This window comes from Nicotiana tomentosiformis, chromosome 1 (assembly GCF_000390325.3).
Source record: "Nicotiana tomentosiformis chromosome 1, ASM39032v3, whole genome shotgun sequence".
Taxonomy (NCBI): Eukaryota; Viridiplantae; Streptophyta; class Magnoliopsida; order Solanales; family Solanaceae; genus Nicotiana; species Nicotiana tomentosiformis.
Genome location: NC_090812.1, coordinates 30748686 through 30818136, shown reverse-complemented (window position 1 = coordinate 30818136; position 69451 = coordinate 30748686). Strand labels below are relative to the sequence as shown.

The window sequence follows — 69451 nt, the reverse complement described above, 5'->3', positions numbered from 1 at the left end:
AGCTGTAAACACTCAAGAGGCCTGCCAACTCCGCTCTTGCCTCAAATTCCTCGTCCCTTTCTCTCCGAGTTCTCAGGCTCCAAATAGACGCTCGTTGAGTTCTAAGTTGAGTAATCGAAGGAGTGTAAGCGAAGAGAATGAGCTTATTTGGTGGCCGCCGGCGCCGGTGATGGAGCTGGCTCGCCTCGCCGTTGACTCTGGCGGTGATCCTAGTTCTATTCATTGGACGCTTGATCCAACGGTCATCCCTGTGAGTTCTTCATGTCTCTCCAGTCTCCATGTTGACAATCTGTTATGTAATGGATTTAACTTATCTACATTAGCAGTTTAATCAATCATTATTTACGTTATGGTTGTATCTTAGCTAGTTACCACGTGTTAGTCGGTGTTACTTACCATACTTTTCTGACTAACTAAGCATGCTTACAGCTCACTATAGAGAGTTACCTGTAATTAGATTCGAAGTACCGAATTTGGTAAATTTGTTTACAGTCAGGATGCTATATAATTTCTTTTCTAGGTCTTTGAAATAATTGGGCATTTGTTATTCGTTTTCTCGCAAAGGGAAAAAGCCAATTATATCAGCTATTTTTATACAGTGCATGATATTGTTCCTCTTTATGGAGATTTCCTTAGTGCAACGGATAAAGCTCAAAATAAGATGCAAATAACTGGAAGTGAGAATGTTCAGAAAACCTGATTCGGGTAAAACAATGGATAACTGCAAAAATTCAAAAGTAGATGTAGGGATGGCAATGGGCGGAAGGGCACAGCATGGGAAGACTATGGGTTTCTTAAATATTAGCAGGGCTGGGCAGAGCGGGTAAGGAACTAGAGTCTAACAAATTTGGGAAATGGGAATTGATTTGATTACAGAAAGAGTGCAAGGAGTTTATGACTTTCTTCAAGGTGGCAAAAGTAGAGGTATGTGGGGACCCTGTTATTAGAGTCGATCACCATTCACTTATTAATATAGCTGGAATTGTAATTTGTGCACTCTTTGTACAGTATTATTAAAATGCAATAGTCAAAGCCTATAACTTTTGTTAGGAACAAAGGTCAGAGGGGAAAAGAGAGACACTATTTGCTTGTGACAATCTAAAAGCTTTTAAAATAGCCCATACTGATAGGAGTTACAAATAACTGAAAAGTGCAAATCTTCAGAACCTGATTTGGAGGAAAAGCTTTTAAGGTTGTTGCATTATTTGCCTCAGGCAACACTGTTCTGTTAGCACTAACTCAATTTTAATACCGATCATACTTAAGCAAACAATTGCAAAACAAATCCTTACTTAAAAAAAGAAACTGATAGTTCTAACTTTTATCTTCTTTTGTCATGAAAGCTTAGGCTTGTATCAGTAGAGTTTGTAAACCATAAACATACATTTTTGGGCTTTTGTTATGCCTCATGCAATTTCTTGACAATTAGAGTTGGCCACCATTCACATATTAGTATATAGCTGGAATTGTAATTGGTGCACTCTTTGTACAATATTATTAAATGCAGTACCCAAAATATGTTACCCTAACTTGTGCTATGAACGAATTTCAGAGGCAAATACAGAGACAAATTCAGCTCGTGATGTCAATCTAAAAATTTTAATATATCCCGTACTAATATGGTCTCTATAGCAATGTATAAAAGTGCACTCCTCCCTTTCATTTGTCTTAGTCTGCTATTTTGACAGTAAGTGCATTCCTATTTGATGTGCAGGTTCCAGACATTGAAGGATCAAAGGAAGACCGATGTGAACTTACTAGAACTCCTTATGGGAGAGTTTTCATTAATGAGGTCAGCATTAAAAACTTCTAGATCCTCTTGAAATGAGGATTTCTTGGTTTTTGTTTGATGTTGAATTTAATTGTTGTTTTGTAGGAGATAAATTCATACCTTGAGTTTTTGTTTGAAATGATTGTTGCTCGGGGACCCAGTGTAGGGCTAAATACATCATTGTCGCGATTTGACTTCTTTCATGGTCATGTCTTTCTTGCCAGAGAGTCTGGAAGGCTTGGGATTTTGTAAGTTGACATGAACCCTTACTGTCACATGCACACCATGAGACAAATGATGCTTCTGTTGCTTGAGTGTTCCACAAAAGGCGGACCTAAGTACTCTTCAATTGTAAACGGCCTAGCAGATAAAAATTGTTTTGCACTTAATTGATTAGCTAATCGGATATATGGAAGGATGTTCTTTCTTTTAAATATTTCTTTTTCTTCTTCAGCTGGTAATAATGAAGTGAACTGGGATTAGAGAAAACTGGAGAAGATACCCATTAACCTATTGAAGAATATGATGGATGCTCGTCTAACTTGATTCGTGATTGCATCTCTATAGCCCGAAGCCCTGAACTCTTCAATCAATCCATCTAATAAGCAGCAGGGAGATAATGAACATCATATTTAGTAGAATTCAAATCTAGCTGCTAAAAGCAAGATAAAAAAGGCAATATGATCGAGTATCTGTGGTTGTTGCGTCATATTGTAAATTCAACCACAATTGTTGTTTTTTCTTGAATATATTTAACTTGTGTTACTTGCAATATGATTCTAAGGAGAAAAGGCATGTCACATCTGATTCAACTTGAAATGACTACCTGTTCAAGACTTGAAACTGTATTATACTGCTTTTGCTATGGCCTATAGTTCGAATGTAGATCTTCCATGTCATTTGATTTGACTTGCATGCTTGACATAAAACATCATTTGTAACATATTAATTATCCTTTCCAGTTGTAGGAATGAGTAAATGCAGTTCTAGGTAAGGCTATCATCTAGCCATTGTGTTTTTCAGTAAGCTAATAGTTTAATAAGATGGATAAAATTCTTTATTAAAGTGAAGTCTGTTAATCAGTATCCTTGAGAGAGTATGTGGCACTATATTAAATGGATTTCTTCTTTGTTTAACTTAAGTATGTTATGCAGTTGATCCTTTCTCAAAAAAAGTATGTTATGCAGTTGATCTTCGTTTGCATACTTTCAAAGGAAATGGAGCTTTTGCTGCTCTCTGTAATCTCTGATGTCCACGAAGGACTAAGTGATGAATGAGGGGTTTCTTGGTTTATGATTTGGGTTGCTTTATGGGGTTTGCTGTTGTGGTAGCAATATGAGTGCACTGATATTCTACCAGGAGAAGTGCGCTAGGTTTTAGACAAAGGGAAAAGAGCCATGAGTGGTATTCATTCATGCATCATTATAACTTCTACTTAATTGAGAACCAAATTGTAAGATGGGAATCTGTTAGGCTTTTAGTTGTAAAAGTAGAATTTTCAATTCATTCTCCAGATTGCTTTAGGAGTTGGACTAAGTAATTTAGGGGATTGAGGGGCTTCGCTTATTTTTAGCAGCTTCTCTAATTTTGTCTCTATGGAGAACCTTCATACACTAGACTATATCATTAATGAGTAATTTTTGATGATTTACACTGCAAAAGAATGTGCTTATATAGTTATCAGTAAGTTAATTGCTCTTCTCCGTTTTCGAGGAAACCTATTTGGCATAAGGGAAGGAGAAAGTATTTGAATCCTTGAACCTAAGAGTATCTATCGATTCTCTATGTTTAATTAAATATGACATGGGGAACCTTTGTTTGTTAGCTTAGTAAGGAGTAAGAGAATCTAAATTCCTCCGAAACACAAAATCAGTGGAAATGTTTTAATACGTACTCATTTTAATTCTAACCGTCGTCCAACCACTCATACCCATGGACTCAGTTGTTCTTTTTGCTTCTGTGTTTTGTTGACTGGAATTTCTTGAATGCTGCTTTTTCCATACGAACTAGGTTTTTTTTCTTTTTTATTTGTTTCTATTTCTGGTTTCTTTTCTTGTGTGTGTGAGATGCTCATGATGTTCACACTGCAAAAATTTTCCAGGTTCCATGCTAAGGAGTATCCAGCATATGATAAGGAAATCTTCCCTTACAACATGGGCTACTGCCAAATAGGTTAGTCTGCATCTTTGACCACTTCCTCAGAGATCAACTGAATGTTCTGAATTGAATTTTCTCTCACTCTTAAATATCAGAGGTACAAGAGAGATAGTACAATAGCCATTTTCTCTACTATGTGCAGTTTTTGATCCATCATTGTTTCTAACCCTCCGAAGTTTTTGCGTAATGAGATTTTCAAAAAGACAACAATGATGTTCTTTATTCTCATTCTATTTAGGTTTTTATTGTTCGCAGGATCTAATGTCTCTTATGATGATTCGATGAATTTGCGGAACATATTATGGTTAGCTCCATTAGCTAGCAACTCTACAAAAGAATGGTTAGCACCAGGTATGTTTCTTTGATGGCCTAAATGATAAAATAATTGAGTGTTTTCCTACTCCATCCCCTGAAAAGAGAGAAAGCAGAAGTCCTCAGATTACTCGTCTAGTGGAAAGTTCCCCACTGGTGTGTAGTGTACTTTCACGTCTTTTGATTTGACTTTCTCTCTAAATAAAAACAAAATGATCAGATCTATTAGGATAATAATTAACATCCTGATGATCTGCAAAGAGTGATTATCAATGAGACTTAATTGGAAAGAGAAAGGAAACAGTTTTCTCTCACAGTGTGTAAATGGAAGGAATTAGCCGCATAAAATCCACATATCTGAAATCCAAATGTTATTTTCCCCAAGGGAAAATTTAGATTGAAATAGCAGTGTTGTAGAACATGATTTATTTATATGATTGATTTTTTCCAAAAAAGAACAGTTTTCTCTTACAGATAACAAAGGTTACAAGTTTCCTGCGACTTCTGATGGTTAAACCATGTTGACAGGAGTCCTAGTTGTCTTAGATGCACATCCAACTGGAGTCATATACAGGGACCTCATACCTGAGTACGTACACATTGCGAGGACCCTCTATGAAGGTTCGAATTTTATTTATCCCCGAATCAAAAATTCTATTAACCTCGTCATGAAAATTTTGGCAACAATAATACAATCTTTTGCCATCCACAGATGATTTTGGGCAAGTTGCCTTTGATGTTAACTACCTAAACGTTGGAGGTAAAACACCCAAATACCAAATTTTCATTTGCTGACCTCTTCTGAAGGTTCAGGTGTCACAGCTTTCAGTGTTACGAAGTGAGATCCATATTATTTATAGGTATTGCTTATCAATGTCATCTTATAGAATTTCCCTGCCTCAGTCGAAATGCATTTCTGAAATGTTTACTATTTATGCAGCATTACTATCAATATTTGATTCTAGCGCATTCAAGTGGAGGGTTGCTTGGAAAAGGATTGTGTCGGACGAAGATTTTACTGTTGGAACTGAAAGTCTTGAGTCATTTAGCTTGTGATTGACCACTGTTTATGGCAGATTATCCTTTCTTGATTACTGTCAAAGCTTGGACAACGAAACGATGATTGAATAAACTAGAAAACGTCATCCTTCTAAAGGGCTTACACTTTACGTTGTCTCTTAGAAGTATTTTTTTTCTTGGCTATTGTGAACTGATTTTATGCCTGTGGTTGTAACTTGTAAAGCCTTAGTTGTAGTGTTCCATTATTAGGCTTCAGATTTGTCTGTAGGTTGTGGTGGAAGTCCCATTTATTTATTTTTCTGTTTAACATCTGTTCTAGAAATCGCAAGTCTTGAAGCCGAAAACATTTTTCTTGAGGAAAAAAGAAAAAACAATCCTGTAGGTATCTCCCGTCTAGAAATAGCCAATAGGCATCTCCCCTCTGATATACAAAACCAAAACCTATCTATTTTTTTTTCTTACAAGTTGTATCGTAGAGGCGATATAGCTGATTGAATATGATGCATGTGTTTTATAAGCGCTCATGGCTTTCCTTGACTTCGTTGTAATTCTTTTTACAAGACTAGAATTTGTTGCATGGATAAGATGAGAATTGGGAGGGATACTGGCATGGAAGAAAAGCAGTTGGACAAAAATAATAAGAAAAATAACATAGAGAAATCAAGAAGAAAAGATGTACTTTATTCTGCTTAAAGAAAGATTTTCTTCAATTTCTAAGCAAGATCGTTAAGCCTAAACCCTTCGATAATAACTAATATTCCTCTGTCTCGAATTACCAATCGTGTTTCTCTTTTATACGCCCCTTAAGAGAATATTAATTAAAAGGGGTATTAGATTATTTTACCCTTATTTATATCTTAAGATACAGTCTCTTTATTAAATATTTCTTCTATTTATATATGTGTTATTTCTATTTTCAAAAATAACAAGGGTAAAATAGAAAAAAATATAATTAAGAGTCCGTTTGGATGGGTTGTTATAAGTGACTTTTAAGCCAAAAGCCATAAGTTAGGAATTCTAACTTTTGACTTATTTTTGTCATTTTAGCTTAAAAGCAAGTGTTTAAAAATATTTTTTTACTTTATCCAAACACTATAAAATGGCATAAAAGCTATTTTGGCTTAAAAGTACTTAATATAAGCCAATTCAAATAGGCTTTATTTTGTCTTAAACTTCTAAAATGATAAATAATTTGAGATAATTATTTTTAAAAATCACAATAGATAATTTGAGGCGGAGGGAGCAGCAGTATAATGTTAACAAAGAAAATAATAAATAGAACTTCCCTAATACGTAAGAATTTTAGGCGTAGAATAAAAACGGCTGGCGCTCTCGACAAGTCAAGCCCTGTCGAGCTAGAAGGTATCTGCCACGTAGACTTTATGGACCCACAAAAGATATTTAAGGAACTCCTAATAATATGAGTATCTGTTTGGGCAAGATGTGCGCACTACCCACCCTGCGCATCTTAAGGTAAAAGAAAAACAAACCTGCTAGTCGAAACCCTCTCTTTTCGATCAGGCTACTCTCACGCTCCTCTACTCCCTCTGCATAAAGCTTGGATCAACCCACCCAAAATACTCATATAATAACACATACATATATACATATAATAATAAGAGGTGAATATTGAAAATGGTATCAGGGAGGTGGATTGAAACAGGAGCGGATCTGTGGAAAGATAGGGCACAGTCCCTGCAGCTTCGTCTAAGAGACCGCCTTAGGGTCGCCGTCGATCATCACCGTCGCCGTCCTTTGATCTCTGACGGCTACTTCTCATCTACCGTCGAACGATGGGTCCAGCGCTTTAGCGATTTCCGTAGAGATGCTCTCCCTTCTTCTTCCACTTTCTATCGTAAAACAGGTCAGTTCAATATTATACGAATTTGTAAAACGTAATGTGACACAACCGCATCTAATTTGATCCATCTTCCTGTTCGTTCAGTTATGCTACGTGGAAAATCTATATGCCGATTATTCATATCTAGGATTTGCAAAATAGTTCGACTAAATATAAAAGGACTTTGACAATGTTTTTAGTTTTACAATTGAAAAATTACGGAATGTGACTGAACTTCAACTGTATAAAACCTGTTAAAGCAATAAATTATGCTTTACGTAACCAATGCCATCAATTAACATTTAATGAGCTCATGGTATTTGCTAGGAGAAATTGGGAAAATCTACTAAGCTAAATAGCAGCTACCTTAGCTGCTTTCTGCCCTTATACTTCCAATCTGAGAGCTAGAGTTTACCTCCTTGACACAGCAAACAGGTTTCTTCATATGTTAAAAGAAGTGATTTGAAAGTTAATTATCTCGACTGAAATTAGTTGCTAGAATTACTCCTGGTACCAATATTTATCTACCTTTGATGAATTTTGGGCATTTTATCCAACTTTTTTGGGATTCTTTTGATATGTTAAACCTTGCCTTTCAATTTTAACATCAATGTCCTTCATGAGTTGGAAGGTTCTTTCCACTAAACTATCCCTCACTTGTATTTGCTACCCTATGGGGATTCGAGCTCACGCAGTAGTTATAATTCTGAATCACTATGACTGCAGTTAGCAAGGATATTGATCCAGAAGCAGATTCAGTTCTGACTCGCATGCTTCAAGCTGTGGCTGTACCTGTGCTTGGAAATGTTTGTCATGTGTTTATGCATGGTCTCAATCGTGTTCAGGTAAGCTAAAGCTTTAGTGAGTTACTATTTCAGCTGTTGCCTAATTGGGAGAAATAACTCGATGACTTTTGCAGATATACGGTGCAGAAAAATTACATCAGGTGCTGGTCAACCGAGCGGAGAATAAACCTCTTATTACAGTAAGTGATGTTCCTGAGACCTGAGTTACTTCTAGTTCCTTGCTTTAAGCCTCGCACCCCTTGGTTATGCCTTTTGATATATTACTGTTTAAATGAACTCAGGTGAGCAATCATGTTGCTGCTATGGATGACCCACTGGTTATTGCTGCATTGCTTCCCCCCAGTGTTATGTTGGATGCACAAAATTTGAGATGGACGCTTTGTGCAACTGATCGGTGTTTCCGTAATCCAGCAACGTCTGCCTTCTTCAAACATGTCAAAGTTCTTCCAGTTTCCCGTGGTGACGGTATATATCAGAAGGTATTTTCTTTGCTGAAATGCAGTTGAGTTTAAGTTGATCTAATATTCTAATTGTTTATACATCAGTATATATTTCTCGCTTCTCCAGTCTGAGACGTTTTCTTGGAAATGGTAAAAGAGACTGTGGAGGTTACAACTAGGGGTGGCAAACGGGCGGGTTGGATCAGATATGGACGGGTCAAGCGGGTATTGCAAAAACGGACAAATTATCCGACCCGACCCATATTTAATACGGATAAAAAACGGGTTAATCCATATTATCCATGGCTTCTTGAATATGATCACTTTTGGAAAAATTTTTAGTCTCCTAAACTTGAGGAATCCCCAACTTGAGGTTTTACAAATGTAAAAGTTAAACCTATTAGTTATCTATTGGTTACTCATTTTCTATGCGGATAATATGGTTCTTATCCATATTGGACCCGTTTTTAAAAAGTTCATTATCCAACCCATTTTGTAATGGATAATATGGGTGTATAACTGTTTCCTTTTAACCATTTTGCCACCACTAGTTACAGCTAATTGTTCAGTTTATTCCTGCATGTACCACAGGGGATGGACATGGCTATTTCAAAATTGAACCGTGGTGGATGGGTACACATATTCCCAGAAGGTAGTCGCTCTCGAGATGGTGGCAAAACTATGGGTTCTATTAAGAGAGGCATCGGCAGGTACTCGTTCTTTTTAACTAATAAGTTGTGGATCTCATGATATGTCAATAAGGATACCAGTTCAGTGGTTTAATAATTTTATATTTGGAGAAGAAAAAGACCAAGAGACAATGTATTGATGGAACTATACAGAAACCAGGGGCCAGAATTAGACAGTTTTTTTTTCTCTGTTGATTAGCCCCTCGTTTTCCTGCTATTGAATGAAGCAGAACCACCCCCACCCCCCTACCACCCCCGGGTTATTTAATTACATTCATGTTTTAAACATGTTTTTCTTTGTCCTTAATAGATTGGTTCTGGATGCCGACAAGGTGCCAATAGTCGTCCCATTTGTGCATACTGGAATGCAAGACATCATGCCTGTAGGTGCCAAGCTTCCCAGGATTGGAAAGACGGTATGTATTTTTTATTTGTGGGTGGTGAATAGTAATTGCTCTCTACTTTGATACATTTTCATCTCCCGGTAATTATGATTTATAATTTCCTAGTATACTCTTCATGAGCTGTAAAAACTGCAGGTGACTGTTCTGGTTGGTGATCCCATCGAGTTTGATGACTTGCTTGCTGCGGAAGAAAAGGATAATATGCCAAGAGGAAAATTATATGATGCTGTGTCGACAAGAATTGGTGATCGACTACAGATGCTTAAGGCCCAAGTCGATAAACTTGCTGTCCAGGAAGCACTACAATCACAATACTACCATGACCGTGTTGGTGAACGAGCTGCTGGGATTGTGCAGCAGATTGACTGGGAAGCTCTCGGCATGGACAATTACTTGAGCACCGAGGAGGATCATGTCTCTCCTCCAAGGCAAGAACCTAGTAGTGAGCAGACATTAGTTGATAAGCAGGTGGAGGAGAATAGTCAGGATAGGTACTTTAGGTTGGGCTTCGCTAGGGAAAATGGAATTGTGTCGAGAATGAGAGGTTACATGGACTCAACCGAATTAATGCTATTTTCTGCTAGATGTTTAGTTAATAGTAGGGTAAAAGAAAATTTTGGGAACACAGAAGAAATTGGCCCACTGGAGGCTTGGAACAACTTTTGGATGCCGATGTATGAGAGTCAGGTTTGTAACCGGGAGATTTTACTTTAAATGAAGAGTTTAACTGGTTTTGGTCTAACTAGAGAGTTTAATTTTTGTATATTGGTCTGTGCCGCATACAGTTTTTTTATACACTATTGACTATTATAACTCGCTAAATTATACTCGAGTAATAAACTTATTAATACTGTATTAAATTAAAATGTCTTGTCACATGATTTTGCTAAAAATGATATTTTGATCAACATGGGGTAATGTGATATGGTTTATGGTCCCTCTGCAAATTCATCCCTTTCTGATGAAGGTTTGCATGATCTGTTGTGTCAAGGTAGGCCTCGATTATTCTCCTCATTTGGCCTTCTTGTTCAAGTTTGGACGTTATCGTTTCGAGTTTCTGCAACTTTGGGGTCCTACGGAGTGTGGTCACCTGTCACTATTTAGTACCGTAATGCTTCCTACTGGTTGAAGCCACCCTAGGTCAAAATAATGTAAATTCAACGGATCAAAATGTTACATTAAATTGGAAAATTAAGCTAACTCTACTACAAGGACTATTATTTGTTTGAGAAATTTTGATAAAAAAATCTGAAATTATCTTACTATGTATTAGAAAAAGAGTAGTATTTGAATATGGTGAATAATACTTTATTTATCTTGGATGTCATCTCATAAGCTGCAACGGAAAATATTTCTGAAAGAAAAAAGGAGGAATAATCCAACGGTTAAAGTTACCTGAAAGAGCAACAAAACATCCATCTGACGGTCCTCTGAACAATCAAAATCAAATGAGACCCCACAATCACCTCAGCTTTCCCTTTACAGATTTATATCCAGGGTAGCAGCAGGGACAAATATGGAAAATAAGAAAACTGGTAACTCCACTTGAATTTACATTACAAAAGAAAAGAGAGCGACTCTGGTGGGGTTAATGGTATCTTCATTGAATTCAATGGGGAAGAATATCTATTAGTAATAAGATTGCAGAAATGTTAGAAGAAGAGGAAGATTCTCTGGAATCAGAAACTGAACTCACCGATGAACAGAAAATTGAGATTGCCAAATGGTTCCTTCTTAACTCCCCCGCCGGCGAAATTCAGTACGTCGCCAAAGGTCATTTTCTTCTTTTTCTTCTCTTTTGTTTGTGGTTTTTTAGTTTTGAAGGTTTTTTCGTGATTGAAATTGTAACCGCATTGGTCTTCGTTTGCGATCGGCGGTTTATTGTTTTTTTTATTTTATTTTTTTAGTTTTGAGTTTTATTCGGTTTGATTTACAGATGTTAAAGCTATTTTGAAAGACGAGAATGTATATAGGAAAGCGGCTGAGGAGGCATTCCCTTCTTACAACAAATCTCACTTGATTTGTCTCGAATTGCCTAACAGAAGTGGCGATGTAAGTCTCTCTCTCTCTCTCTCTTGCTTTCTTTTACTTTGCAGTTTGTTCGATCTTTGAAAATGTAATTTAGGCTAATCGTGTCCTTCAATTTGATAATTTTAGCTTTTGATGGTTTTCAGTGGTTGAAGATTTGTGAATGAAGTTTAGCTAAGTTGTTGAAGGTTTAAAAATGAAATATTTTGTAAGCAATACTTATTGTACTGTGTTGTAGTTTTCCTTAGTTGAAGGTTAGAAAATTGAAAGACTGAAGGGAACAATAAAAGTTATGCATGAGAAAATCATTTGTCTTATTGTCCATTAAAGAAATAAGATTACTCTAGTAATGCTCCAAATAAGGCTTTTAGGATAGAGATATATTTCATGGTACTCGGCAATGCTATATACAAAAGAATGGGGTGTTGTTTGTTGAGCAGCATGTTTGTTTATAGTTTCTCTACATTTGTATACCACTTGTATAGAGGGAATTTCCACCACTTTTCAATAATCAAAAGAAGAAAAAACATTTTCCAAAGAACTGTTCTTTATTAAGTCTAAGATTTTGTTCCGCTCTTCTAAAAAAGAAAGTAAAATGCTTCATGGATGTAGTAATGACCAGTTGGAAGATATTTTTATTATCTTGCTATGTAAAGTTGAAAGTAGTGACATTTGCAGGTATTGGTTACGTCTTTTGGTGAGGTTGATAAGGATGAGTATCTTGATCCTCGCACTGCCCAGGTTGCCATAGTCAACCATGTCAAGCAAGTATGTTGTTCAGTTAGTATATAATGCTAAACGTAATTGTTGGATTTAGTTGGATTTTTTACTATCTGGTATTTTGACATTCATCTTTAATAAGATTATAAATTTTCATTGGATGAGCCACCAAGGACGTGCCAATTGCCTATACCAATAACAGATATACAACAACTCCCATGTGCCACCCACTAGCTACCTTGCAAGTGCAAAACAATCGAAACTATTTACTAAGATCTACACTCACAATCTAGCGTTTGACTTTCTTCTTATTGCAGAAGCAGAAATAAAGCCACACTGGGGTTTTGGGGTGGGTGGACAAGACTTTCAATTTTGCTTTTCTAGTTGATTTATGCAGGTTAACTCACATGTGGGTTTAAAGAAGCTAACTCCCCCAACCAAGATAGAAGCTTATTGCTGCCCCTTGTTTTTTGCCTAAAACACAAAAGCACCAAGAATGGTGCTGCAATTTATCCTCAAATGAAGAGGAAAGGAAGAAGTCACTGTAAAGGAAGACGACATTTACCATTTTCGCTGAGTCTTTTAATGTCCTCAAAAGCAACATGATATATAAGTTTCTAATGAAGGGAATCCTTTTATGACATCTATTATCTTTTCTTTTTTCTAACTGTACAAGGTCCACCCTCAGTATTCCTATTAGCTGAGAAGATATAACTTAATAAATGATCAGCTTAAGTGACAAAGAAAAGGTTATTTCTTCTTCTTCTTCTTCTTTTTTTTTTTTTTGTGTGTGTGTGGGGGGGGGGGGGGGGGGCATAGAAGAGGAAGGTATGAATGCTAGGTTCGTAAAGGATAAGTATTTAGTTTAGAAGGTAATTCACCAAAGCAAAATAATATGGACAGACATAAACAACCTTGTAGAAGTTAGATACTGTGAGGAATGGTAGGATGATATCCAAAAATGTGCTTATTCTAAAACAAAGGAAAAGAAAAGTCAAAAGAACAAGGCAAAGAGAGAAAAGAAGAAGGAGATGCTTCATACAGTGCTTTGGTATACTCGTTTTTGTGCTGTGCTTAAAATACCTCCACATAATCTGGTTTTAGATGCTCATATTGTTTTTCTATAGTTTAGTTCTTTTAGACCTCTTCTGGCTGATTGGAACTTGAATTGTTAAACACATTTAGGCATGAGGACAAAGAACAAAAGAACCAGAATGAATTGTGTTAACCGTTAAATTGGTTTATATGATGGAAGTGGCTATGATGAATGAAGATATTGTAAACTTGAAAATGTGCTGTGATATAGCAAGTCCATGATTATCGTCGTTACTCAATAGTTATGAACTTCACATAACATGCATTTCCATTCTATTCTTGTTAGTGTGATGGAGTGATGCCAATTTTAAGTGAAATAAGCCTCCTCTAATATAACTTGTCCATGGTTCTATATTAATCCTCATTACTCAAGAGTTATGAACTTCACATAACATGCATTTCTTTTCTATGCTTGTTTATGTGATGGAGTAATGCAAATAGATTGGTAAAGTGAATTAAGTCTCTGTTGATATAACAAGTGCATGAGTTTACTCATTATTCAAGGGTTATGAGGTTCATTTGTGTTTCCTTTTCTTTTCTTTTTTCCTAGTTTATTGGTGTCGAGTAATACTTTGTGTGATCCTCTTGTAAGTTCATCTTATGTATGTATGCTAGGCCTGTAAAGAAGTTAGGCCAGCAAGAGATGAAGAACTTCCATCTGCTTTCGTGGAAGAGTATAGGTAAGCTTCTGTTGTAGCACATACATTTCTCGGTTTTAACATCTGTGGTTTTGCTTCCCTTTTTAGTTACACTCTACATTCTGCTTATAACCATTGAGATGTTGAATTTTTTCTATGTTGTTATGACAATGTGCAATTACTTCACCCAATTGAGCTTATCTTTGAACCATGCTCAACAAGACTTGCAAATGCAACCTCACTTTCTTGATGGCGCTCAAATACGTAGTTGTGAATGTAGTTTAACCTAGAGCTAATTTATATGCTATGACATTTGCATTTCTTGTGGAAGTGTTCTTTTCCTGCTTAATTGGAAGAAAAGCTGCATGATTTGGTCAGTGCTTACAGAAAACAGTCTAAAAATAAATTGTATATCTCCTTAATTACTGCTCCTCTCAATCAGTACAATTTCTTCTCTCAGCTTCAACATTACATTCTGCATCTTTTCTTTGGAAATATTCTTAGTAATCTGCATTTCAAGTGTTAATAATTTATCCTACATCATGATTCACGTGCATGTTTATTCAAGTAAGAATCAGACTCATAATACATTGGTTTACCTTTCCGCTCGACTTTATCTGTGAGGAACAAGTATCTCCAAAGTAATGGATAATGGCATCAATGTCAGACACTAAGATGGCAGTATGACACCTAAATTTGGTATTGTTGGGAGACTTTAAGAGTATAAAAAGATGAGATTCTGAGGGAGCAATAAATTCTTCAATAATTCCTAATGCTTAACATGCAGATTATGTTAATCATGTCTTTGTTTTATGTGAATAGGTCCCTTCTTAACATGGTCTGTTGTTCTTCTTCATTAGGGGCTTTGTTTCTGATCAATGGATTTGTTATTACCATTGCTTGCCAAATTCTCCTAGTCATGATATTTCTTGTGTAGGTCTGCCATGGATGCAGAAATTATGAAGTATGTGAGTGAAGCGTATCCAAAAGGAATCTGTTCAGTTTACTGTACCAAAGGAAAGGATGTGGAAGAGCCAGGATCTGACTTTGAACTCGTTGTGGTGATTTCAGCTGCTAGGCATAGTCCTCAGAATTTCTGGTGTGTTAGATTATCAAAACTCTAACTCTGAATTATATGTGCAACCCTCTCTTTGATTTTGATCATTTCTACGATACTTGTAAATTTGTGACCCTCACATCAGGACGTAGTGCATTTTCGAGAGTAATTTGTAACCCGTCTGAGATCATGTATTCCTGTTTCTGTATGTGTCCAATCCTCAAAGATGGACCAAAGGATATGCTGTTATGTGGTCTGAAGGTGTGAGTCCTTTGCAACATGAGTATTTGTTAAAAGGCAGAATAAAATGTGTGATGCATGTTAGTAATGATTGGGCAATTTTAAATAGGGTCTACCAGGAAAACCTATAAGGTGATGTCTCTGATGCCAAGGTGAGAAATATATTAAGGCCTGCTTTCTTCGTTGCTAACTTTGTCTTAACCCACCAATGTGCCCTCATTATGTGTCTTCGCTAAAGATCTGCCGTCAGTAAAGCTTGCCTTTTCAGTTAAAATTTGTAAAATAAAGTTCCCAATCCTTCTCATTATGAAGTTGCAATGACCATAGGCTTTTCTTCTAAGACGTCTTGTCCTCTTTTGGTTGTAGTCTCTCTGGATAGAAGCAGAGTTTTCATTTCTTGTTAACTCCCAGTGATTACTATGTCTCAATGTGTTGAATTTGCTAGAACACATGCCATTTACATGTTAAATCTATGGGTGCTCTTAAGATATCCGCTTCATTCACTTCTCAATTACAAAAGTGTCAATATATTCTAGGTTGGTTTACAAAAGTTGCTATAACCAAAGAATGGGGGATGTCTGTTGCCTATTCTTCATGTCGTCTCCATAGCACACTTGTCACTTGAGTCAATGATATCTTGTTATAGCACGTCTAACTCACTTGAGCCGACATACTGCATCTTCTGTAGCAATGGAAGCTGGCGATCAATATGGAATATTGAATTTAAGGATGAAATTCAATCTGTAGAAGTGAGAGGCAAGATGCAGGTATGCTTTCATTAATAATATGAGAATATAGTGTTTGCCTTTGGTTTCCTCATCTTTGTTTTTGGCTTTTCACCGATTTTTACGCATGAAGTTAGACATCAGTACTGATTTATTTTTCTATGCGGCCTAGTAGTCAATGAAGTAGGAGAAGATCCTGAGATCTCAGGTTCAGCTCCCAGCGGAGGCAGAAAAACACTAGGTGATTTCTTCCCATCAGCCTAAGTCTTGGTGGGCAGAGTTACCCGGTACCTGTGCTAGTGGGAGGTAACAGGTACCTGGTGGAATAGTCTGAGGTGCGTACAAGTTGGCCTGAACACCATCCAACAATTGTCATAAAAAAAGTTAAAATCTTAAAGATTGATGTTTAGTTATTGTTGGATTGTGCCGACCCCGGCTGTTGCTAGTTTAGGGGTGTTTCTTGCTTTTTTGTTGTATCAAAAGCTTCAGTATTCAAACTTGTATATCCTTTCCCTGCTCTCAATTCAGGTTGGCGCCCACTACTTTGAAGAGGGAAATGTGCAGTTAGATGCACAACATGAATGTAAGGACACAACATTAATTCAGGTAAGTGACTATTGCTTATCCATGAACTTCTCTTTTCTTTATTGTCGTCAGTATCTTTTTACTGGTCATAACTCATAAGGATACAGAAGCTGCTCTCTGCTGTAGGTTGCGCCATTTCTTTTGTTTGTTTCTGAACCAGTGTTAAGTGTTAACACAGCTGAACAGCGTGTAGAGACTTTACATTGATGCCTTGTGAGGTACTCGGAGAATGCAGTGAGAGTAATAATCTTTTGGCAATAAATCATGATAAATTTTCTCATAGAATTGTTAGGGCGGTCTCCAGATCAGCTATCACCTCCCTTCTGCACTGTGATACCATGGATGCTGATAATAGTTTCTAATAAGTAATTCGGTTAACTTTTGGCATTTATTGCTTTCAGATTACCATTTCTAGAGCAAAATTATAAGCATTACTATCCATCTTAGCAGTACAACAGACTCCGTCTATGATTTCTTTTCACAATTTTTCTTTCATTTACCATGATTAGCATGTTAAGAGTTAAGACAGAGACATAACAGTTTCTGGAAATCCTATCTTTTGCTTGTCTGTTGTTGGAAAGGGTTAAGCTAAAAAGAAAACCTTTTTTCTTGAATAATCTGATGGGGAATCATACAGGGAAAGAAAAAAAGTAGCATGGTCAAAGAGCCAGAAAGAATAAAAAGTAAGAACTGTTTCTGTAATTCCTGTTCGTTTGTGTAACTAGTGTAAAATTTGAAGGTCAAGCTAAAGCAAAAGTTTCTTCCTTGAACAATCTCATTAGACATCATATGGATTGCGAAGAAATAAAACCTTGATTACTATCTTGTGATTTCGGTTTACATTTTACAACAATTTAAGTTTGAATTATTCTGATTTTGTGGTGTCTTTCTTAGTCCCCAGATGATTCTGCGATTTCCTTGGTTAACATTATTCGCCACCATGAGACTGAGTATCTGGCTTCTCTTCAGGTTGTTACGTTGTTCCTACATCACCCCCACCCCTTTCCATCACATCATCTAACACTCCCCGTCCCCACTCTTCTACCGCTTTTCTATTAAGTCTCCGTTGCTGTTATTTTGTCCGAAGTTACTGATAGCCCTTTTACTGGCAGACATCTTACTTGAAATTGCCTGATACCACTTTCAAGGTACTCCTTTAACTTCAAAACCTCTAACATGTTCAAATATTTTACATGAAAATACACATGAGAGCTTATCGTTACAGTCTCACAGCAGTCACGTATTCTCACTATGTCTTAGCTGGGAGAAACATCTCTCACCACCTTGCACCATGAAAAGGAAGCAAATAAATAAATCTTTATCTTTTGCAGGACTTGCGAAGGAAGCTTCCTGTTACTCGGACATTGTTCCCATGGCACAACACTGTGCAATTTAGCCTTACAAGGGACATTGAAAAAGAACTTGGAATTGGAAAATAGAAACATTCCATGCCTTCTATACAAGCTGAACATGTATACACCATTATTGATATGACAAGCGAGGTTACTTGAGATTGCCATCTCCGGCTCTTTGTCGTCTTCTCCCTATTGTATTTCTTTGAGAGGGATCTTCCTTTTTTGCCTTTTTACCATGGTTGTTAATGTAGGAATTGTTCCTTAGTTGTTCATTTGCCAATTGGCCTGAGAGAGTTGTGTATGCTGTGAAGAGCTGTAAAGTAATGAATTGGAAGTTTTTCTTCTTGGTTTCTTCCCTTGGAATGACTGTGAACATGCCGGTAAAGAATGACTCTTGTTAATGTACTTTTTTCAAGCGTCTGAAAGGTCGAGGCGAGTCCAACCATCAAATTGTTCGAACTTTACTTTGATTTCATTTAAGCCGTCCCTTTAAGATTTTGTTGGATCATACAGATTTGTGCTTGGCATAATGATATGAGTTGGGCTTAAAGAAAGAAGTGGGGTTCACATCGCCAACCCCAACTTTGTTTGAGATTGAGGCGTTGTAGCAGTTGTTGTATACAGATTTGTGTTTCCTGGTAAGACTAACCTAATTATGCAACTTCCCTGTACATATGAACCTTTGACCGGTTAAAAAGTATCTGCATGAATATTAATAGCATGATCCGTTGTAATTGTATGATCAAACATTGGGTGAATAGTGTGACCGACAGTAACAACTTGTATCAATCAATTTACACCAAATGAAACCTTAAATTCGCGAAATTGTTCACTAATGATTAGAGATTGCAATAATAAAATACTTTTCGTTCGTGATGGTTGTTGGCTTTCACTTCTCTTTTCGTTGATGGCCGGCTGAAACTTTGAAAAGCGAAAATGTTGAAAGCTCCGTTACCGGGAATCAAACCCGGGTCTCCTGGGTGAAAGCCAGATATCCTAACCGCCGGACGATAACGGATTTTATATGCTTAGTTCTACTTAAACCTAGAAGTCGCAAGAAGATACCGCTCTTCAACAAAATTACAGATTTTAACTTATTGATATGATATAAATATTTCGTAGGATTATTCAGACAGTGATAGTTAAACAGTGATAAATTGTTAATAACACATTCCCTTGTAATCTCCATTGCCAGAGCTTTAAATTTTTATTATCCTAAATTCTTCCACTTCCATTATATCTTGTAATTGATTGGAGAAAGTAGGTTGAAAATATGAAAATCAACCATTACTTGTTTATAAGTTAACTATCTTCTTCCCCTTTTCCCTTGGAATATATATAGATATAATAAGCTTTTTACATTATGTTCATTCACAATATTGTTGTAGTTATTTTCTTCCAATATTTATTAATGGGGTTTTCATAATTTGATCTATAAGATAATCATCATAGCGGCACAACTAGTACAATGAACTTTTTAAAAATACAAGCCTTCAACAAAATCAATAAGTGGTTCAACACAACACAATCTTTTAAGTAAATTTGTAGTGTGAGGTTACAATATTCAGCATGAATCCATATATGACATGACAAAAGGTTCATGAAAACAATAACAACAACCCAGTATAATTCCACTAGTGAGGTCTGGGGAGGGTAGTTTGTACGCAGACCTTACCCCTACCCTAGGGTAGAGAGGTTGTTTCCGATAGACCCTCGGCTCCCTCCCTCCAAGAACTCCCCACCTTGCTTTTGGGTGACTCGAACTCACAACCTCTTGGTTGGAAGTGGAGGGTGCTCACCACTAGACAACCTACTCTTGTCAGACAAAAGGTCCATGACATTATTCATTATTAAAATTAAAAATAATTAGTGACATATTATATTTAAAAATATTCATAAAGGGCAACCATTAGTTAAAAATATGTAATTGAAGAAGAGCACATACTTTTTAAAAAATTATAATTAAGCTAGGAAATTAGAAATATTTTAAAGCAAAATAAAAATGGGAAACACGAAAAAAGAAAATAGAGACATAGTAGAAAGCATAGTGTAATACCAAAAAATCTGTTATAAATATATTATATTATGGATGTTCATTTAGTACTCCGTTGTAAATAAGCTTCCTGAAGAAGTTTATCCATATGAGACTCCGCTGTAAATATGTTTATCTATTTAGTACTCTATTGGAAATAAGCTTCCTGAAGAAACTTATCATTTTGGTACTCCGTTATGGATAAACATTACCCCCGATAGAAGATTATCTATATCCGGTACAGTAGCAGCTTATAAGCAACTTACAAGCAGCTTACACAGTAGCTTGCAGTAGCAGCTTACACAGCAGCTTGCAATAGTAGCTTACACAGCAATTTCCTTTCTTCTATAAATAGAGGAGTTTTCAGTTCATTATGTACATAAGTTTGAAGTTTGAATAATATATCAGTTTCTCTCTATACTTGTTTTTACTTTACAGTCTTTATTTTATAATACGTTATCAGTACAAGACTCTTCCATCTCGAGCAAATACTTTGAAAGTATCAGGGGTACGAACTTTCTTTTTCTAAATAATATCAAATCTTTCTAAACTTGAATTTGTAGCCCTGGATATATCGGGCAAAAGCTACATGTCTTGGGTGCTTGATGCTAAAATTCATCTTGATGTGATGGGTCTGGCAGACACCATCAAGGACAAAAATCAAGCATCAAACTAAGACTGTGCCAAAGCAATGATATTCCTACGCCATTACCTTTATGAAGGCTTGAAAATGGAATATCTCACTATTAAAGATCCAGTCGTACTGTGGAATAATTTAAAAGATAGATATGACCACCTAAAGATGATCATTCTTCTACAGGCACATTGTGATTGGACTCATATAAGGCTACAAGATTTTAAATCTATCAGTGAGTATAATTCTGTTATTTTCAGAATTATTTCCCAATTGAAACTATGTGGTAATAATATTACTGATCATGATATGTTGGAGAAAACTTTCACCACGTTTCATGCCTCGAATATGCTCATGCAGCAACAATATCAAGAGATGATATTCAAAAAGTATTCTAAACTTATGTCACATCTTCTTGTAGTCGAGCAACATAATGGGCTATTAATGAAAAATCATAAAAGCCGACCTACTGGTTCTTGTCCATTCCTTGAAGTGAATGAGACGAACTTTCACCAAGCTAAGCGTGGAAGAGGACGTGGCCCCAGTCGTGGTCATGGCCTTGACCGGGAAAGAAACTCTAATCATGGTAATAATAATGCACCAAAGAACCCTCCTCACCACCAGCAGTGAAAAAGGAAAGAATAAAAGCATAAAGCGGTGCAAGCAGCAAAGTCAGAAAATGCATGATATAGATGTGGAGGAAAAGGGAACTGGTCACGTACCTGCCGTATGCCAAAGCACCTGGTTGAGTTTTATCAAGCCTCCCTGAAGAAGAGAGAGAAAAATGTTGAAGCAAATTTTATTTCTGAAGATAATTTAGACTTCATACATTTGGATGTAACTGATTACTTTGCACTCCCGGAAGGAGAAACAATTCATGTGATCGGTGATAAATCTGTAGAGATGTAAATATTTTAATTTTTGTTGTTTGTAGTAGATAGTATGGTTATGTAATTGTTGTACATAAATAAAAGTTATGCTTTGATAATGATGTTTACTACCATATTTATTTTATTTATATTATTTTGAAGAATATGGATAATCCTCAAATTATGTTTGGATCAAAGACCAATCATGAAGATATTTGTGTAATTGATAGTGGAACAACTCATGCCATATTCAAAGATCAGAAATACTTTTCTTATTTGCATAAGAAAAAAGCAAATGTTTCAACAATTTCTGGTAATATAAGTTTAATTGAAGGCTCCGAAAGAGCCACTATATTTCTGTATAAGGGAACGAAACTTATAATAGATAATGCATTATTCTCCTCCAAGTCCCGAAGAAATTTGTTGATTTTTATAGATATCCGCCGAAATGGGTATCATGCTGAGATGATAGATGAAATGAATATGGAATATCTTTGTATTACAAAGAATATTTCTAGCCAGAAGTGCATTGTAGAAAAGTTACCAGCTTTATCTTCTGGCTTGTACTATTCAAAGATTAGTACAGTTGAAGCACACTCTATCATAAACCAGAATTTTACCGATTCAAATATTTTCGTGTTTTGGCATGGCCGTTTGGGCCATCCTGGATCAATAATGATGAGACAAATTACTGAAAATTCGAGTGGGCATCCATTAAAGAACCTGAAGATTCTTACAAATAATGAATTTTCTTGTGATGCTTGTTATCAAGGCAAAATGATCACTAGACCATCACCAATGAAGGTTGGCATTGAATCCCCTGTCTTTTTAGAACGTATACATCAGGATATATGTGGACCTATTCACCCACCAAGTGGGTTATTTAGGTATTTTATGGTCCTAATAGATGCATCTTCAAGATGGTCTCGTGTGTACCTACTATCATCTCGCAACCTGGCGTTTGAAAAGCTATTATCCCAAATAATTCGATTAAGGGCACAATTCCTAGATTATGCTATAAAGGTTATTCGCCTTGATAATGCTGGAGAATTCTCATCTCAAGCTTTTGATGATTATTGTCTATCAATTGGGATAAAAGTTGAACATCATGTACCTTATGTTCATACTCAAAATGGCCTTGCAGAGTCATTTATTAAATGCCTGGAATTGATAGCAAGACCACTACTTATGAAAATAAAATTGCCCACTACTATTTGGGGCCATGCTATCTTGCATGCAACATCACTTATCCATCTCAGACCGACACACTATAATAAATATTCTCTGTCACAATTAGTTTTTGGTCATGAGCCAGATATTGCCCATCTATGAATTTTTGGATGAGGTGTATATGTGCTAGTAGCACCACCACAGCGCAGTAAGATGGGCCTACAGAGAAGGTTAGAAATATATGTTGGGTTTGAATCACCCTCCATTATTCGCTATCTTGAACCATTGATGGGAGATTTATTTACTGCTCGATTTGCAGATTGTCGGTTTGATGAAATAAATTTCTCACAATTAGGGGGAGAGATAAAGAAAATCAAAAGATAAATTGTATGGAAATTTTCATCGTTATCTCATTTTGATCCACGTACCCCTATATGTAATCAAGAGGTCCAGAAGATCATCCATTTACAAAATATAGCAAATCAAATGCCAGACATATTTACTGCTTTGAATAGGATAACTAAATCACATATCCCTGTAGAGAATGTGCCTATCCGAATTGATGTCCCAGCACGACCATTTATGTGATGACCCAAAATGTCATCTTTAAATTTAATAATTAATTCTATATTCTAAAATCTCGTAAAGCACTATTTATCATTCTTCGACTTGCGTGCGCAGTCCGTAAAATTTTTCGAAAAGTTTTTATGTGAAGAATGGAGAAAATGTGAATATGAGCTTTAAAACTCAACTGAGTTGACTTTGGTCAACGTTTTGAGAAAATGGACTCGGATCAATATTTTGACAGTTCCGATAGTTCCGTATCATGATTTGGGACTTGGGCGTATGTTCGGAATCAAATTCCGAGGTCCCTAGCCCGAGATATGGAATTTTGATGAAAAATAAAAAGTTTAAGTTCAAATAATGACCGGATGTCGAATTATATTAAAACGACCCCGGAATAGAATTTTGATAATTCCAACAGCTCCGTATGGTGATTTTGGACTTAGGAGCGTAATCGAAATTTTATTTGAAAGTCCGTAGTGGAATTAGGCTTGAAATGCCAAAAGTTGAACTTTTGGGAAGTTTGACCGGGGGTTGACTTTTTGATATCGAGGTCGGAATCCGATTCTGGAAATTGGAATAGGTCTGTTATGTCATTTATGACTTGAGTACATAATTTGAGGTCAATCGGACTTGATTTGATAGGTTCTGGTGTTGTTTGTAGAAATTGAAAGTTTCAAAGTCCATTAGGCTTGAATCTATGTGTGATTCGTGTTTTTAGTGTTGTTTGATGTGATTTGAAAACTCTGATCGCGTGGCATTGTTTGCGATCGCGTAAGGTTAATTGAGGGCTGCTAAGTTTTGTGCTTCGCGATCGCGTGAAGCGGGATGCGATCGCGTAGCTTTAAGACCTTGTGACTCGCGAACGCGTGAAGAGGACTGCAATCGCATAGAGCTGGGAATTCTGTGCTCTGCGATCACGTGAGGATATACGCGATCGCGTATAGTTAATTTGGGTAGTGGTAATTTGTGCTTCGCGATCGCGTGTGGATGTTCGCGATCGCGATGAGTGTTTAAGTTCTGAAAATAGGACTTCATCCCATTTTCTATTTTTAACGAATTGGAGCTCGGATTGAGGCGATTTTTGAGAGATTTTCAAAGAAAACGTTGGGGTTAGTCTTCTTAACTCAATCTTTGTTATATTACCCGAATCTATCACTGTTTTTAATATTTAATTGATGATTTAAGTTGAAAAAATTTGAAAACCCTCTTGGATAGATTTGAGGATTTGAGGATCGAACTGTTATTGAAATTTAGTCATTTTAGTATGGTTAGACTCATGGTTGAATGGGCGTTCATATTTCGTAACTTTCGCGGGATTCCGAGACATGGGCCCCACGGGCCATTTTTGAGTTTATTTCGGATTTTTATTGAAAAATATAGTATTTTCTTACAGAATTAATTCTATAATTTTTGGTGACTGTATCAAATTAATTATGACTAGATACGAGTCGACCGGAATCGGAAAATCGAGGAAAAAGCATACTACTTGGTTAAATTGGAGCAAGTCGAGGTAAGTGACTTATCTAACCTTGTGTGGGAGAAATTTCCCCTAGGATTAGTATTAATTGTAATGTGATGAAAGTCGTGTACACGATGTGACGAGTGTGTACACTGACTAAATGTAAAGGATTATGTTTTTAAATTGTGAAGATCATTGTTGCATATTAATTAATTTATTAAATCTTGTTATATTCTCTATCATTGATTTGATTTGTATACTTTAAATTTGCTTGACCTTTTTCTGCTAATTGTTTACCTGTTTAGTTGAAACTTGGTTCCTTTTATTCTGTGCATTATTTGAAATTGATTTTCTTAAATTTAAATATTATTAATATGAAATATTAAACATTTTAAATTTGGTATTGAAGCAACGTATTAAAGATTTTGAAATATTATTTTGCTGAATTATTTATTTCTGAATATTTGTGTAAGATTTTTGTACTCGTTGTGATGGAGCCGTGAGGTCTTTATTATGGAAAAATATTATTGATGACTTATTTTGGCATGAGCCGTGAGCTCTTTATTGTGGAAAATATTGTTGTTGATTTATGTTGGCACGTTAAATTATTTGAGCACTTGAGATGCAAATTATGATATATTGTGATATTGATACGCATGCGGTGGTATAAGGTCTGGGTATTAAAACGCATGCGGTGAGATAAGAGTGGCTTGATACACGTGGCTAGTCGGGGGAACTACTAGAAGTCATTCGGTGTGATAAGGATGGCTAAAATGCGAGATGCTATTTCGGGAAGAATGTTTTCTTTAAAATAAATTGTGAAGGCTCCCGCGGTGAGATAAGAAAATGAGATATTGTGAATTTATTTATGATTTGGGACTACGAGGCGGTACCTCGGGAGTTCCCTTGTTGATATTGATTTATGGCCGCAGTTGTCTTTGATTATTTATTGTGATTTTCTTAAAGTTGAAAGGAAATTTTGTTTGTTTCCACGAGATACTAATTGCCATTATTTTGTGTAATTAAATGGTGACATGCTACTTGATTCATTTCCATTGTCATTTATTTTATTATATTATTAACATTTTACCATGCTATTATTATTTTTCAGTAGGGCCTGACCTGACCTCGTCACTACTCTACCGAGGTTAGGCTTGGCACTTACTGGGTACCGTTGTGGTGTACTCATACTACGCTTCTGCACATCTTTTTGTGCAGATCCAGGTACACCTTATCAGACCAGGCATCAGTAAACTAGTTGTACGAGGAGACTTCGAGGTATATCTGCCAGCGTCCGCAGACTCCGGAGTCCCCTTCTATCTTACTATGTTGTCTTCCTTATTTGCTTTAGACTCTGATGTATAGAGACATAGAGAATAAATTCTTAGAAGCTTGTGACTTATTTCTACCGGGTTTTGGGAGTTGAAATTGTTTGAATTGTAGTTTATTTATTTCAGATTTCAATTTTTATTTTGTATTGATAAGCTCACCTAGTCTTATAGACTAGGTGCCATCACGACATCCTACGGGGAGAATTTGGGGTCGTGAGAAGTTGGTATCAGAGCCCTAGGTTCATAGGTGTTATGAGTCACAAGCAGGTTTAGTAGAGTCTTGCGGATCGGTACAGAGACGTCTGTACTTATCTTCGGGAGGCTATAGAACTGTTAGGAAAATATTCACTTCTTTGATTCCCTATCGTGCAGCATTGATTTAGCTTGAAACATATATCTCATATTCCTTTGTATCCACTCGTGTATGACATTGCGCACTCGGTATCAGTTGTGCGTCGACGGTTCGTGATGCCGCAGATGGACTACGAGGGAGCTAGAGATACTCAAACATTGCCTTAACGTGTAGTTCCGACTGAAGATGTGGGCGTATTGAGAGATCACCTAGTGAATCATGTGCGGGGTGCAACAGATATTGGCGTCTGGTTGATTTATACAAGCTGTGAAAGTTATTATTGTGGATCATCGGACGTTGTGACCTATGACTTCACACCGTCCACTATCAATGGGTGGATTGTGGGTTCATGCATTATATCAGTTTTGGTCCTGAAATGTATATATGTGGTACTGAAAGGTTCTCTAAAATTTATACATATTTAAGGCCTGAGATTTTGTAGAGGATAAGGTTGGGACTTATGGTATGTCTGCCTCCTTAATAATCATATACTTCAATACCAAAGGAGTTATAGAAACAACTCTAAATTTGCAGAAGGTCTACTCAGCGTGGACATCACTGTTGCGGATTTGGGGGTGCTCCGGAGAAAGTACACTTGTTGACGAGAGTCTGGACTATGTGGTTCAAGACAAGATTTGTCTGTATGGAGCTCTACTTTTATGATCGTTGTGTATAAATAGGGGTAAGAATTACCCCAAAGATGAATCGAAGAGTATATTAAGAAATGGGTCAGCTCAATAGTGTTGAGTCAGCATACCAAAAGAAGAAATTTGCCTTGGGATAGATAATTCTCAACCGGTGTTCGTGTCAAGCTTATGAAGAAGGCAGACCAGCCAATGCAACATCGCCCACTTGGCTCAGTTCTTAGAAATGCTTTTGAAAGAGTTTGTGTTACACCCTGTGCGTCCCAAGGTGACGTATAATGAATATGAGACTTGTTAATCATGATTTAAATAATTTTAAAGTCATAATATGTATATATATGATGTTTGGATAGAAAATATGAAGTTTGGGAAAAATCGAATTAAAGTTGCGGAAACACCGACTAAGGATTTGCCCTGTAACAGAGCTTTTTGAGAAATACCTTTCATGTGATATATGAGGTCTTTTTGGGACATATTATATACCAAATTGAAGGTATTGTAATTTAGCTTCCAATTCACTTAACCGTTCATTCATACGACATCCGGATAAAAAGATATAAGCGTCGGAATATGGATAAATCAGAGGGTGCCAAGCTAGCACCTTTTGACTTTTCAAAAGTTGATATATATTTTGTTAACTCGTCTCTCTCTCTCTCTCTCTCTCTCTCTCTCTCTCTCTCTCTCTCTCTCTCTCTCTCTCTCTCTCTCTTCATTTTTGCATAGCATCTGACCAGAGAAATCCATAAAAAAGGTGCTTGAGCTCTCTAATAGTGCTTCAAACAAGACTATCATCTCGGACACGAAATCAAGAAGCGATAACATTAAAACGATCCCTACAACGTAAGTATCACTATATCACCTCTCTTTTTCTTGGTAGTTTGAGCTTTGGAATGTATTTAATAGTTAATAAAATTTCTAATTTCTGTATTTAAGCTTTAAAATATCAAGAAAAGTTTATAAATTCATTTTCTAATAGTTAGAACTCACGGGACGGTAATCGGAAGCCGTGAGTTCGAGTTATTTGTCTTGTAGTAGACTGTGTTTGTGGGTTGTTTCGTGTTGCCTTTGGGTTGTCTATTTTTCTACTGTTTAATGGAGTTTTTGAGGACAAATAGCGTGGAGAAACATCATATAATGATGGAATGGAGGGATGGTCGTTCGTCGTTATATTTTTTTAAGTTGTTTGACACTACTTTGGTTGTCGTTTTATGTATGAAGTGATTATGGTGTGTGGGCTGTTTTGTGGTATATTGTGATGGAGATAAGGTTGGAAAATGATTCTTACATGTTGTTATTGTTATGTTCTTGTTGTTGTTGGTATATGGTACTGGAGGAGGATGGCCTAGTTACAGGGGAGATGCTGCCCAAATTTACGTAAACGAGCTACTAGTTTAAGTTGAGGACTTAGCCTTTACTCAACACTGATTTTGAATCTCCTTATGATGTGGTAGATTGGATTGAGTTGTTTTAAGAATTTCTTGGAAGGTATTAAGGACTCAACGGAGTTAAGGTATGTTAAGGCTATCTCTCCTTTCCTTTTGGCATGATCCGTACGATACAAACAAAACGAGCAAATACGCAACTTTCATAAATGACTCTATTCATAGAAATACTAGGTATGTCTATATTCTTGATTCCCCATGTAAATTATTATTATTATATCCTCTATTCATGGTTCTCAGAAAAATACGTATTTGATAAAGTTTGTCCGAAAGGCATATTGATTTTTATGATATTCGAGAAATCTTATTAACGTATTTCTTATGCATTTCATGCATTTATACATGTACACTAACCCATGACCAGAAGGCGTTGTATACGCATATATTATATGTATATGGGATATGTGAAGAGGTTATGGCGTTATATACACACCACCACTTGATCAGCTGGTATACCTTGATGATTTGCCCACAGTGGCCGAGATGATATGACGGGATGCCTTCAGAGGCTTGATGATGTTTTGAATGCATATACCTATGCATGGTATGACATTTATACGCACATGCATGACATTATAATATTAAATGATTCACAGATCTATTCAGACTTATATGTCGAGTCTTTTACTCCATGTTTCTCTCATGTCTATGATTTACTGATTTTCATTCCTTACATACTCGGTACTTTATTTGTACTGACGTCCCTTTTGCTTGGGGATGCTGCGTTTCATGCCCGCAGGTCTCGATAGACAGGCTGAGAGTTCTCCTAGTAGGTTATCAGCTCAGCAGATTGCTCCGGAGTTGCCTATTTGGTCAGTATGATTTGAATATGTATTGTTTGGTATGGCGGGGCTCTGTCCCGACCTTTATGATATTTGTGTACTCTTAGAGGCTTGTAGATAGATGTCATGTATACGGATACTGGTATGGCCTTATAGGCCAGTACGTAATATGTATAAGTCAGTATATCAAGTTGGGTCACCCTATATTGAGTATTTCCTCAAGTTTTATTCTACTTATCTCACGACAGCCTCTCCGGCTCAATTACCTATGATAGTATGATGCGAAAGATACGTTACGTTGGTACTCGGTTAAGTAACGTGTCGGGTGCCCGTCGTGGCCCATCGGTTTGGGTCGTGACAAAAGTGGTATCATAGTAGTTCTATCCTAGGGAGTCTACAAGCCGTGTCTAGTAGAGTCTTATTTATGGGTGTGTTGTGCACCACACTTATAAGCAGGAGGCTACATGGCATTTAAGATTGTCACTCTTTCTTCTTACTCTAGATCGTGTGGTAGAGCTCAGTTGTAAGAAATTTAAACTCCTAAATTCTATTTTATTCGTTATACAGCGATATATGCATCCAGAAAGACAGTTGGTAAGAGATTGAATGTGGCTGTGGAAGAGTTGAGTCAGAGGAGCTCGATTTTGTATCATGCTTATGATGAGTAAATGTAAGGCCTTCAGTAGATATGTGTGTACTACGACGTGTGAGCCTCTTGATAAGGAGCCCTAAGGTATGAATATATATCTACCCCTATGGCAAACAACAACTAGAGAATCAGAAGGTAGATACAAGTTTCAACAAGTAAAAGAAGTTAGGTGAAGAAGGATACGAGGTACGCAGTTAGAGAATATTATCTGTATTTACAATTTAGGCAGAGAAATATAAGCATTTTGAGTTACTTTCAACAATAATAAAGATATATTCACTTGACAACACCAAGTTCAGTTATGCCTTGTGGGAGCTAACATATATAATTTAAGAGAAGGATGGGATATCAGCATCCAACTGGGGTTAGAGTAACCCAAAATTGTGGGTGGATTGTTATCATTAGCTCACATTTTCGAGGGATATTGCAGACGTAGTAATGGTTCTCCTTATGAGACACCCAAATGGTGTATTCTAGAATAGTACAATCAGATATGAATACTAGAATGTTCAAAAATTTCAGAAGATTGGCATTGGAATCCTAGAAGGGATAAATATTTACCTTTGTATGGCTCTCGTCCCTAGTAAAAAGAGAATGTTAGGCGGACCGAAGAGCCAGTGAGTTGAATCAAGGGGGCTAAAAGTGAAAGAATGTTTTGAAGAAGTTTTCATAATAAGGTGATAGACAAAAATATTAGCAGGAGAATAAAAAAAAAGTAAATGAAGCATTATGAGTGAGATGTGATAAATGGATGATAACGGTAAATCAAAATATGACAGGACTACAGATTCTATAGTCAAATGAAGGAAAAGACAAGAAGTTACATGACTTGAGACAATAAAAGAGTATAAGCCAGAAAGTTATGTCCCCATTTCGAGAAATGAGTTGGTGACTCAAACGTGATTACCAGAAAGAAAGGTTAGACCCCTGGAGTAATAGAAATTAGTATGGGCTAGTGAATAAGATAAACTGAACATGAATTCGGGACCGAAGGATTTGATAATAGTTGACATCGTGAGAATTTCAGAGGTCGCATTCCGACGATAATTGAATGGACAATAGAAGAATAACCTTTAAAGGTCATTCAGGAAGACGTTTCCCTAAAACAAGCGTTGTGAGCAAAGTTAAGCTTAAGGGACTAAGTGTGCCAGTTACACTAGGTGTCACCTTTGTGTGTAAGAAATTAAATTATCCCCGGTACATAAGGGTTACCGCAAGGCAAGTAAGAGTTTGTGAAGATGTGAAAAGACGCCAAATATAACGAGGTGAAACATTTATAGGTAAATCTTCATAGCAATAAATGTTAGTACTCCCCTAAAGGGGGGAAGATGGTATGATATGGTATTAAGTCGGAGTTATGTGGTTAAGGTAACTATGGTATAGTAAAGGAAGAATGTGGTAGAAAGGCGAAAGGAATGAGATTGCATTTATGCAGATCCTACGGATATGATACGACTCCAAAACATTATGTAAGCATGACGACGGGGAGAGGCAGAAAGGGTTCCATCACTAGATGTTATTGATAAATAAGTGCAAATGAACATTGGATACATAAGGAGCCAGTGTACGGGGTAGGTTAAGACAAAGGATATAACCCACGAGAGATTACGCAGAATATAGATATGATAATGGACTAACGTGTAATTAGTAGTTGATTCAGGAAGAGCCTAGCCATGGCTAAACAAGAGGGTACCGACAAATCAACAGGTTGTGCAAGATAAACATAGTGAAACCCAACATAGGGAATTCAGTCTCGCAAATATGATGACATCATAATCCTTGAGAAATATTCAGATAGGAGTTGGGGTTGTTAAAGGTACCTCATAAATGTTCCGCGAAAAAAAATGGTGCCACTGAGAAGACAGTCAAAAAAAATTCAGTTCAGAATCAACCTTACGAGCACAAGGGCGCGGAGGTAAGTAATTAAGGATAATTATATGTGAGTAAGAAGATAAAAAATTTCTTTCGGGTATACGATGTAATAAGCTCGCAGCTTTACAGAAGTCAAATGGTCTTTCTTAAGTACTACAAAGAAAGACTAGCTGAGGGAATAAGGAAGAAGGCTTCAACTTAAGCATAGTGACATAAGGAAGAAATGGTCTTGTAACAACAGTCTCACAACAACATTGTATGCATTCCATAAGAAAGTGGCACCTATCGTGGCTAATGAACGGGAAGAAAAAAAAAATCAAAAAATGATATTTGAGATCATATGAGTTACAGGAAATTTCAATATTTGTGGGCAATGATATAAGCCATGTATTCATGCAACAAGTGGTAGAACGACCATGAAAAGTAATTGATTATGTTTAAAGACAACTAAGAAAGCACGAGAAGAATTATCTGACCCACGATTTAGAGTTAGCCGTGGTAATTCATGCACTAAAGATGTGGAGGCACTATTTGTATGGCATTCATATTGATATCTATACAGATCATAAGCGCCTTCAATATAGCTTCAATCAAAAGGAATTGAATTTACGCCAAAGGAGATGGTTGGAGCTACTGAAAGACTATGACGTTGATATTTTATACCATCCGGGGAAGGCGAATGTAGTAGCCGACGCCCTTAGCCATTGATCTAAGGGTAGCCTGTCATATTTACAGCCAGAGAAGTATGGGATGGCCCATGAGATTCATCAGCTAGCTAGTCTTGGAGTTCGATTACTGGACTCAGGTGATACCAAAGTTACTATTCATGACACGTCAACATCCTCTTTAGTAACCGAAGTGAAGGAATGCCAGTATGAGGATCACGTGCTAGCTCATTACAGAGATACATCCCCTCAAAAGGAGAATACACCATTTGAGATTACAGGAGATGGAGTCCTCAGATATCGAGGTCGATTATGTGTTCTAATTTGGCAGGGTTGCGCCAGTAAGTTATGGGAGAAGCTCACTATTCTTATTATTCTATTTATCCATGAGCGACGAAGATGTATCATGATATCAGGGGAATATACCAGTGGGACGAAATGAAGAAGGATATAGCAGAGTTTATTGCTCAGTGCCCTAATTGTCAGAAGGTTAAGATTGAGCATCAGAAACCCTATGGATTATTGCAGGCTATAAAGATACCGACTTGGAAATTGGAAGTGATTAATATGGATTTCATCATAGGCTTACCTCATACCCAGCATAAGTTCGATTATATATGGGTTATTATTGATAGACTTACAAAATCAGCCTATTTTCTGCACATCAGGACTACATATTCAGCAGAGGATTATGCAAGGATTTACATTAAGGAGATAGTATGACTTCATGGTATACCTATATCTATTATCTCAGATAGAGGTGCTCAGTTTACAGCTAATTTCTGGAGGTCCTTCCAAAAAGGATTGGGGACTCAGGTGAGTCTTAGTACAGTATTTCATCCCAGACAGATGGTAAGGCTGAACGTACTATTCAGACACTAGAGGATATGCTACGGGTTTGTGTGATGGACTTCAGGGGTAACCGGGATGATCATCTTCCACTTATTGAGTTCGCATATAATAATAGTTATCATTCTAGCATTCAGATGGCTCCATACGAAGCTCTTTACGGAAGGAAGATTAGGTCACCTATCGGATGGTTCGAGGTTAGGGAAACTAAGTTAGTAGGACCATAGTTGGTACAACAGGCAGTTCAGAAGATTAAGCTTATAAGGGAAAGGCTATTAGCAGCACAGAGTTGTCAGAAGTCCTATGCAGATAATTGACGACGAGAATTAGAGTTTCAGGTATATGACTGGGTATTCCTAAAGGTATCATCAATGAAAGGAATTATGAGATTCGGTAAGAAAGGAAAGCTTAGCTCTCGGTACATTGGACCTTATAAGATCATACGCCGAGTAGGTCAGGTAGCATATGAGTTAGACTTGCCTTCCAAATTGGAGTATGTACATCCAACCTTTCATGTGTCTATGCTCTGTAGGTGTATTGGAGATCCCTCTAAAGTCATTCCAGTTGACGGTGTTCAGGTTACATAGCAACTATCATATGAGGAAGCTCTCATTGTTATACTAGATAGACAAGTTTGGAGATTAAAAACTAAGGATGTAGCTTCGATTAAAGTACTTTGGATTAATAATAATATGGAGGAGATGACTTGGGAAGCTGAAGAAGACATGAAGTCTAGGTATCCTCACTTGTTTCCACTTCCGGAGGAGGATCGGACTGAGACATCACAACCTTAGGTACGTCTATGGTACTTGATTCTTATGTTAGTTAATCTCATTGGTCATGTGAGACCATTGGTGTTGTTGTTGATTAGGGCCTTGTGTGGATTTGTATTGTTGGGTTTTATGTCTGATAGGTTGATAGTGGCACCATTACAGAGGAGACTCTTCCAAAAAATTCTATAAATATCTGAGAGTTTAACATTCGAGGACGAATGTTTCTAAGGGGGGAAGATTGTTACCCCTGTGCATCCCAAGGTGACGTATAATGAATATGAGACTTTTTAATCACGATTTAAAATGATTTTAAAGTCATAATATGCCTATATATGATGTTTGGATAGAAAATATGAAGTTTGGAAAAAATCAGATTAAAGTTGCGGAAACACCGACTAAGGATTTGCCCTGTAACAGAGCTTTTTGAGAAATAACTTTCGTGTGCTATATGAGGTCTTTTTGGGACAAATTATATACCAAATTGAAGTTCGTGAAATTTAGTTTCCAATGCACTTAACCGTTTATTTATACGACATCCGGATAAAAAGATATAAGCGTCGGAATATGGGTGAATCAGAGGGTGCCAAGCTAACACCTTTTGACTTTTCAAAAGTTGATATATATTTTGTTAACTCGTTTCTCTCTCTCTCTTAATTTTTACATAGAATCTAACCAGAGAACTCCATAAAAATGGTGCTTGAGCTCTCTAATAGTTCTTCAAACAAGACTATCATCTCGGACACGAAATCAAGAAGCGATAACATTAAAACGATCCCTACGACGTAAGTATCGCTATATCGCCTCTCTTGTTCTTTGTAGTTTGAGTTTTGGAATGTATTTAATAGTTAATAAAATTTCTAATTTCTGTATTTAAGCTTTAAAATATCAAGAAAAGTTCATAAATTCGTTTTCTAATTGTTAGAACTCACGGGACGGTGATCGGAAGCCATGAGTTCGAGTTATTTGACTTGTAGTGGACTGTTTTGTGGGTTGTTTCGTGTTTCCTTTGGGCTGTCTATTTTTATACTGTTTAATGGAGTTTTGGAGGATAAATAGTGTGGAGAAACACCACATAATGATGGAATAGTGGGCTGGTCGTTCGTCGTTACATTGCTTTAAGTTGTTTGACACTACCTTGGTTGTCGTTTTATGTATGAAGTGATTATGGTGTGTGAGCTGTTTTGTGGTATATTGTGATGGAGATAAGGTTGGAAAATAATGCTTACATGTTGTTATTATTATTTTCTTGTTGTTATTGGTATATGGTATTGGAGGAGGAGGGCCTAGTTACAGGGGAGATGCTGCCCAAATTTACGTAAACGAGCTACTAGTTTAAGTTGAGGACTTAGCCTTTACTCAACACTGATTTTGAATCTCCTTATGATGTGGTAGATTGGATTGAGTTGTTTTAAGAATTTCTTGGAAGGTATTAAGGACTCAACGGAGTTAAGGTATGTTAAGGCTATCCCTCCTTTCCTTTTGGCATGATCCGTACGATACAAACGAAACGAGCAAATACGCGACTTTCATAAATGACTCTATTCATAGAAATACTAGGGATGTCTATATTCTTGATTTCCCATGTGAATTATTATTATATCCTCATTTCATGGGTCTCAGAAAAATACGTATTTGATAAAGTTTGTCCGAAAGGCATATTGATTTTTATGATATTCAAGAAATCTTATTAACCTATTTCTTATGCATTTCATGCATTTATACATGTACATTGACCCATGACCAGAAGGCGTTATATATGCGTATATTATATGTATATGGGATATGGGAAGAGGTTATGGCATTATATACGCACCACCACCTGATCAGCTGGTATACGTTGATGATTTGCCCACAGTGGCCGAGATGATATGACGGGATGTCTTCAAAGGCTTGGTGATGTTTTGAACGCATATACCTATGCATGGTATGACATTTATACGCATATGCATGACATTATAATATTAAATAATTCACAGATCTATTCAGACTTATATGTAGAGTCTTTTACTCCATGTTTCTCTTATGTCTATGATTTACTGATTTTCATTCCTTGCATACTCGGTGCTTTATTTGTACTGACGTCCCTTTTTCCTGGGGACGCTGCGTTTCATGCCCGCAGGTCCCGATAGACAGGTTGAGAGTTCTCCTAGTAGGCTATCAACTTAGCAGAAGGTGTTTGTGCACTTCACTTGCTCTGGAGTTATCTATTTGGTCAGTATGATTTGAATATGTAATGTTTGGTATGGCAGAGCTCTGTCCCGACCTTTATGATATTTATGTACTCTTAGAAGCTTGTAGATAGATGTGATGTATACGGATACTGGTATGGCCTTATAGGCCAGTACATAATATGTATAAGTCGATATATCAAGTTGGGCCACCCTATATTGAGTATTTTCTCAAGTTTTATTCTACTTATCTCACGACAGCCTCTCCGGCTCAATTACCTATGATAGTATGATGCGAAAGATACGTTACGTTGGTACTCGCTTGAGTAAGGTGTCAGGTGCCCGTCGTGGCCCATCGATTTGAGTCGTGACAGTTTGTTTCCTAGACTCTCCGTAATGCGCGGCACATAGGGTTTGAACGGTTGCGTCAGGTCACCATTGACGGTGTCAGAATATGCCATCAAGTTCAATAAGTTAGCTCGTCATACTCCTACTTTGCTTCCTACAACCAGAGGTCGAGTCCACAGACTCATTAAAGGACTCAATTATGATCGTAAAATTTTGTACGACTCGGGAGCTACAAGATGATACTTCATTTCTCATAGTTGTACAAATTGCTAAGATATTAGAACGTGTTCGAGGTGGGGAAAAAGGAAACTAAGGAGACCAAGACGTCTCGAGGTTCTAGGGGATTCAATGAATTCTACTCTGCAAGTATAAATCATTATGGCGGGGGCTAGGGCAGTTGGCCAGCCCAGTCCGCACATCGGATTACTCGGGGTGCTCCAGTAAGTTCTTTTAAAGTACCACCGACATGAGTTCCTACAATGATTATTCCAGTTATCTGGCACAAACTCAATATGAGCAGCCTAACCAGCAAAAGGGGTTGTTATGAATACGGTGATACTAGGCACATCATGAGAAAATTATCCCAAACTTGGGAGAGACTTATTTCACCAAAGTACTCAGGCTACGTGCCCTATTGCAGTTACTACACCACCCACACGACCAGTTAGGGGTGGAGGACAGACGGGTAGAAGGCATCCTAGAGGTGGAGACCCAGTCGTTGATATATTTGTTTTATGGTATGGCGGAGGTTGCTACATTAGTTGGTGTCGTTACAAGTACGACCTTGATATGATATAAAGGATTAATTTCCTTAACTTGATTTGGTTCTGAGTATCAAGACGAGTCCTCCTATTGTGCTCCACTTATGAGTGAGCTTCATAATTCTACAATCTACTTATGTGTTTATCCATGTTGGGAGATTTTATGGAGATAACTATGCCTATCATTTTGTGTTGGTCACTAATAAGAGTTGCGAGGCTAAATATGGCTTTCTGTTACTCATTTCGATAAGTTTTGATGTAAATTTTGAATAATTAATTGCAAATTATGAATTATATGCCTTACCAGTGTGGGGTTCATTATGTGTTGTGATTTGGTGTAACCGAAATTATTTAAAAAGAGAAAATGGAAATTTTCGATTGGCACGGTGTGCATATTACTTGTGATTCAAAACTAAAGACGAGATCCTCACATTTTTATATAAATTTATATGTTTAAACCGGGCTACGAGCTGCAGTGAAAGTTATATAAGGACGAGATCCTTGTGAAGAAAATTTTTGTGTTTAAGTTCTCCCTTGTGAAATTAAATTTATACTATAGTACTAATAGGAAGTCATGTCTATTAGGCTTATTTAAAAATTCTTATATGAAATTCTCTGTGCATAGTTGTCAAATTCGTGTTGTAATTATTAATTTTTAACCTACGAGGTAGGTGCCCGCCCAGGTGGCGTTAAATGTGACTCGTTAATTTGAGTAAATAAATATAAAGTCTTTATGCCTCGCATCTCATTATCAGTATTGTGAAGGTTTGCAACGAGATTTTTGTTAACATGAGGTTAATTGACGATTCTATAATTGATTATGAACAACTATTAAGACCAGATTGACCCAAGAGGGTGTCCCATTTACAAGGTCAAACGAGTGTGAGTTGAGCTTTCAGAAGCTCAAGATCACTTTGACTACGGCACCAGTATTGGTATTACTTACATGTTCAGGGTCTTATACTGTGTATTGTGACGCGTCGCGTATTGGTCTCGACGCGATGTTGATGCAAGACGGTAGGGAGATTACCTACGCGTCCAGACAGTTAAAAGTACATGGGAAGAATTATCTGGTCCACGACCTTGAGTTAGAAGCATTGTTCATGCCTTGAAGATTTTGGCGGCATTATTTGTACGGTGTCAATTGTGAGGTCTACACCGATCAACGGAGTCTGCAACATCTGTTTAAACAGAAGGATCTTAATTGCGGCAGCGAAGATGGTTGGAGTTGCTTAAGGATTATGATATCACCATTCTCTATCATCCTGGAAAGGCCAATGTAGTGGCCGATGCCTTGAGTCGTAAGGCGAAAAGTTTGGGCAGCTTAGCATATTTTACCGGTAGCAGAGGGGCCTTTAGCCTTGGATGTTCAGGCCTTAGCCAATCAGTTTGCCAGGTTGGATATTTTCGTGCCTAGCCGAGTTTTGGCTTGTGTGGTTTCTCAGTCTTCTCTTTATGATCATATCTGGGAGCGTCAGTATGATGACCCCCATCTGTTTGTCCTTAAGGATGTAGTTCAGCACGGTGATGCCAAGGAAGTCACTATTGGAGATGACAGTGTATTACGGATGCATGGCAGGCTATGTGTACCCAATGTAGATGGCTTGTGTGAGTTGATTCTCCAAGAGGTTCACAGTTCGCGGTACTCCATTCATCCGGGTGCTGCAAAAATATATCAGGACTTGAAACATCACTATTGGTGGAGGCGGATGAAGAAAGACATAGTGGAATATGTAGCTCGGTGCCTAAATTGCCAGCAGGTGAAGTATGAGCATCAACGACCGAGTGAATTGCTTCAGAAGTTGGAAATTCCAGAATGGAAATGGGAACGGATCACTATGGATTTCTTTGTTGGACTCCCACGGACTCAGAGGAAATTCGATGCAGTTTGGGTGATTGTGGATAGATTGACCTAGTCAGCTTATTTCATTCCTGTGATTACTACTTACTCTTCAGAACAGCTGGTTCAAGTATATATTCGCGAGATTGTCAGACTTCATGGTATACCGGTATCTATCATCTCTGACCGGGGTACACAATTTACCTCACAATTTTGGAGGGTTATACAATGAGAGTTGGGTACTCGTGTGGAGTTGAGCACACTATTTCACCCTCAGACGGACGGACAATCCGAACGCACTATTCAGATACTTAAGGATATGCTTTGTGCGTGTGTAATAGATTTTGGGGGTGCTTGGGATCAGTTCTTACCACTTGCGGAGTTTGCTTACAATATCAGTTATCAGTCGAGCATTCAGATGGCTCCGTATGAGGCCTTGTATGGTAGGCGGTGCCGGTCTCCAGTGGGTTGGTTCGAACTAGGCAAGGCTAGACTATTGGGTACAGACTTGGTTCAGGATGCCTTGGAGAAGGTTAAGTTGATTCAGGATTGACTTCGTACATCCCAATCTAGACAGAAGAGTTATGCGGATTGGAAGGTTCGCGATATTGTATTCATTGTTGGGGAGCGGGTATTGCTCCGAGTTTCGCCTATGAAGGGTGTGATGAGGTTCGGGAAGAAGGGCAAGTTGAGCCCTAGTTATATTGGGCCTTTTGAGATTCTTGAGAGAGTTGGATATATGGCTTACAGAGTTGCACTAACACCTAGTCTCTCTGCAGTTCATCCGGTATTCCATGTTTCCATGCTTCGAAAATATCACGGCGATCTGTCTCATGTGTTAGACTTCAGTTCGGTTCAATTGGACAAGGATCTATCTTATGTTGAGGAACGAATGGCTATTTTAGATAGGCAGGTTCGAAAGCTGAGGTCAAAGAACATTGCTTCCGTGAAGGTTCAGTGAAGGGGTCATCCGGTCGAGGAGGCAACTTGGGAGACCGAGCATGATATGCGCAGCCGTTATCCACACTTATTCACCAGCTCAGGTACTTTTTCTAACTACGTTCGAGGACGAACGTTTGTTTTAGAGGTAGAGAATGTGATGACCCAAAATGTTATCTTTAAATTTAATAATTAATTCTGTGTTCTAAGACCTCATAAAGCACTACTTATCATTCTTCGACTTGAGTGCGCAGTCTGTAAAATTTTCCGAAAAGTTTTTATGTGAAAAATGGAGAAAATGTGAATTTGAGCTTTAAAACTCAACTGAGTTGACTTTGGTCAATGTTTTGAGTAAACGGACTCGGATCAGTATTTTGACAGTTCCGGTAGATCCGTATCGTGATTTGGGGCTTGGGCGTATGCTTGGAATCAAATTCCAAAGTTCCTAGCCCGAGATATGAAATTTTGATAAAAAATAAAAAGTTTAAATTCAAATAGTGACCAGATGCCGAATTATGTGCAAACGACCCCGGAATAGAATTTTGATGATTCCAATAGCTCCGTATGGTGATTTTGGACTTAGGAGCATGATCGGAATTTTGTTTGGAAGTCCGTAGTGGAATTGGACTTGAAATGCCAAAAGTTGAATTTTGGGAAAGTTTGACCGGGGGTGACTTTTTGATATCGAGATCGGAATCCGATTATGGAAATTGAAATAGGTCTGTTATGTCATTTATGACTTGCGTACAAAATTTGAGGTCAATTGGACTTGATTTGATAGGTTCTGGTGTTGTTTGTAGAAATTGAAGGTTTCAAAGTTCATTAGGCTTGAATCTATGTGTGATTCATGTTTTTAGTGTTGTTGGATGTGATTTGAAGACTCGACTAAGTCCGTATGATATTTTAGGACTTGTTGGTATATTTGATTGAGGTCCCGAGGGGCTCGGGCGTGTTTCGGATGGTATTCGGAGTATTTTTCTTCATTTTGGCACTTCTGGTAGCTGCTGATTTCTGGTATTTTAAACTTTCTTCGCTATTGGGACGCGATCACGTAGGCTTAGTTGAGGCAGTGTTAATTTTGTTCTTCGCGATCGTGTGAGGTCAACCGCGATCGCGTAGGTTTGGCAAGTTGTGCATCGCGATCGTGTGACATTGTTTGCGATCGCGTAAGGTTAATTGAGGGCTTCAAAGTTTTATGCTTCGCGATCGCGTGAAGCGGGATGCGATCGCGTAGCTTTGAGACTTTGTGACTCGCGAACGCGTGAAGAGGACTGCGATCGCGTAGAGCTGGGAATTCTGTGCTCTGCGATCGCGTGAAGATATACGCGATCACGTAGAGTTAATTTGGGCAGTGGTAATTTGTGCTTCGCGATCGCGTGTGGATGTTCACGATCACGATGAGTAAAAGCCTGGGTAGAATGTTTAAGTTCTGAAAATTCGTCCCATTTTCCATTTTAACGAATTGGAGCTCGGATTGAGGCGATTTTTGAGAGATTTTCAGAGAAAATATTAGGGTTAGTCTTCTTAACTCAACCTTTGTTAGATTACCCGAATCTATCACTGTTTTTAACATTTAATTGATGATTTAAGTTGGAAATATTTGAAAATAGATTTGAGGATTTGAGGGTCGAATTGTTATTGGAATTTAGTCATTTTAGTATGGTTAGACTCGTGGTTGAATGGGCGTTCATATTTCGTAACTTTCGCCGGATTCCGAGATGTGGGCCCCATGGGTCATTTTTGAGTTAATTTCGGATTTTTATTGAAAATGTAGTATTTTCTTACAGAATTAATTCTATAATTTTTGTTGACTGTATCGAATTAATTATGACTAGATACGAGTCGACCGGAATCAGAAAATCGAGGAAAAAGCATACTACTTGGTTAAATTGGAGCAAGTCGAGGTAAGTGACTTGTCTAACCTTGTGTGGGGGAAATTTTTCCTAGGATTAGTATTAATTATAATGCGATGAAAGTCGTGTACACGAGGTGATGAGTGTGTACACGGACTAAATGTGAAGGATTATGTTTTTAAATTGTAAAGATCATTGTTGCATATTAATTAATTTATTAAATCTTGTTATATTTTCCATCATTGATTTGATTTGTATACTTTAAATTTGCTTGACCTTTTCCTGCTAATTCTTTACATGTTTAGTTGAAACTTGGTTCCTTTTATTCTATGCATTATTTGAAATTTATTTTCTTAAATTTAAATATTATTAATATGAAATATTTGACTTTTTAAATTTGGTATTGAAGCAACGTATTAAAAATTTTGAAATATTATTTTGCTGAATTATTTATTCCTGAATATTTGTGTAAGATTTTTGTACTCATTGTGATGGAGTCGTGAGCTCTTTATTGTAGAAAAATATTATTGATGACTTATTTTGGCATGAGCCATGAGCTCTTTATTGTGAAAAATATTGTTGTTGAATTAGGTTGGCACGTTAAATTATTTAAGCACTTGAGGTGCAAATTGTGATATATTGTGATATTGATATGCATGCGGTGGTATAAGGTCTGGGTATTGAAACGATGCGGTGAGATAAGGGTGGGTTAATACATGTGGCTAGTAGGGGGACCTACTAGAAGTCATGCGGTGTGATAAGGATGGCTAAAACACGAGATGTTATTTCGGGAAAAATATTTTCTTTAAAATAAATTGTGAAGGCTCCCACGGTGAGATAAGTAAATGAGATATTGTGAATTTATTTATGATTTGGGACTACGAGGCGGTACCTCGGGAGTGTCCTTGTTGATATTGATTTATGGACGCAATTGCCTTTGATTATTTGTTGTGATTTTCTTAAAGTTGAAAGAAAATTTTATTTGTTTCCACGAGATATTAATTGCCATTATTTTGTATAATTAAACGGTGACTTGCTACTTGATTCATTTCCATTGTCATTTATTTTATTATAATATTAATATTTTACCATACTATTATTATTTTTCAGTAGGGCCTGACCTGACCTCGTCACTACTCTACCGAGGTTAGACTTGGCACTTACTAGGTGCCGCTGTGGTGTACTCATACTACGCTTCTGCACATCTTTTTGTGCAGATCCAGGTACACCTTATCAGACCAGGCATGAGTAAACTTGTTGTACGAGGAGACTTCGAGGTATATCTGCCATCGACCGCCGACTCCGGAGTCCCCTTCTATCTTACAATGTTGTCTTCCTTATTTGCTTTAGACTCTCATGTATAGAGACATAGAGAATAAATTCTTAGAAGCTTGTGACTTATTTCTACCGGATTTTGGGAGTTGAAATTGTTTGAATTATAGTTTATTTGTTTCAGATTTTAATTTTTATTCTGTATTGATAGGCTTACCTAGTCTTAGAGACTAGGTGCCATCACGACATCATATGGAAGGAATTTAGGGTCATGACAATCTACTAGCATGAGAGCTAGTGAACCTAAAGCACGCCTGAAGTGTGGTAGGCCTTTGGGTTCTAATGGTCGAAATCCTCGAAAAAGAAAATCGACAAATGATAACGATACCACGAAGAGATCTCCTGAAGAGACCCAAGATCTAATTAGTTCTGAGATTCCTGAAGAAATCAATGAACCCAAGACTCAAGTGAGCGAGGAACTTTTAATAAGTTCTACTGGTGATGGAATTAATTTAAATCGATCTGAAATAGTGGTGGATAATATATTTGCGTATAATGTTGCACTTAACATTATGGAAGATAGTGAGGAATTTGAACCTCAATCTGTCGAAGAATATTGACAAAGATCTAATTGGCCAAAATGGCAAGGGGCAATTCAATCAGAATTGAACGCACTGGCCAAAAGAGAGGTCTTTGGACCAGTAGTCCAAACACCTACTGGTATAAAATCAGTTGGTCATAAATGGGTTTTTGTGCGAAAAAGAAATGACAAAAATGAAGTTGAAAAATACAAGGCTCGCCTTGTCGCACAAAGATTCTCATAACGACCTTGAGTCGGTTATGAAGAAACATATTCACCCGTTATGGATGCCGTAACATTTCGATATCTCATCAGTTTAGCCTTACGTGAAAGGATTGAAATACATCTAATGGATGTGGTTACAACTTATCTGTACGGGTCACTTGATAATAAAATTTACATGAAAATGCTTGAAGGATTTAAAATGCCCGAAGCATATTCAAAATCTTGGAAAATATACTCAATCAGATTACAAAAATCTTTGTACGGTTTAAAAAAATCTGGGCGCATGTGGTATAATTACCTCAGTGAATATTTGCTGAAAGAGGGTTACATAAATGATATTATTTATCCATGTATTTTTATAAAGAAAATGGCATCCGAATTTTTTATACTTCCTATTTATGTTGATGACATAAATCTTGTTGGAACTCCAGAAGAGCTCCAAAAGGCAATTGAATATCTTAAGAAAGAGTTTGAGATGAAAGATCTTGGAAAGACAACTTTGTCTTGGTCTGCAAATTGAACATTTAGCAGATGGGATCTTTATCTATCAATCTGCCTATACAGAAAGGATCTTAAAATGCTTTTACATGGACAAAGCGCACCATTGAGTACACTAATGGTTGTTCGATTACTTGAAGTGAATAACGCCCCGTTCCGACCTCCAGAAGAGTAAGAGGAACTCTTTGGTCCTGAAATACCATATCTCACTGCAATTGGTGCACTTATGTATCTTGCTAATGCTACAAGGTCTGACATAGCATTTTCTGTTAATTTACTAGCAAGATATAATTCTTCTCCTACAAAGAGATATTGGAATATGATTAAGCATATTTTGCGATATTTAAAGGGAACTCTTGATATGAGTTTGTTTTATGCTAACAAAGGTAGTGCAAATCTTATTGGTTATGCAGATGCATGTTATTTATCTGATCCCCATAAAACTCGATATCAAACCGGATACATGTTTACATGTGGAGGTACTGTCATATCATAGCGCTCCACAGAGCAATCTATTGTTGCTACTTCTTCAAATCATGCTGAGATAATAGCTATTCATGAAGCAAGTAGAGAATGCATATGGTTGAGATCAGTGATTCATTTTATTTAAGAAAAATGTGGTTTGGAATGTGATAAAAGATCCACAATTTTATACGAAGACAATACTGCATGCATAGCCCAATTGAAGGGAGTATTTATAAAAGGAGATAAAACGAAGCACATTTCACCAAAATTATTCTACACACACGATCTTCAGAAAAATGGTGACATTGATGTGCAACAAATCCGTTCAAGTGACAATCCGTCAGATTTATTCATTAAATCTTTGCCAACTTCAACTTTTGAGAAAATGGTATACAAGATTGGAATGCGGAGACTCAAATATTTGAAACAAGATTTTTACGAAGGGGTAAAATACGCGATGTACTCTTTTTTTCCTTACTAAGATTTTTTCCCACAGGGTTTTCCTTGAAAGGTTTTTAATGAGGTAGCTAGCAATGCGTATTACTAAATATGTGTACTCTTTTTCCTTCACTAGAATTTTTTTCCCACGAGGTTTTTCCTAGTAAGGTTTTAATGAGGCACATTATCTTTTAATGAACATCCAAGGGGGAGTGTTATAAATATATATTCCCTCCGTTTCAATTTATGTGAACCTATTTCCTTTTTAGTCCGTGCCAAAAAAAATGATCTCTTTCCTTATTTGGAAACAATTTACCTTTATACAATGATTTATAGCCACACAAAATATATGTGCATCATTTTACACCACAAGTTCAAAAGTCTTCTCTCTTTTCTTAAACTCCGTGTCCAATCAATTAGATTCACATAAATTAAAACGGAGGGAGTATTATATTATAGATGTTCATTTAGTATTCCGTTGTAAATAAGCTTCCCGAAGAAGTTTATCCATATGAGACTGTGCCGTAAATATATTTATTTATTTAGTACTCTATTGGAAATAAGCCCCGTGAAGAAGCTTATCATTTTGGTACTCCATTATGGATAAACATTACCCCCGGTAGAAGGTAGAAGATTATCTGTATCTGATCTGTAGCAGCTTACACATCAGCTTGTAGTAGCAACTTATACAATATCTTGGAATAGCAGCTTACAAGCACCTTACATAATAACTTACTTTCTTTTATAAATAAATTTTTTTTTAGTTTATTAGATAAATAAATTTGAATAATATATCAATTTCTCTCTATGAACCTTCTTTATTTTATAACAAACCTCATATTATTGAAGTATAGAAAGTCGAAACCTCAGGGGAATTTTAAACTAAAAATATGGCGAAAGTGACGATATACTTGCAATCAATTTACAGCCAGCGTGTAACCCAAGTCATACTTTCATAGTCGCAACGTCGGTATAATGGAAAATTTTCAATTTTCAATTTACAACAAGCTCTACTCTACTTAATACACTGCAAGTGTAATACCCTGCCACTTTGAAGGAACCCTACGTTTTCGTGGAAGAAAAAGACAAAGATTAACAAGGTAAAAGGCTTTGAATATCCTTTTCAAATCTCTATAGTGGATTCATTTTCTCTATCATCACGTATTTTTGGAAAACATTCATGTAGTATCAAGGTTTTGATGGTAAAAAAGAGAGAAATTTAATGATTTTACTGCTTTTTCTTTGTGTACATTGTCTCGGCCGAAAAAAGGGATCAGTTTATTTGATTGTTAATCCGATCTTTGCAGGCAATTTTGGGTTCGGATTTTCACGCAGCTAAAGATGGTAGGTTTAGCATTAATCGCTTGCTGAGGTGTAGGGTTAGGGTTTTGAGTTCTAACATGTTCTGTTATGAAGCTCTGATTTCTATTTTTCCTTTTTCTGTATTAGCTTCCGCTCTCTTTGCTCAAGACTGCACAGGGGCATCCCATGGTAAGCTTTTGAACCCCCCCATGTAGGGGAGACTCATGCCTTTTTTTTTTCTTTTTCTTTTTCTTTCTAATTTTATTGATTACTTCAGTCTTTAGTCTTTTTTGAGATGTAATGCAGTTAGCTCAATTAGGTTCTCGAGTTCTGCATATTTTGAGTGAACCTGAATTTAATGAACAAAATGGTTATATGAATTCAAATGTGTAATTGTAGTTGATCACCAAATTAGAGAGCGAGAAAACAACAACAATCAGCCAATATTTTTTCCTTTTGTTAGCTGACGCTTTTCAGCTAACATTATCAAAGGCAACAGATTTTGTGTCGGAATAATTTATCAGTTTCTGCATATTGGTATAATATCTTAAAAATAAGCCTCAAGTCTCTGGATCCCACATGAAGTAGTCGAAACTCATAACGCTCTCTGGGTTTATTAGCTATTGATTTACTTGCTTGTATTCATTGAATTATCTCAATCTGGAAACCCTTTTTTTCCTAATACAGTTGGTGGAGCTAAAAAATGGAGAGACTTATAACGGGCATTTGGTGAATTGTGATACTTGGATGAACATCCATCTTCGTGAAGTTATCTGTACATCAAAGGTAAGTCGTCTTTCCTTTTTAATGTTACTGTAGGTTTTCCCATGTATTGGTGGTGTAATGGTACCTGATTTCTTAAAACTTACTGCAGGATGGAGATAGATTTTGGAGAATGCCAGAATGTTATATTCGTGGCAATACCATAAAGTATCTTAGAGTTCCTGACGAGGTTAGTTTATTTTTTTCATTGTTATGATTAATAATGCCTTTGTGTAGTATTATTTGTTTTTCACTGCCAATAGTGTGTATGGCACTCTTGGACCTTGAACCAAGGGGTCAAAGGCCTGTGCGCCTATCTTGTAGTTATATGCATCATTAAATGGTTGCTTTGCTTGGGTGATTGTAAAATCGTTATACTATGAAGCTAAGCTTGCCTTGCATTGTCTGCTTATTAGGAAAGAGAGCACGAAAGCCATAGAGAACTGGGGAGAAAAAGTTCAAGGAAGGATCAGCAATAAAACTTGTCTTCCAAAGTTCACTGACTGATAATTTAAGCTAATGATTTGCCAACTCTAAAGAAATCTAAGCAATAATAACGGGTGGGAACTAAAGACTGAAACTTTTAGCACAACTCTGATGTTACTAAGGCTAAATATGAATGTCCCCATAATCATGTTGCCTCTTTACCATTGATAACATAGACTTCTATAAATGAAATTATTGCTGTGGATGGAACATTAGTGTTTTAGATGTGGAACCTGAATGTTTTTTTCGGATAAGATGTGTAACCAAATGGTTTTCAAATAAGATTTGGAACTTAGATCATTCCTTGTTCTTATTTATTTTCCACTATTACTGGCTTATTTTATATCAGATATCCTATATTAGAAAAAGATAATAAGTGTTGGAAATCATAAGGTTGAACCATTATTGACATTGTTCTTGCTTGCATGTGAGTTATATTTCTGTTAGAGGAGGTGTGAATACTCTGGGGTGATGCAGTTTAGCCAAATCAGACATAGTTGTGCTCCCTAAGGGCCATTGAATCTGACACCTTGGGTAGAAGTGCAATTCTATGAAGATGACAATGCGAGTTTGTTTATTGCTGACCCGAGCTTTCTTCTGAAATCCACCCCTTGCAATTTTGTGCTAAATAAAACAGCAGTGCCTGCTTTCTGCTTTTACTTGCTTCTTTTAGAGCGGGTTATGCACTCTTCGGCTTTGATATTTCATAATCCATGACAAGCACATATGTGAAGTTATCCTAGCCTTTTGATGTATCTCTCTCTCTCTCTCTCTCTCTCTCTCTCTCTCTCTCTCTCAACGCGCACCCTCCTTTTACACACACATGAATAGTGGATTTAGGAAGAGCCTGAGATTCTGGAGCTTAGTTGCACTTCCTTTTTTCTTGATCTTTTATGGGAGTACCAAGAAACCATCTTTTCCTTTTGTTTGTTAGTTTTTCTCCTCTTTTATTTGCTATCCTTTTTTGTCATTCGTCTTGGCCTTCACTTTTATGCTAGGAAGAGAAATGGAAGGACGATGATGTTTGTCAAAAGCTGTTAACCTTGTATGTACAGTTCCCTTAGTTTGTTTGGAGGTGGAGTCGAGATACTAGATAATCTTGGTGTAACCGTACTCGTGGAGCTATTTGTCGGGTTAATCCTTTATCGAAACCAAAGCATGTAAAAAGAGAGATGAAGTTGTTATAAACCTTTCCCAGTGTGCTTTTAGGGCTGCAGTTTGTGCTATTGTAAATTGAAGCCATGATACTAGCTTCTCTCTGTGGTCCTCCTTCCACACACATATTCATAATTGATTTAGGAATTGCCTTGATTTTTGGAGCTTAGTTGCATCTCCTTTTGTTGATCTTTTAGGAGTATCAGGAACCCTCTTTTCCTAGTGTTTGTTTGTTTTTTTCCTTTGTTAGATGCTTTCTTTTTGTTTACTAGCTAGACAAGTGAGAGTCGGAAAGGATGTCCAAAAGCAGCCATTATCCTAGTTTGTTGTAGCTCTTACTTTGTTTGGACACACGAGGTTGGGGGGGGGGGGTTGAAAAGGAGAGGTAGGGGAGAGGAGTGTTCATGAGCAGCTAGCATTTTCTTGTAAAAAGTCATTAAGTTGAGTGGTTCTCCTTGTCAAAAGGGCAAGTCTTTGGGCAATTCAGTTCAACTGATGTTAAGAGTATGTAATGTAATTCATGTTGGATCACTTGTTTACACATAATTATTTGGCTGTTGAGACTTAGGGCAGTACCTGGTAGCATCATGTGTTCTTAGCTTGTGAGACTTTCCTTATTGATGTATAATGTTCACAACAGATTAACAGATACGAAGTGCTGTCAAAACCATAATTAGGTAGCTTATGAGATTTGATGTTTACCAAACATGGCATACATCGTAATTTTGCTGTAGTAAATGTAAAACGAAAACCTCCTGCATTCCTTCAGCTGTGAATTGAAGCTTCACTTTCACAAAAATGGAAAAGATTGCAGTTTGCCTTTACTTTTATTCATGAAATAACTACAGTATTTCAACTTTAGTTTTCGGAGAGGTTAGGCTTTGTAGATATTGTTTTTGTGTATGTGTATGCCTATATATGGACATATATACATGTGTTTAATGGTTGGAATAGTTCATTCTTATCACTCGGGTTGGAGACTGAGTTCACAGTAAGTTATAAATTCTGGAAGCTTGGTCTGCCCTTGGCTCTTTGTTTGACCGAGTTAATAATCCCTCTTCGTGCTTTTTGGTTAACTATACTATTTGCGTTCTTTTCCAGGTGATTGATAAAGTTCAGGAAGAAACAAAAAGCCGTGCAGGTACTACTTTGGACTAGTGATTTTCCGAAATTTTATAACCACTTCTATTTTAGCTGTTGGACAATATGGGGTTTGTTCATCATACAATTTTTTTCCTGCTCACCTAGGACTAGTTTCTGAACATTCAGCTTAATTTTAGGTATATTAATTGTTTACTCCAACCAAAAGTTGCAGACCCAATGCATGTGTTTATTGAAAAGAATATTTAATTTCCAATTCAAGTATAATTTGGTGGGAATCAAATTGAAATAATATTTTAGATGTTTTTCAAGAAAATGGTAAAAGGTAAAAATATGAGATAATACGCTGAGAAGGGTGTGGAAGATTATTAATTTAACCTCATGATTATTTAAGTTGTAAGAACATTACTTGCAAAAGAGACGAAGATAGTTAATAAGGGATGTTGAGGCTTTAAAAAATATATAGATTATTAGGCTTTTGGCTCCTTCTCATCTTGATAATATAGAGCTTCCCACATGGTAATCTTGGCATGGCATTTGGTCACATGCTGTGTTACATGGATCCTCCATTTACTTGCGTCGATTGGTGTCGTGCTACTCTGTGGTGAGGAAGGGTTAAGAAGTTCCTTTTGTCCAATCTAAGTTTCTCTGTTTCTCATTAAAATTGTACTTGTGAGCTGTATTGATCTTTTAGGCCATATTATTGACCTGTCATACTGGTGGATAAATAGAACTTTGGATCACATTAACATGATCTTTGATGGAATGTAGATATTGGTGATTATTTATCTGTTTGGCGGGATTACTGTTTGGTTCATCTTATACTTGCAAGTCATATTAACTTTGCGTAGAATGTCTTGTTAGACTGGGGTTGTTTGACAGATATTAAGTAAACAGTGCATATGTTTCGATAATAACATGCATCTTTTATTTTCCTCTTTTTAGAGAACCTTCTACTATGTATGAACGTACTTTTGCTTTATGATGGTTAATTCCATAATTAGTATCTTGTTGATTCCTTTTGAGTTAGTCCATATGCTTTTGCAGATAGAAAACCACCTGGTGTTGGAGGACGAGGAAGAGGAAGAGGTAGGGATGAAAGTGCTGCTGGAAGACTGGCAAAAGGCATTGGGCGTGGAATGGAAGATGCAGGTCCAAAAGGCCGGGGCAGAGGAGGACCTGGTGCCAAGTCTGGTGGAAAAGGTATGAAGTGCTCAATGCAAGTGTATACCTAATTTTGTGCTTCTTCTCTTAAAAGTTTATGATATCCCTAAGTTTCAACCTGAAGCCTTGCATTTCCATGTGAGATATTTTATTCATGCATTTATATCTAGCAATACCTAAGCAGATCGAGGAGACTGACTGCCATGTCAATGCTTGAAACAGCCTCCATAGAGGAAGTTTCTGACAGAAGTAATTGAGAACTCACCATTTATAGCCATTTGCTAATCAGATGATTCTGGATCGGATTTCTTTTACAGGTGGAGGCCGTGGACGTGGCTAATCATCTTCAGTTAGAGACAATGAAGCAAGATGTGTCACTTTAAAGGCATATTGTATCTAGTTTTGTTTATACTGCCAAATTATGAAGGTGCTTCTTGGAGGAAAGGCTGCTTCCAGTTATTTTAAATTTGAGATGGAGTGTATTTAGGCTTGAAATGCTCACTCTCAGATTGATCAGTGTTTTTCTCTTTTAAGTGAAGAAAAATGTAAGCGAGCTCGTGTCTTGAAAATATTTGGCCATCAGTATGTGTAATCTTAAATGAGAACTAAGCCTAGTATTCGAATTCGAGGTGTTCAGGTACTAGTTAAAGATGCTTTTCACACTTTATAATTGGAATGTTAACTCTAGACGAAACCATTCAGAGTTCATTGGCAGGTCATGAATCATGATTAACATTTCGAATCTTTCTTTTACTGTTGCGATCTCCTCCTCCCCCCCCCCCCCCCCCCCCCTTTTACTCTTAGTTTAATGGTATTATTATGATTTGGGAGGCAAACTTTTTTTACTGTTTTTTTTTTATGTAGATAAACTTTTTTTACTGTTAATTCTCCAAAAATATGTTTTTTTATTATATAAAAAGTTGTGATTATCTTATCTTTATATAGTTTTTAAGCATGCAAAATTTGGACGAGTTGTATTTTTGTTTGGTTATTCATTTACCATGGAGCATCTTTCTGGATAAGCGTAGTGGGGTGCGACGGGTTAGTTTTTTTTAGTTATCTTTGTTTGAGGTTTCACGAAAGACTTCAATAAATACAATGGGTCCGAGAAAACTTATCCTATAATTGAATCTAGTCCAGGACGGTCACGCAATCGTAACTGATTGTCGGATACAGACAAAAAGAACAAATGGATTCTAGTTATAATATCTTTGTGTCTTCAAAAGATTCCTATCCTCATTTCTATTGAGGTGCTGAGTTACTATTCCTTTTTCCCTTGTGTCAATTGTCATAAGCCGTTAGTGTAGTTGATGATGGCTGATATCAAAGTAGATATGGAACAACATCACCAGCAGCAGCATGTTATAGTTGAAGCTCCAGAAATGGAGAAACAACAAGTTAAGCCTCAAAAGACAAAGCGAGTGGCTTCCCTTGATATTTTCAGAGGCCTCACTGTTGCAGTAAGTTTGGCCATCTATTTCTTCTTATGGCGTTCTTGGCCTGGACTCTTGAAACCGCCAAGTTTTTCTAAAATAGTTGTGGTAACAAATGGTATTGTTAGGATTTAAGTTAGTGGTGTAGAAGACTCCTGCACTCATGGCTTTTTGTAACAATGGCTACGAATTTAGTATATATCTATATATTTTTATAAAAAGAAATGTTGATCATAAAACTCGAGTCCAAGGGACTAAGGATTGCAAGCTTTATCTGCGTAACCATAAAGAGGGCAGTCAACTTCATATTTCTCTCTACACACTAGCATTTCTGTTGGAGGGTAGACAGATAGAAATCTTAATTTACTTTATTGGGATAACAGACTGAATTGGACTCTCTCAGCTTAACCAAGCTTATCTCATTTTGTTTTCAGATAATGGCCGTAGAATAATTAAAAATGTACACCTCTGATTTATATTAACAAGTTAAATTTTTTTGTTGGTGTGACTGTATTGAGCTATCTTGTGCTTAGTAGTTAGTGATGTGACTACGAGCATATTTTAAAACTAATATATACTGGCTTATTGTGTTTACCAGAAGTTTGTTTCTTGCAATTTCCAGAGGATCCGTAAACATGTTTTAATAATAATCTCCCCTCCTCCCAACTTACATAGCAGACTATGTCCGCGGCAGGGTTCAAAAAATAAATAAAGATATTCTGTATCCTATTTATCCTGTACCCTATAGTGACCTGGAAAATTTTAGAGTGTAGGAATTTCAATAATTATCTTTTTTTCATTAATTTTCTTAGTCTCATGATTTGCTTGGACTAAATTATTGTAATCTGCTCAGTGCATATGGAAGTAAATCACATATTATCATTGTTGTCTTGAAAACTTGCTGAGGTTTGTGGAATTTGTAGCTGATGGTGTTGGTTGACGATGCTGGAGGAGAATGGCCTATGATTGGGCATGCACCATGGAACGGTTGCAATCTTGCAGATTTTGTGATGCCATTCTTTCTGTTTATTGTGGGAATGGCCATAGCACTTGCTCTCAAGGTTCTCTCCGCGTTTTTGCCCATTTATAAGAATATAAACTCAGGTAGTATCTCATACTCATTGGTGCTTATTGTGTAGAAAATACCAGAAAAGCTAGTGGCCATCAGAAAGGTGATACTAAGGACTCTCAAACTTCTATTCTGGGGCCTCCTTTTACAAGGTCACTTCTCTTTCTTTCTTTTTCTTTTATTCTTCCTTTTCAATTTGCAAAATTAAGGAGATATGCATTCTATTGATATCCAATATAGCATATAAAATTTAGGCCAAGTGTTAGCAAGCTTCTGATTCTACCAACTTTTGCCATTGCAACAAGTTGCAACAATGTATTAGCTCAGATGAATTTACAAATCCTTTATCCTTTCTAATGGCCATCTATCCCCGACCATGCCATGTTTGGAATTTAGCCATTCATTCAGAACGAGTGATCGGTAATGACTTTTAGTTGTTAGCTTCCCTTTAGGAAACAGAATTGTGTTTGGCTACAGATAGAAAGTCTTAACAATGTGGTAACTGTCCTAGGGAAAGAGGCAGTGGGAATCTCATCTTTCTTCTTCCCAAAGTCATTACGATCCTAACTTCATCTTTTAAATTTTGAAGGGGGTTATTTCCATGATCTTGACAAGCTAAAATATGGTGTCGACATGAATAGGATAAGGTGGTGTGGCATTCTCCAGGTAACAGTATTTGATCCCACCCCCTTATTTGAATGCTAATATCTTGTGTTGGTGATAATTTTTCTGCTTTTTATCGTTCTAGAGAATTGCTCTCGCTTACTTGGTTGTGGCAATAATAGAAATAACGACTAGACAAGCCCAACCCAAGGAACTACCAACTCGATGGTTCTTCATATTCAAGATATACTATTGGCAATGGTGAGTATTTTTTCGGTGTTGCTAAAGTGGTGATAGCATTAAGGATAACAAAGTTAGAACTGAGCATTCCTTTCACAATTTCAGGGTTATTGGAGCATGTGTCTTAATAATTTACCTGGCCACATTATATGGAACGTATGTTCCTGACTGGCATTTTGTTGTCCAGAACCGGGACAGTGTTGATTTTGGGAAGATTTTAACTGTGAGTTTCATTCGTCCATGTTCCAAATTCAACTCTAATATTTCTGTCATCAGAAGTCAAGGTATTCGATTTTTGTGTTAGGTAACTTGCAACGTGAGAGGAAATCTGGATCCTCCTTGCAATGCAGTGGGTTATATTGACAGACAAGTACTTGGAATCAATCACTTGTATCCACGTCCTGCTTGGAAGAGATCCAAGGTGATTAGTTCTGTACAAAGTTTATCTGTTCGCTTAATTCTTATGCTTCTTTATCAATCATCTATTTTTCACTCGATTAAGTTCACCTGGTAATTAATATATTAGATGATCTTTATTCTGCAGGCTTGCACTAAAAATTCCCCATACGCGGGAACTTTCAGGGACGATGCTCCATTATGGTGTTTTGCACCATTTGAACCTGAAGGAATTCTGAGGTGAGATGCATATACACAATTCTTCAAGGCCTGTTAGACTGGAAATAACTCCACTCTTTCCTAGTTTTCTACTTGATGAATAAAAACTTGTAATGCTGGATACATTCGTGCTGCTTACTAATGTTCAAGTTTTCATGTCTGGTAAATTCTTCTATGACTACAGCTCGATTTCTGCTATTCTCTCTACAGTTGTTGGAGTTCATTTTGGACATGTCCTTATCCATATGAAGGTTAAGTCAAAATCTTCTAGACATGACCATCTCACCCAAATTACAGAAAAGTTGCTGATATTCAGATGTTGATGAAATTTCAGGATCACACATCCAGACTTTTGCATTGGGTTGTCATGGGCGTAGCTCTTTTGGTTTTAGGAATTATTCTCCATTTCACGGATGGTAAAATTTGGATTATATCTAGTGGACTCAGGACTGGCTATTTTACCTCTTCTCTCTTATCTTCCTCATTTTTTCTTTGGTGGTGGTGTTGAATGCAGCTATTCCTTTAAATAAGCAACTATACACCTTCAGCTATGTCTGTGTAACCTCAGGAGCAGCCGCATTAGTGTTCTCTGCTTTCTACATTTTGGTACACTAGTCTTGTAAAATCTGATCACTTGTATTATTATTCTGTGCTACAAATTGAACTGATCGATTTGGGACATTAGAATTTGGGATGTATAGACCTTTACAGCTAAATCACACTTGCCTCTGAAATGCATTATTAGGAACAAAAATTCTCAAGGTTCAAGTTGTCATTCCAAGTTTTCAAGTCTAATGGTTTTCATAATGAGAATGTAGCTGGATTTTTGAAGAATTGTTGTAATTCTTAACAAGAGAGCTTGGAATGACAACAATCTGATGCATGATTACTGTTGCAAGATTCTCAAAATTCTTTTCTTTTGCGATACAGGTTGATATTTTGAACTTGAAGTATGTATTTCTGCCACTGGAATGGATTGGCATGAATGCCATGCTTGTTTATGTAATGGCCGCCGGAGGAATATTTGCAGGCTTCATCAACGGGTGGTATTATGAGGATCCTCATAATACACTGGTATTTCATTCATCTCTTTCATTACTCTTCTCCCTTTGTTTCTGTCATTGCTGTTTAAGTAAACTGATTGAACCGAACTCTCAACAATTGCAGATATATTGGATAAAGAAGCACATTTTCATTGGAGTATGGCATTCAACAAGAGTGGGAACTCTTCTTTATGTCATCTTTGCCGAGATTCTGTTCTGGGCTATCGTTGCTGGCCTACTTCATCGATTAGGCATATACTGGAAGCTTTAGTTCTGATGAAACCTGCATCTTCTGAGTTCTGCTTGCTTATCTTAGATAAAATATAGGATACCAGTTTGATTTCCCTACTACAGCAAGTGGCTAAGAAGTTCAATATATCTTGCAGTACAAATGAAGTTCAATACATTGCTTGTAAAAAACCATTTTTTCCCATTGGAATTCATGTCAATTCTTCAAGTTTATTTGGACTTTCTTGTTGAATTATCTAACAAAATGACAGAATAGGGATTGCTTTCATCTTTCTTGAGCTTTCTGATAAATGTTAGTACTAAAAAAAAAAAAACAGAAGCTTCACTTAAAATTGAAAAACCTCCTTATTTTGAATGTCTAACTGCACTTGCAAACTTTTAACTAGATATGATGTGAAGTTATCTGTAAATATTATCATTCCCTTAATCTTACTTGTTTAATCAATTAATGAGCTTAGTAAACTAGATGTGGAACGGCAGTTTCTTTGAAGATTACAAACTAATACGTTAGGCTCGTTTGGTACGAGGGATAAGTAATCCCGAGATTAAATTTGAGATGAGTTTATCCCAGTTTGGTCGGGATAAAATTACGGTATAACTAATTCTCCGGATTAGTTATACCGAGATTGTAGTGTTATTTTTATCCCTAAAAGGGTGGAATAACAATCCCAAAATAATTAATCATGGGATAACTTATTTTCAAACCTATCGACCCCCTAGTCCTTAGGAGGCTCCGTGCAAAAACAAAAATTATAGTTTAAATGTTGATCCATAAGACTAATATAGTACTAAATCGTTTTTAGTTTTGATTCAGAAGCAACATAAAAAAGGAATCATGTGTTGCCGGTGCAAAATGTAGATAACCATACGCCAAAAATTATTTAATCTTAATATTTTTCATTTAATGACATGTTCTTATTGAACTAACAAACAATCAAATTTTTCTATAATAGTCTTCCTTTAAAACAATACTTTACTATAATGGTCAAGTTTTATATAGAATTAATTTTTTATATTAAATATTTGAAATAGACAAATCTGTTATAGAAAAATGTGACTATACTTAACTAGCGTATCAAAAGTTTTTATTTTTTTTAAACTCTTACTCTACTATGATCAACGATAGTCATATAAAAAGAACGGTAAAGGGCCAAATATACCCCTCTACTTTCGAAAATGGTCTAAAAATACCCTTCGTTATACTATTGGGTTATCTATACCCCTGGAGTCATACTTTGGGTTCAAATATACCCCTCATTAAACGGAGGGACACATGTCATCGTCTTGTTGGTCAATTCTAAATATCTTCTAATTAATTTTCAAAACCCATTAATAATACCCGAAAAACAATTTCTTAATGCAATTTTTTTTTGTAAAAATTGGAAAAAACTGAAATTATTTTTACTAAAAACTGAAAAAAAAAACAAAAATATTTTTTTTAAAAAACTGAAAAATATTTTCTAAAACAATTTTTTTGAAAAAAACTGGAAAGAAAAACTGAAAATCAATTTTCTAAAGCAATATTTTTTTGTAAAAACTGAATTATTTTTTTACTAAAAACTAAAAAAAAAGAAAATATTTTTTTTCCAGTTTTTACAAAAAAAAACTACTTTAAAAAAAGCTAAAAAATATTTTCTAAAACAATATTTTTGTAAAAATTGAAAAAACACTAAAAAGCAAAATTCTAAAGTAGTGTTTTTGTAAAAACTGAAAAAACAATTTTTTTTTCAGTTTTTAGTTAAAAATATTTTAGTTTTTTTTCAGTTTTTAATTGCTTTAGAAAATTGCTTTTCAGTTTTTTTTCCAATTTTTACAAAAATATTGTTTTAGAAAATATTTTTCAGTTTTTTTAAAGTAGTTTTTTGTAAAAACTGGAAAAAAAATATTTTCATTTTTTTCAGTTTTTAATAAAAATGTTTTTTTAGTTTTTTTCAGTTTTTACAAAAAAAAAATTATTTTTCGGGTATGGATAATGGGTCTTTTTAATTAATTAGTAGAGTTAGAATTGTCCAACAGGACAATGACACGTGTCCCTCTGTTTAAATGAGGAGTATATTTGAACCCAAAGTATGACTGCAGGGGTATAGATAACCCAATAGTATAACGAGGGGTATTTTTAGATCATTTTCGAAAGTAGAAAAGTATATTTGGCCCTTTACCGTTCTTTTTATATGACTATCGCTGATCATTGTAGAGTAAGAGTTTAAAAAAAATAAAAACTTTTGATACGCTAGTTAAGTATAGTCACAGTTTTTTTAAAGCAGTTTTTTGTAAAAACTGGAAAAAAAATATTTTTGTTTTTTTCAGTTTTTAATAAAAAATTTTTTTTAGTTTTTTTCCAGTTTTTACAAAAAAAAATTTATTTTTCGGGTATGGATAATGGGTCTTTTTAATTAATTAGGTGAGTTAGAATTGACCAACAGGACGATGACACGTGTCCCTCCGTTTAAATGAGGGGTATATTTGAACCCAAAGTATGACTGCAGAGGTATAGATAACCAAATAGTATAACGAGAGGTATTTTTAGATCATTTTCGAAAGTAAATGGGTATATTTGGCCATTTGCCGTAAAAAGAAATGGATGAAGTATAATTATAAACTGCAAGAAGAAAAATTGAAAAAATAAAGAAATGATCAATTTTCAGTTGGCGTTTGCTTTAAACGGGCCTCTACTCATGGGTTGGGCCAATGATAGACCAACTCGAACTGTGTCGAGACGGCCCGTTAGGCCCTAATTTTTCTTGGAGAAGAAGACTGACAATGAAAAGGAGAATATAAAGCTTTCCGATTGCACAAGCTACCCAGATCGACTCTCTAATTCCGTTTTCTCCCCGGATTCTCATACAAACACAAGCTCTATTTCTATAGAAGATACGATGGCAACGGCGATGGCAGAGGATAGCAACTTCGAAGATGACCAGCTCCATGCTATGTCCACTGATGATATTATTAGGGCTTCTCGCCTTCTCGACAATGAAATTCGAATCATTAGGGTACCTACCGATCTATCGGAGTTTATTTTCTGTTTGTTGAATTCTTTTGTTTTTCCGGTTTCGATTTTTGACTATTTGACTTGAATGGTGAATTTATAGGAAGAGCTACAGAGGACGAATCTAGAGGTGGATTCGTTCAAGGAGAAGATAAAAGAGAATCAAGAGAAAATTAAGCTCAATAAACAACTTCCTTACTTGGTCGGCAACATTGTTGAGGTCAGTGGCGAAGCCAGGAAATTCAATTTCAAATTTTGAACCACCTTTGAAGGTGGGCTATGCAAGGGTTTTTTAATCAATAACAAGTAATATTTTACCTTATACGTAGTATAATTTTTCGGTTTGGGCCAACATAGCTTTGCCCCTGGTTGAGGTCAGTCATTATGTTTTTCTCAATATCTTGCTTTGACGCTTATCTTTAGCAAGTTATATTTACATATAGGAAAAAAGAAAAAGGAAGAGAGTTTTGCACCGGATATGGCGATTGGCTACATTACCTTTTCAACTAAGAGGCTTCACAACTTATCTTGCTTTGACGCTTATCTTTAGCAAGTTATATTTACATATAGGAAAAAAGAAAAAGGAAGAGAGTTTTGCACCGGATATGGCGATTGGATACATTACCTTTTCAACTAAGAGGCTTCACAACTTATCTTGCTTTGACGCTTATCTTTAGCAAGTTATATTTACATATAGGAAAAAAGAAAAAGGAAGAGAGTTTTGCACCGGATATGGCGATTGGCTACATTACCTTTTCAACTAAGAGGCTTCACAACTTATCTTTAGCAAGTTATATTTACATATAGGAAAAAGAAAAAAAAAGAGAGTTTTGCACCGGATATGGTAATTGGCTACATTACCGTTTCAACTAAGAGGCTTCACAACTTATCTTTAGCAAGTTATATTACATATAGGAAAAAAGAAAAAGGAAGAGAGTTTTGCACCGGATATGGCGATTGGCTACATTACCTTTTCAACTAAGAGGCTTCACAACTTGTAGGATGTGCTATGGATTCTGACTTGATGTGTTTCTTTTGCTTGGACTAATTTATTGTCACGAAAACTAACACTGTACCGTTACTATAATATTATCGACTAAAGTTCACCCAATTACGATACTAGCATGCTATGTATGCATATATTGTATATTTGTATTTGATTGTCTTTGCAATGTTGTTCAATTGATTGGAGAGTTGAAAAAAGAAAATTAATTTAGTGTCAATTTAAGTACGAAAATTGCATTTTCGGGATCAGATAGATAGGGAAATAGGAAGATGGTTTAGAGGAACATAAATTGGGCAGGACAGAGGAGAGTGACTGCTGTGCTTCCTTTTTCTTGAATGTTTGAATCTGTTTTCCAGTAATCTCAGGTTTTATCACGTTGAACTGTGAGATTGCAAATTTTGATTCTTTTTCTTTTTCCTTTTTTTGGGTATTAAGAATATGTGTTCATGGAAGGAGTAGTAGAGAAGTTTAGCTTTGAAACACATTTAATTATGGTATCTTACAGATTTTGGAGATGAATCCAGAGGAAGAAGCCGAGGAGGATGGTGCAAATATTGATCTCGATTCACAAAGGAAGGGAAAGTGTGTTGTACTGAAAACATCCACGCGTCAGGTGAGGTGTCAAATCATAGGATTATGTCATTTGCTTTCTAGGTATATATTGTCAATATTACTATCCAAACTCTCTTTTTCTACTTCTCCTGGATGGAACCCAACTTCCCTGCTGTTCTACTTTATCCTTCTTCGACAGCTTCTTTATATTATATTCTCTTTAGATGCTAACATCTTTTAGTAATTGAATTGTTCTCTATTGCCAATTACAGACAATTTTCTTGCCTGTCGTTGGCCTTGTTGATCCTGACAATTTGAAACCTGGTGATCTGGTTGGAGTAAACAAAGACAGTTATTTGATATTGGATACTTTGCCATCTGAATATGACTCTCGGGTTAAGGCAATGGAAGTTGATGAAAAGCCAACTGAAGACTATAATGATATTGGAGGCTTGGAAAAACAGATTCAAGAGCTTGTCGAGGCAATTGTTTTGCCTATGACACATAAAGAACGGTTCCAAAAATTAGGTGTTCGTCCTCCAAAGGGGGTCCTTCTGTATGGGCCTCCTGGAACTGGGAAAACACTCATGGCCCGAGCATGTGCTGCACAAACAAATGCTACTTTTCTTAAGCTAGCTGGACCCCAACTTGTGCAGGTAGATCATTTTCGGCCTTTTAAGCCTACTGTGTTTAATTGCATTAGATTTATTCGAAGTTTAACTCTCTTGTGCTGGATAGGCGGGAACCTAGTTTTTCCTTTTTTTCATTGGTCCTGGAAATTTTGACTAAGAATTGCTGTAAAGCACACTAGTCTCTTTGAAATTACACCTATTCAGATGCTAGATGGCCCTCAATTTGATTTTGTCTGAAACGTGTGGATTAGATCTACTTCTACAAAGCTCCTCATTAAAAATAAAAGGGAATCTTATAGAAATGTCCCAAAAAAGTTCCAACTTACCAACCTCTAGCCATTAATTATAGACTTACCAAAACTAGCCAAGCACATATAAAAATTGAAAACCTAAAGAAATAAGGTTCTTCTATCCAATATCACACACAAAGATCTCCTTCCATATTTTTAAGTGTGATTAGCAACATTAGATGCAAGACAGAAATGAATTTTATTGATTAAGTAGCAAATAAGGTGATGAATATAAATATATATATATATATATATATATATATATATATACAAGATTCCAAAAATCTAAGCAAAAAAGGATTTTTTTTAATGGGTATGGTTGAAATTCATTGGAAACATATAGATGAGTCAATATACAAAATTTGAGGAAGATTGGAGGTGATTTGGATTGAATTGATATCAAAATTCGTAGTTAAAATCGAGTTCAAAAAATTCTTCTGCGACACATGTATCAAACACGTATCACGCATGTATCTCACACGCAAGTATACATGGATATACATGTGATACACATTTGATACAAATATGATACATATCTGATACATGTGTGATACACTGTGTGATACACATATCCTTTTTTTTATGTTCATCTTCTACTTCAGATTTTCAATTCAAACCAACTCAAAACTCCACCAAATCATCTAAACTGAGATTCAAGCTCCTTAAGATGTACCCAACCTATTCTAATAACACCCACTCAAAAGAAAGCAAAATTTTGACCTTTTGTTTTTGTCTACAAATAGCTAATTGGCTAATATTAGTAATATTTTGTGAATTGGCCAATTTTTGTAATAAGCTACTTATAAATGGACATAACTGGTATTTTCCCAAAATAAAAAGATCTACTTCCAGAAAGCATTTTTATTAATGATATTATACTTAAAAAGTTTGGTCATGGCATGCGTTCTCATTTAAACTTACTCATGATTTTTTGAAGGAAAAAAAAGCTTATGACTTCGTAAAAACTTGAGGTTAGATTTACATGCGATTATTGCAGATATATAAGTGATCCTAGGTACAAAAGGTTAGTGTACAATCAGGATACTAAGTAACCATCTACTAATATCTATTGTCCATGGTGGAAGGGTATACCATCTCCCTTTTTGCTGGTAATCTTACCAGGAACAGAGTGTATCTACCTCTCACCTTTACGATTTGGTATCTCTAGTTGTAAATACTGAACATGTCAGCACTTTTTTTGTTTTTTGATTGGTAAGTGATGACACGTTAGCTTAAGACAAAATTTGAATTCATGTTGTGAACTTATGCATGTAATTATTTAGCATTTATTGTATTATTGATTGGCTTTCTAAAGTTTGCTGTCAACTACTACATCGAAAATTTACGCAATTTAGAGTTTTTTACACAATTGGGCTGCTGATCAATGCTTGTACTACCTTTAGATGTTCATTGGAGATGGGGCAAAGCTTGTTCGTGATGCTTTTGAGCTGGCAAAGGAGAAATCACCTTGCATTATTTTCATTGATGAGATTGATGCTATAGGCACAAAGCGTTTTGATAGGTACACTATATACTTTGATTTGCTTTGCTCAAATATGTACTTAACCTTGCATGCCATAATATCTCTCCCGTCTCAGTAAAAATATTAGCTAAGGAACTATGTTGGAGTTACTTAATCTAACTACGTAATGTTGTTATTTTGCAGCGAAGTTAGTGGAGATCGAGAGGTCCAGCGAACCATGTTGGAGTTACTTAATCAGCTTGATGGTTTTAGCAGTGATGATCGGATTAAGGTTCTTGTCAATTTAGAACTATTTATATGTACACCTTTTTTTTTTTACCAACTTTGTGGTCGGATCTTGAGCATGATTTTCCTTTCCAAAAAATTACCTTGTAAGTGGTTTCAAGATTTTAGCTGAGAATAACTGCAAAAGCTAAAAGAAGTGATCATCAGTTTTCTGCTTCTATACATTTTTATTAAACTGTTTCGGTCTCTTTCTTCACTTCAGGTAATAGCTGCAACAAACAGAGCTGATATTTTGGATCCTGCTTTGATGCGATCTGGTCGATTGGATCGTAAAATTGAGTTCCCCCACCCAACAGAGGAAGCCAGAGCTAGGATCTTGCAGGTGGGATACTCTGCCAAATATGTCTCAGTTCATTTCTCGTTCCCTTGCCTTGGTTAGCTACTATGAAATGAGTTCTTGAGTATTTTGCTTTTAACATCTTTTGGTTCTTTGCCGACTGCAGATCCACTCCAGAAAGATGAATGTTCACCCAGATGTTAATTTTGAAGAATTGGCTCGATCAACTGATGATTTTAATGGGGCACAATTGAAAGCTGTATGTGTTGAGGCAGGCATGCTAGCACTTCGTCGCGATGCCACCGAGGTCTCCATTCTCTCTCCTACATTGTGTGCCCCCCCAAATATGTGCATAGTTGGGCTGATGGTCTGGCTATTATCTTTATGATGTTTGACTTAAGTTGTGCATCTTATCATGTTAAGGGGCTTAAAAAGCTCGAGCAGTTCAAGTTTTTGATGATACCAGAAGCTTGAGAAATTTAAATGATTTAAAAGATGAATAAGTTTTAAGAATTGACATGAAATCTTATTGCTTTTTAAAAAAATATTCTCCTTCCCAACAGTTATAAAAAAAATAAAGTTTAGGCTTCTACCATGGTCTAATAGATATTTGGATTATATTCATAATAATACTAATTGAACTGAACTGGTCCGTTACGTCTGCCCTTCTTGCAGTTAAGTGGTGATTAATACATATGATGATCTATATTTCATAATTAAAAAAGATATGTGATGCTCTCTCTATCCTTGTCCATGTCGAAGTTCGTCTTGGGTAGGCTAATCAACTGTGGCAAAACAGAATCCCCATTGTTTTTAGGGTTTGCAAGCCCTCTAATTCTATGTCCACTCTCTTTCAGGTTACGCATGAAGACTTCAATGAAGGTATCATTCAAGTTCAAGCCAAGAAGAAAGCCAGCTTAAACTACTATGCCTAAACTGATCAGAGGTGCCACAGAGAGCTGCTTTTAGCTTTTCACTGCTGAAATGCCCTACACCACCTACCTCTTCTCTTTCCCTCTTGATGTTGCAACTGCCATGCCCTTCACTGCCCCCTCCCAGCCCCTTTGCTTTCACTGTTCTTTCTTTCTTTCTGGAGAGCGGTTGGCGGGGAGGAATGGAACCTTTGCAGATAAGCCTCTGTGCTAGACTTTATTGTTGATTGTTGATATCAGAAAGGTGTCTGCTAGTGTGTGGATCTCTTCTTGAATTTGTTCTTTTTATATTTTCCTACTGTATAACTTAATGACCCAGACTCTCACAGTAGCCTAGAGCTATATTGGCAATCTTTTGAGCTATATTAGCAAATGTGTTAATTGGAATTTATCGTTAGCTTTGGACGAGAGCTACCCAAATACTTAGGGCTTGTTTGGTACGAGGGATAAGGAATAATTAATTTCGGAATTTAATTTGAGATGAGTTTATTTCATGCTTGACTGAGATTAAATTGCGGTATAACTAATCCGAGATTAGTTATTTCGGGATTGTAGTGTTATTTTTATCCTTATGGAGGGTGGGATAATAATTTTCAAAATAATTAATTCTGGGATAACTTGTTTCCGCCGCCTTAAAATCTGCTGTAGGATCTTCTACGGGCTTATGATTGGGGATGATTTTGTTGCAGCTCCAACCTTGTAGATTACCAGCATTTGTTGAGCATTTGTGCATGTGCTACATGTGATAGAAAGAAATTTCACCAGAATGCATTTTAATTCTGACCTTCTTGACGCTATCAAGAAGGAATTAAAATGTGTTCGAATAAATAAATATTTGTAAAATTCCTAACAAAATAAAAAATATTTAAAAAGTACATTCGAAAATTTTCAACTAAATAATAGAGAAAAATATATTTTCAGGAAGGAATCAAATTGTTTCCAATTATCACGACTACCTAAATAAAAGAGGAAAGTAACATTTTCAAGAAAGAATCGAATTTATTTCAATTTTCAAAAGTTCTTATTGTAACAATTATAACCCAGTAGAATCTCACTAGTGGGGTCTGAGACCTTACTCCTGCCCCGGAGGGATAGAACCCAGTAGAATCTCATTAGTGGGGTCTGGGACCTTACCCCTGCCCCGAAGGAATAGATAGGCTGTTTTCGGGAGACCCAAAAGTTCTTATTGTAAATAAAAGAAAAAATATACTTTTTTCAAGAAAGAATCTAATGGTTTTTGTTCCTAAAAATACATTATAACATAGATAAAAAGGTATCTTTTCAAGAAAAAAAATGATGTCTTCAAATGATAAATAAATTCTTGACATTTTCAAAAATATACATAAGAGAAACATATTAATTGTAATTACAAATTTATACGGCATTGAGCATATTAACATTGGTGGGAAAAAATATCTTAATATTCAAACGGTAAGCATTATTTTGTTGTTTTTTATAGACTGAAGACTATAGTGTAAAATTGGCATTGCGTCGAAGTTAAATAGAGTCCTTTTGGGACATGGTGCGGCGGCAGTTAGTCACAACCCTACCCAAAATGGGTAAAGGCAAATACGGTAATTTCTGGATTCAAGACGGTTTATTTTGGTCTTTTTCCGTGTTCCACTCGTATACCGCGATCCCGTGGAATTCTGCAGCTATAAATATACCTCAAACCCTCTCTCGCTCGAGCCTTCGCTGGTCTGTTTTTTTCTTCGTATCTCTTCTTGTCATCCTCCTACTTTTTAGAGAGAGAAAGCAAAAGAATACGCTTCCACTATGTTGGTTTATCAGGATCTTATCTCTGGTACTCTTCTTCCCCCTTCTTTCGCTTATATCTATTTCTCTTTTTCTGCTAATCTTTTGTTGTTTTGAAGGTCGAGTCGTGTTCTATGTTTTTTTTTCTTTTTTTATCCCTGGTTCCAACTTTCTGCCACTCAGATATGTTTTGTGTTTAACTCCTTGCTAGAAAGTTGTAATATTGGAACCAGAATAGTGCTGTTTTAGCAATCTGTGGTGACTCTTGTTGAATGATTCGCTTGTATCTTCTGGCTTTTGTTTTATGACATGATTTATTGTATGAATTTCAGTTTTTCTCGTGTTTCGGACCATACGTTTCAAAAAGATCTGGTTGATTTGACTGCTCTTACTGTCTGTGTGATTTGCCTAATCTGTTAACGCATAGTTTTTTTTTCCTTTTTTGTTTGGGAATTGAATTGCTAGATCTAATCTGATCTTATATTTCAACATCATTTTGGAGGATTTGATCGTTGAAGTTTTTTTATCTATACGTTTATGATCTGCTCTTGAATTTTGGAGGAATATAGGAGCGATTTGGATCCTAAAGTCTTGATCTTTCTAGTTTTTAGTTTGGCTAGACTTGTGACACATTCACACGTTTAATTTTGGAAATCCTAGTTGTAATGTTATGCAACAAACATAAAAGGACATGTTTATGCAACAAAGACCAGGTTTTGATTTCAGTAGATCTGGATTTGCTTTGTGGATTCTACTGATTTCAAGATCAATTAAGCATCTTAAAGTGTATATGGTGCATGGTGTAAATAAGAAGAGGCTACAAAGGCTCTTTTAATGTTTAATCTCGATTCTTCCACGTTTCTTCTGGTTAGTTATTCCATCAAGTTTTTGTTGTTATATGCACCTCTGAGTTGCTCTAAGTTGCTTCATATGCTCAAGTTCACTATTTAGAGTGTTATAACAGTGGCTTTAGACTAACTGTTTAGATTCTACTTTGCTTTTGTGCACTCAATGAGGTTTCTTATCTATAATAGAGTCTAGATAAGCTACAATTGAGGTTGGTTCCTAAACTGTATTCGGAGTATTTTGGGGATTGGTCACAAAATAAAGCAGTGTGATGAGGGAATGAGCTTTTTAGCTGGACTTATAGATTAAAATCAAAAGGAAAAAAAGTAGCTACTTAGCTCTGGACTGATCACTATCTCTTACCTATTTGTTGAAGTATTAAAAAATATCCTTATATTTTATGGTGCCGATTGCAAGTATGTTTTGCCTGTAGAAATTTCTTATTTTCGTTGTTTTCCCCCTCATGATGATATGTTGTTGTTATTCAAACTTAACACATTAAAATTATTGCAGGTGATGAGCTCCTCTCAGATTCATTTCCCTACAAAGAACTCGAGAATGGATGTCTTTGGGAGGTTCAAGGGAAGGTAATGTATTTCGTTAATAAGTGCCCCAAAGCTTTCCATCTGTTAGAAGCCATATTTTTTTGGGTACTAATATCTAATATAAGGAAAAAGGAATAATGTGGTGTGCTGGTCACATTACAGTGGGTTGTTCAAGGTGCTCTTGATGTAGACATTGGGGCGAATCCTTCTGCCGAGGGTGCAGATGAAGATGAAGGTGTGGATGATCAAGCTGTCAAGGTTGTCGATATTGTTGACACTTTCAGACTTCAGGTTTGTATGCTCTTTTATGGAACTTCAGTCATCGTTAATATACCTCTTATTTTATGTGAATAAGACGTTATTTTCTATTTGCAGGAGCAACCTTCTTTTGACAAGAAACAATTTGTTACATTCATGAAGAGATACATCAAGAACCTGACTCCCAAGCTAGAAGGAGAAGCCCAAGAAGCATTTAAAAAGAACATTGAATCAGCAACTAAGTTCGTCATGTCAAAGCTCAAGGACCTTCAGTTGTATGTTATTTTCACTCTTTATCACTTCATAACATTGTTGAAGCTAATTTTGACGGAAGTCAAATCCTCTTTTTCCTTAAACATACTTTGCGCGTTTGAATTGAACCTTATACTAAATGTTTGTGCTGGCAGCTTTGTTGGTGAGAGCATGCATGACGATGGTGCCCTGGTGTTTGCATACTACAAGGATGGTGCAACTGATCCTACCTTTTTGTACCTTGCACCTGGCTTGAAGGAGGTCAAGTGCTAGATGTCTGGTGCAGATTTTGAGCAATAAGTTTCAAATTTGAGATGTTCCATGTAGTTTTTAAGTTTTATCCTTTTTTGCTAATTTATGGTAGTGTCTTATGAGCTTGGGTACTTGTTTAAACCAGTACTTTCTGAACTGTTTCTTAATGTTATAATCTCATTATGTGGGACAGCTAATGATCCTGGTTGAGTTGAAAGTCTCTTATTAAATCCTCTTTTAGCAGTTTTGCCTATTCAATCCGTCTCATTGTTGGGAGATATTTTACTTTAGTCTAGCTATCCTATTAATTAACAGAGGGAAAAAGAATTCTCTTTGACGAGAGGATGTAGGTTTGGAGACATGCTCTTGAGTCCAAAGGTTTCAAGCCTATTAATGAACAGAGGGAAAAAGAATTCTCTTTGACGAGAGGTTGTAGGTCTGGAGACATGCTCTTGTGTCTAAGGGTTTCAAGCTGAGCAGGGCGAAACGGAATACCTGGAGTGTAAGTTCGGCGCT

General features: G+C 36.4%; 8 protein-coding genes and 2 non-coding genes across 12 annotated transcripts in view; 9 read left to right on the top strand and 1 right to left on the bottom strand.

Moving 5' to 3' along the window:
• LOC104091115 (uncharacterized) overlaps positions 1 to 5515 on the top strand; it is a 5811-nt gene extending 296 nt beyond the window's left edge. Inside the window, exons 1-8 of the mRNA XM_009596389.4 lie at positions 1 to 250; positions 1715 to 1792; positions 1877 to 2019; positions 3873 to 3943; positions 4184 to 4279; positions 4769 to 4861; positions 4953 to 5100; positions 5181 to 5515. The exon at positions 1 to 250 is cut by the window's left edge and continues 296 nt beyond it. Coding sequence (XP_009594684.2) covers positions 1 to 250; positions 1715 to 1792; positions 1877 to 2019; positions 3873 to 3943; positions 4184 to 4279; positions 4769 to 4861; positions 4953 to 5035 — 814 coding nt within the window. The 3' untranslated portion in view covers positions 5036 to 5100; positions 5181 to 5515. The remainder of the gene's footprint in view (positions 251 to 1714; positions 1793 to 1876; positions 2020 to 3872; positions 3944 to 4183; positions 4280 to 4768; positions 4862 to 4952; positions 5101 to 5180) is intronic.
• Positions 5516 to 6705: 1190 nt separating this feature from the next.
• Positions 6706 to 10181, top strand: LOC104091114 (uncharacterized). Its single transcript, XM_009596388.4, has 7 exons — positions 6706 to 7124; positions 7827 to 7945; positions 8020 to 8085; positions 8188 to 8385; positions 8938 to 9056; positions 9346 to 9451; positions 9575 to 10181. Exons 1-7 carry the CDS (start codon positions 6896 to 6898, stop codon positions 10151 to 10153), a joined length of 1416 nt encoding a protein of 471 aa, XP_009594683.1. The 5' UTR covers positions 6706 to 6895; the 3' UTR covers positions 10154 to 10181.
• A 727-nt stretch (positions 10182 to 10908) lies between these two features.
• LOC104091113 (F-actin-capping protein subunit alpha) lies at positions 10909 to 18357 on the top strand. Its single transcript, XM_009596387.4, has 10 exons — positions 10909 to 11212; positions 11376 to 11491; positions 12146 to 12235; positions 13898 to 13962; positions 14858 to 15019; positions 15906 to 15984; positions 16471 to 16548; positions 17422 to 17496; positions 17640 to 17675; positions 17859 to 18357. The coding sequence occupies exons 1-10, from the start codon at positions 11089 to 11091 to the stop codon at positions 17964 to 17966; spliced, it is 933 nt and encodes a 310-aa protein (XP_009594682.1). The 5' UTR covers positions 10909 to 11088; the 3' UTR covers positions 17967 to 18357.
• Positions 18358 to 18828: 471 nt separating this feature from the next.
• TRNAE-UUC (transfer RNA glutamic acid (anticodon UUC)) lies at positions 18829 to 18900 on the bottom strand. Its single transcript has one exon. It is a non-coding gene; the product is annotated as a tRNA-Glu (tRNA).
• A 25425-nt stretch (positions 18901 to 44325) lies between these two features.
• Positions 44326 to 44952, top strand: LOC138905212 (secreted RxLR effector protein 161-like). The gene is made up of 2 exons (XM_070193719.1): positions 44326 to 44465; positions 44706 to 44952. Exons 1-2 carry the CDS (start codon positions 44326 to 44328, stop codon positions 44950 to 44952), a joined length of 387 nt encoding a protein of 128 aa, XP_070049820.1.
• A 1275-nt stretch (positions 44953 to 46227) lies between these two features.
• Positions 46228 to 52073, top strand: LOC104101505 (probable U6 snRNA-associated Sm-like protein LSm4). Of its 2 annotated transcripts, none has more exons than XM_009608959.4 (8): positions 46228 to 46459; positions 46667 to 46703; positions 46809 to 46850; positions 47349 to 47447; positions 47536 to 47613; positions 50166 to 50205; positions 51213 to 51368; positions 51647 to 52073. In XM_009608959.4, the coding sequence occupies exons 2-8, from the start codon at positions 46701 to 46703 to the stop codon at positions 51667 to 51669; spliced, it is 441 nt and encodes a 146-aa protein (XP_009607254.1). In that variant the 5' UTR covers positions 46228 to 46459; positions 46667 to 46700; the 3' UTR covers positions 51670 to 52073. The 2 variants fall into 2 exon arrangements, with proteins under 2 accessions (XP_009607254.1, XP_009607253.1); XM_009608958.4 differs by having other exon boundaries at positions 46273 to 46459; positions 51196 to 51368.
• On the top strand, positions 48373 to 48498 carry LOC117278024 (small nucleolar RNA snoR127). The gene has a single exon (XR_004508334.1). It is a non-coding gene; the product is annotated as a small nucleolar RNA snoR127 (small nucleolar RNA).
• A 485-nt stretch (positions 52074 to 52558) lies between the features above and the next one.
• LOC104101506 (uncharacterized) lies at positions 52559 to 56794 on the top strand. Of its 2 annotated transcripts, none has more exons than XM_009608960.4 (13): positions 52559 to 52789; positions 53686 to 53823; positions 53902 to 53983; positions 54421 to 54497; positions 54580 to 54695; positions 54780 to 54897; positions 54979 to 55095; positions 55219 to 55310; positions 55474 to 55540; positions 55624 to 55705; positions 55804 to 55895; positions 56220 to 56363; positions 56457 to 56794. In XM_009608960.4, exons 1-13 carry the CDS (start codon positions 52640 to 52642, stop codon positions 56601 to 56603), a joined length of 1422 nt encoding a protein of 473 aa, XP_009607255.1. In that variant the 5' UTR covers positions 52559 to 52639; the 3' UTR covers positions 56604 to 56794. The 2 variants fall into 2 exon arrangements, with proteins under 2 accessions (XP_009607255.1, XP_009607258.1); XM_009608963.4 differs by having other exon boundaries at positions 52646 to 52789; positions 53912 to 53983.
• A 2577-nt stretch (positions 56795 to 59371) lies between these two features.
• Positions 59372 to 65414, top strand: LOC104101507 (26S proteasome regulatory subunit 6A homolog). Its single transcript, XM_009608964.4, has 9 exons — positions 59372 to 59574; positions 59674 to 59790; positions 61082 to 61189; positions 61401 to 61784; positions 63454 to 63572; positions 63717 to 63804; positions 64021 to 64140; positions 64262 to 64402; positions 64953 to 65414. The coding sequence occupies exons 1-9, from the start codon at positions 59458 to 59460 to the stop codon at positions 65028 to 65030; spliced, it is 1272 nt and encodes a 423-aa protein (XP_009607259.1). The 5' UTR covers positions 59372 to 59457; the 3' UTR covers positions 65031 to 65414.
• A 1259-nt stretch (positions 65415 to 66673) lies between these two features.
• On the top strand, positions 66674 to 69193 carry LOC104101508 (translationally-controlled tumor protein homolog). The gene is made up of 5 exons (XM_009608965.4): positions 66674 to 66831; positions 68142 to 68215; positions 68336 to 68464; positions 68549 to 68706; positions 68839 to 69193. The coding sequence occupies exons 1-5, from the start codon at positions 66804 to 66806 to the stop codon at positions 68954 to 68956; spliced, it is 507 nt and encodes a 168-aa protein (XP_009607260.1). The 5' UTR covers positions 66674 to 66803; the 3' UTR covers positions 68957 to 69193.
• Positions 69194 to 69451: the final 258 nt, after the last annotated feature.

Coding starts and splice junctions, on each gene's coding strand:
- LOC104091114 (XM_009596388.4), top strand. CDS start 6,896: ATGGTATCAGGGAGGTGGATTGAAACAGGAGCGGATCTGTGGAAAGAT. Junction 7,946..8,019: donor ATGGTCTCAATCGTGTTCAG/GTAAGCTAAAGC, acceptor TGACTTTTGCAG/ATATACGGTGCAGAAAAATT. Junction 9,057..9,345: donor ATTAAGAGAGGCATCGGCAG/GTACTCGTTCTT, acceptor TGTCCTTAATAG/ATTGGTTCTGGATGCCGACA.
- LOC104091113 (XM_009596387.4), top strand. CDS start 11,089: ATGTTAGAAGAAGAGGAAGATTCTCTGGAATCAGAAACTGAACTCACC. Junction 11,492..12,145: donor TGCCTAACAGAAGTGGCGAT/GTAAGTCTCTCT, acceptor TGACATTTGCAG/GTATTGGTTACGTCTTTTGG. Junction 13,963..14,857: donor GCTTTCGTGGAAGAGTATAG/GTAAGCTTCTGT, acceptor TTTCTTGTGTAG/GTCTGCCATGGATGCAGAAA.
- LOC138905212 (XM_070193719.1), top strand. CDS start 44,326: ATGGCATCCGAATTTTTTATACTTCCTATTTATGTTGATGACATAAAT. Junction 44,466..44,705: donor GGAAAGACAACTTTGTCTTG/GTCTGCAAATTG, acceptor TAATGCTACAAG/GTCTGACATAGCATTTTCTG.
- LOC104101505 (XM_009608958.4), top strand. Junction 50,206..51,195: donor AGAAACAAAAAGCCGTGCAG/GTACTACTTTGG, acceptor CTTTTGAGTTAG/TCCATATGCTTTTGCAGATA. Junction 51,369..51,646: donor TGCCAAGTCTGGTGGAAAAG/GTATGAAGTGCT, acceptor TTTCTTTTACAG/GTGGAGGCCGTGGACGTGGC.
- LOC104101506 (XM_009608960.4), top strand. CDS start 52,640: ATGATGGCTGATATCAAAGTAGATATGGAACAACATCACCAGCAGCAG. Junction 55,541..55,623: donor ATGTCCTTATCCATATGAAG/GTTAAGTCAAAA, acceptor ATGAAATTTCAG/GATCACACATCCAGACTTTT. Junction 56,364..56,456: donor AGGATCCTCATAATACACTG/GTATTTCATTCA, acceptor CAACAATTGCAG/ATATATTGGATAAAGAAGCA.
- LOC104101507 (XM_009608964.4), top strand. CDS start 59,458: ATGGCAACGGCGATGGCAGAGGATAGCAACTTCGAAGATGACCAGCTC. Junction 61,785..63,453: donor CTGGACCCCAACTTGTGCAG/GTAGATCATTTT, acceptor TACTACCTTTAG/ATGTTCATTGGAGATGGGGC. Junction 64,141..64,261: donor CCAGAGCTAGGATCTTGCAG/GTGGGATACTCT, acceptor TGCCGACTGCAG/ATCCACTCCAGAAAGATGAA.
- LOC104101508 (XM_009608965.4), top strand. CDS start 66,804: ATGTTGGTTTATCAGGATCTTATCTCTG. Junction 66,832..68,141: donor TTATCAGGATCTTATCTCTG/GTACTCTTCTTC, acceptor AAATTATTGCAG/GTGATGAGCTCCTCTCAGAT. Junction 68,216..68,335: donor TTTGGGAGGTTCAAGGGAAG/GTAATGTATTTC, acceptor GTCACATTACAG/TGGGTTGTTCAAGGTGCTCT.